Below are 58,843 nucleotides of genomic sequence, written 5' to 3'. Positions count from 1 at the left end.
TCAAACCTAAATGAGTTTCTTCCATACCTTGTTGTCCTTACTTGTGGCACTTCTAGAACATTTTCATACCTGAAATCATAATTAGAAGATTTTAATTTTACAATATTTTGCAGATATTCAGGCGAAAGATGGTGTATACATTTAAAAGTTTCGATGGCAATGGTTCGTAGTCTGTTTAGATGTAATGTTGTTAAATTTACTTTGTTTAATAGAGTTTCATATGAAGAAGTAAAGTCATTATAGACAATCTTAAGAGCTCTAAATTGTATTTTTTCAAGTTTTTCAGTGTTGGTTTTTGAACAAAAGTGCCAGATTAGAGGACAGTAATTAAAATTTGATCTAATAAAAGATTTAAAAATAATTAGTCTTGTATTTTCATTGAGAAATTTGCTCAGTCTCTGTAATACGTTAAGTTGTTTGGCGGCCTTTCTACAGAGATTGGTAACCTGGGAGTCAAAATTTAGCTGAAAATCAAGATTGACTCCTAGTAGTTTAACCTCGTCTTCACATATTTTTTCATTTTGACCTATGTTGAAGGATTTGACTGCTTTATTAGTTTTGTTTCCTATGCAAATGGACTGGAATTTTTCTGGATTAGCTTGCATTTGGTTTATATCGAACCAATCAATAAGGATTTGACTTTCAGATTCTAGAGTTTCTTTGAATACATCTAGATCCGTGTGTTGGAAAGAAAGGGTATTGTCATCTGCATAACTGTAAAGAGTTGACCTATGTACGAAATAGAATATATCATTTAAGAATATATTGAAGACCAAAGGCCCGAGGATTGATCCTTGAGGGACACCTTTAAGTATTTCATGCCATTCACTAGTAATTTTACCGAGTTTAACCCTTTGAGACCTATGTGAAAGGTAGTTTAGCATGAGTTTGCAGGCTTTCTCTGATAAACCATATGCCTCAAGTTTGAGGACTATAAGATTATGTGGTAAGCAGTCAAAGGCTTTGGATAAATCCATTAGTATGGCGCCTATATATTGATTTTCATCAAGGGATTTTTTCCAGTCTTCAACTAATTTTAACAACGTTGTTTGGCAGCCATAGGATGACCTAAAAGCAGATAGATATGGATGGAAAATATTTTCAAAAAAGTCAGTTAATTGATCACTCATGATTCTTTCATATATTTTGGACATGGTGGGTAAGATGCTTACTGGCCTGTAATTTTTTTCAATGAAGGGATCATCTTTTTTATAAATGGGTCTAACCTGGGCTTGTTTAAGTTTGGATGGGAATTGACCTTTATCTATCATAGCGTTTGCTATTTCCTTAATTGGGTTTACAAGGCTGCTTTGACCTGCTTTTATGATTTTAGGTGGTATGGTATCCACACCCGTGGCCTTCTTACAGTCGAGTTTCTTGATGCAATTTCTCACTTTATTTTCTGTTATATGATTAAAATTAAAGTGCTCATTCTTACAATTGTTTAAGATGGCCTTGATACTAGGGTGTTCTTTATCTACCGGGGTTTTGTTATTTATCCCTATGTTTTGTGCAATATTTATGTAAAAAGAATTTAATTTTTCTGATACTATATTTTGATCTGATATTAAAGTGTTATTTTCCTGATTTTTAAGAATAATTGGATTATCGGACTTATTTGTAGACTTTTGAGATAGGAAGGGTTTGATGGTTGGCCAGAAATCTTTTGATTTTGGTCCGCCATCGCACCTTTCCTTAAAATAGACTGATATGGATTCTCTTTTAAGTTTTGTTTTTAGATTTCTTAGGCGGGTGTATTCTTGCCAGTTAAGATTGGATCTATTCTTTGTATATGTATTTTTGGCATTTCTAGTTTTATATATAATTTTACGATATTTTGAGTTCATGTAGGGTGGGGGGTTTCGTCTAGGTATTTTTTCTTTTAGGGGGGCATGTTCAAGCCCAGACTTGAAACCATCATTGACTGTAGTTTAAATACAACAGATGGAGTAGGAAGTGCGTTCCATAGCTTATTGGTACTCTGCAAAAAAATGCTTTATTTATCAGAGTTCTGGTTTGTGGAATGAGGTATTCATGATGTGGCCCCTCACTAGACGGATGTTGGGCTTGCAGATTTTATTGACCAAGTAAGTCACAACTGGTACTGCAATAAGACGATGAAGTATATGCGGTACAATGTGATGATTTTTAGCATTTTGACAATGCTGTAACAATTCCCATTGCAATTTATTGAGAATAAATGCAGCAATGCTAGTTGGTCTTGCAGATCTCTTTTGTACTTGTTCCACAGAAAAGAGATTTTCAAATTGTTTAGCCACTTATTAGTTTATCATTTTAGGTTACACACTACCTTTGGAGTGATTTCATTAAGTTATTCATTTAGGTGACAGATATAAGGGAGATTTGCTAGCCCGCCCGCTTAGTTTAATAGGAAGAGCGCAGATCTACGGATCTCAAGGTCGTGAGTTCGAACCATGGGCGATGCGTATGTTGATAAATTTGATTTGACGATTTGATTAAAGATATTTTGTCTGAAATCATTCGTCTTCCACCTCTGATTCATGTGGAGAAGTTGGCAGTTATTTGCGGAGAACAGGTTTGTACTGGTTCAGAATCCAGGAACACTGGTTAGGTTAACTGCCCGCGTTACATAACTGAAATACTGTTAAAAAAACCCAAAACAAACAAACAGAAGCAGTTTTACTTGTTTACAAATTAGGTCATAAATCACTTATTGATTTTCTAAGTAGTTAAATTATTGCTTTCAATTCCCTGTCTCGGTTACTACAAAATTAAATTTCATTAGAATGTCTGAAAATGATCTTCAAGCTGTATATTAAAAGATAACTGGAACACATGAGTCATTGAGGAGTGCGTGTGGATAATAATGTTACATGTTTTATTGTCAAAAATAGATTAAATGAATGTCTTAGCGATGTTTCTGTGGGTGCTGTCATAATTTGTATAACTACTCCAGCAATTGGGAGCAATAACCAATTAGCATTTGAAGCCGCCTTCTTCTTGAGAGACTGCACTTTTCTTGAGGGTTTGTCTATATGAAATAAAACAAGCAAATTCGATGAATTGGTATCCCCCGGGGTTTGTGGTGAGGAATGGCAAAAGAATATATCCGGCAAAAAGTTAAGGATTTTACTAAGAAGCAAATAATAAGTCAAAATCAATTTAACATAAAAACGAATGTTTAAAGTGTACATAATAAATCATTTAAGTTTCAAAGTTCTAGGTCAAATATATTACAGTCATGAAGCAGAAATTGCTATATTTATAGTACTCTATATAGTTGACACTAGAAATTCTAAGGGCCATAACTCTAGTGTAACTTGGGCAATCTGACTGAAACTTGACGGGCCGCATAACCTTATAGTGGTGAACATGTATATGAAGTTTTATTTAAATATTCCCAACCACTTCTTAGATATGGCTCTGGACGGATGGACAACGCCAAAACTATATCCCTCCGACTTCGTCAAAAGAAATAAAATAGAAAGATCAAGACTATTGCCAAGCAATAAAAGTCTTCTTTCGGAAGGGGAGTTTATCATAAACAGATTTTATATTGAAATTAAATTGAAAGACCTTCATATTCTCAAAATAATTTCCTGCCTATAAACCAGATTTTATAAATACATATTTTTATCGAATGGACTAAATAAATAATGTGCATATTCAACATAATTTATAACATTCTATCTATGTTTCAGATTTCAGGAGAAAAAAAATTATTGTAATTTTAGATTTAATACAGAATCAACCATTTGTGGCAGACGAACGGACAAATATATTGACATACGGAGAAAACAAATAAAATCTGTTGCAGTAAAAAGATCATATGGAAACAAAAATGCAACAAGCAGAATAATAGCAGACACGGTTTGGTTGAGTCTGTTTATGAGAAGTATGAAATATGCAACACCTCTCACGCCCCCCTCACCCCGACCTCACCCCCCCCCCTTCCCCCACCACTCTCCCCCACCCCCCCCCCCCAAAAAAAAAAAAACCGGCTTAAGCGGAACTCTATTACACATCAACTGAATGGACTACATGATCCCAAAGGACCAGAAAATAAAACAACACTGAATCCAAGTACGGAGAGACATTTTAAAGCCGCCACACGGCACTTAATGATTGATGTTGTGCTATTTAATAAAATCTGTAAAAAGATATTTTGGAAGCAAAGAATGCAACCAAGCAGAATAATAGCAGACTCGGTTTGATTGAGTCTGTTCATGAGAGGTAATGAAATATGCACCACCTCCCACGCCCACTAGCACCGGCTTAAGCGGAACTCTATTAAACATCAATTGAGTCGACTCTATGATCCCAAAGGACAAGAAAATATAACAATACTGATTCCGAAGTACTGTCCATATTCTCCAGATTGTCTCCTATCTACGTAAGAAATTTGATATAAAAATCTCTTGTACTTTAAAGTACCACAGGATCTACAATTATTTGTATATTTGTTGCTGAATCAACCATATTTGTTGCCAAAGGACAGGCATATTCTCGATATTTCCATCTATCTATATGTCATGTTTCAAGTTATTGCAGACTCCCACTTTGTTTGTTGGACTGAGTGACTGTCGGATGGATGGACGGACGGACAGGCGAGGGGTAAAGAACACCGTAAGTTCTTCCAGTAAAAAACAAGCATCAATAAAATTTACATCTTGAATGAAAATTACCTTTGTCTGGCTAAAATTGGCACGGATGAATAACTACTATGCTACATTTTATTCTTTATAAATAGACAATTTTCAAAGGGCCGATGTACATATGACACGCTTCTATCGCCGTTGGCAACCCTGGCCAATTAGTTTAATTTTTTTCTGTCACTGACCTGCATCTACAAAAACTACTAGTTCTAAATAGGATTGAATTGACCAGTATCAATAGATGGATAGTGTCCTTTTCAATTGTCTGTAACCTATATTTTCTCCTAGTACATTGTCAGTGCTAAAGAAGAAAGAAAAATGGGGTTATGGATGATTAAAAAAAAATTCCAACAAGCAAACCCACTGCAAAAAGATCCGTAATTTATAGCGGTGGTATATGACCTACGTTTTATAGTGTTATTATTTCATATTAAGAATGCAACAAAAATGCCATTTGATTTCAGAAAATCACTTAGATGAAATTTGAAAAAAAATGCTATGCTGGGGTAAGTGCTAGGATCTTTTCTGTTTCTACCCTACATTTAGGGACATATGTATCGATCAAACAGGCTATGATTTGTTATTTATACAGATCAATTAAGTCACAGGCAGCGTTGGTGCTACAACATCAAGATCTAAAAACTTATCGTTATGAAATTAGTGGTGGAGGATATCTTTTAACATAGGATAATGCTATATTTGGTATATAATCATAATCAAATATTACACTTTACGTAATCACCCTCTATCTCTTGTATCTGACCTACTTATGTCAGAGTTAATGCCATACCAAGGACAAAGTTACACATATCTTAAATGACCTAAACTGAAAATCCTTCCATATCTAGTAGGGTAATCTATTTCATAAAATGGTTTATGATTATGTCGATGTTGAAAAAAATGTAATAGCTTTCGGTAAAAGGTGAAGGTCCGCTATGTATTCAACAGACAACATGAGCTACAAATCTCCTGTGAGACCAATTAGGTTTCCAATAACAGTTGCTTACCCATTTTAAACACTACCGTAGTCTGTATTCAAACCCTACGTTTTGTTCACAAGAGATAACTCCTTAGGCAATTCAAATTTTGTATAATTATGTCCCTTTTCAGTAGTATTAGAACTACCGAAGCGAGCCCGATTTTGACCCAACTTAATTTTAGTCTTTGACCTAAACCGACCAATGCCGGACAATTAAAAAAAGAAAAAAAGATTTTAACAAATTATTGTTAAAACCTATAGTAAAATAAAGTAAATCTATTTTTAGTAACGTTTACAATGTAAACGTCTATTTTTATATTTGAAATACCATGCACAATGTTTGTGTTTATTATTAGTAACGTTTACAATGTAAACGCTTATTTCTTTACGTGTTGTATTGAGATGTGAAATATAAAATAATTGTTTGTTCGTTTGCTCTTTGATTGTTAATTTTTAGTATTTTATACAATAAATCATACAACGGTACTTTATCTTGTAACATTTTAATGAAAAATAAACAATAATATCCGCAGAGTGTACTTGTTTTGTCTTGATATTGAACATTGTTGTATTTTACATTTGGTATATACTTAATTACTTCTTTTGGTGGAGGAAGTCCAAATGGGTCGAAATACAAAGTATTAAAGTAACAAACCCAATGTGTTCCAGGACCAACAGAGTCGTCCAAATTTATAATTCCCCCACTCGTCCTTTTCTTTTAATTTTAGTAAATTATTTCTACTAAATACACCCTAAAGTTTTTAATTTTTAATTGTTTTACCCATTGTTCAATTTCAAAGTTAGATATTGGTTTGTTTATAAATTTTATTTTTTTTTTACTATAGGAATTCGTCTGTAAGGTCTTCGTTGTGAATCAATTTGTAATCCTTTCCCACTTAACAAAGATGTAATCAAAGGTATTCCTAGACTAGCAGCCAACATACCTAAAAACCCACCGTCTTGTTTTTGTTTTTGTGTTAATTTAATCACTCCAGATCCTACTAATTGCTTTCTTTGATTAGGTGTAAGATATGGTGATATCATATTTCTCTTATCATTAGCTACTGAAATAATACCATTTCCAAGTATTTTACTAACACCAGTACTGCCAGTCCAGAAAGGGCACCATGCCTAGAGGGGCTAATATTTTGGAGCTATTTTTGCTGCCATTGGAAGAATTGTTTTTCCTAAAAAACCCAGCCAAAGCTCCTAAAAATCCACCATTTTGACCTTGACTGGACATTTGTTTTTTTGAAATTGTAATTTCTAATCCCTTATTATTTGCAACAGCTTTTTTAATTTGATTAATTTGTGTTTTTGTTAAAAGTAAAGGGAAGTTTCCACGTAATTGTTCATGTTTTAATCTAAAAGTATGTGGAATTTTATTATTATAAGCTTGTGCTAAATTTTTCTTTTGTCCATCTGTTAGGTTAACTTTATATTCAATATAATTTGATGACATTATATACTTTATATTTATTTTAATTTATATTTATTTTATTTAAACAATAACAAGTTCATTTCCAATAGTATTTATTTCAACTGTTTCCTCATATAACACAATTGCGTAAATACGATATTTTGCAGTGGGAAGTGTAGTTAACTTAATTGTTAATGTAATCTGCTTAGGATCTTCTGTAGTTACTTCCTTTTTATATTCCAAGTTAAAATGAACAAATCCAAAATAATTATAAAAATTTGATCGATTTAAGAGACTTCCAGTAGTCTTATTATTTTGTTTATAATAATAATTAATTACATCATCATATATTCTTGATATACTTGTATATTCTGTTTCTGGATAAAAAACACCATTACCAACTTCAAGACGACAAGAACTCAAAGTACAAGCATCACCTGCTGCATTAACTTTAAATGTATCTAATAAATGTGGATTCATTTCTTGATTATTACTTTTATCAGGTCGTTGTAAATAAACAAATACATGTTGTGGTTTTGTTACACCAGCCGTTATTCTAAAAGTTGTATTAAGCTGTTGTGTATCAGTTGATTGCGTCATCATTTCCCTAAGGTATGACCATCTTGCTTTTTTAAATCTTTCAGTAGTAATTAGATCAAACCCAAATTCATTAAAAACAAAACGTGGAACCCATAGAATTAATTTTGTTACAATTACTCTACCAGGATCAGCAGCATTAGCTCTAAAATTAATTCATAATCATCTGTCAGCTGCAGTGTTATTTGAATTTGACTTGGAGGTAAAATATTAGTTTCTAAACCTGAAAAAATGAATAATTATTTTAATGGAATCTTGTATTTACCTCATTATTTTTCTTGATTAAATCCTTTCTAATAGCAAACCCCGAATTATTATCAGCAGCAGCAGTAGCAGTAGTATCTAAATAGATAAATTCATTTGTTCCAGTTGATTTTGCATAATCTTCAGATAGTTCAACCAAACTCTTTACATTTATTACTTTGTATAAATTATTACAATCATAAACAATTTTTCCATTTTGTTTAACCACTAACTGATCAATTAATGAAGCTGCATTATTAATTAGAGCAATTTGGGCTCCATCATACTCAGCACCATCAGCAAGTTTATTTACTTTAAAACTTACTTCAAAATAACCATTAAACCAATCAAAATATGAACTTCTATCATTAATTGTAAAGTGATATCCGTTTTTTTGTTGCTTAACATTATTTCCCAAGACAGATATTAAAGCTGTATCTAATTGAATAGGAGTTAATTCATATCTTTCACAATATTCTTTTGTTCTAAACATGTATATATTATATATTATTTTATTTTTTATTAAAGTTAAAACTTTAGTTTTTATAAATTAATCTGTTAATACGTTTACGTGTCCCAGATCCTGACAATATTCTATTTATTCTCATATGAATATCTTCCTCATTATTATTTTTATTATTATTTTTACTGTTATTCTTTTCTTGTAATTCCTTAGCAATTAAATTACCAACTGCCGGAGCAGGTTTCTTTTTAAATTTTTCAACAAGTTTTGCTGCAGCTAAATTTCCAGCTTCTGTTCCAACCTTTTTTGTTCCACTTTCAAGTGCTGCTTTTCCTGCTGTTTCCAAAGCTTTTTTTCCAGCTGTGCAAATTTGAAGATGCAACTCCGCTTGAAAGCAATTCGTTAAAGTGTCAAAGATACCTTTTCCCATGTATGATTTTCTTCTCCTGTGTGAGCATCAACATAAATAAATATTCCTTTATTTTGTCATAAACTTTTTTGTACATTATATAAAACTAAATTTTAATAAAGTTTTAAAACTTAAGTTTTAATTAAATTTCTTTTAAAATTAGTGTAAAACTTGTTTCAACCTCATTAAAATTAATTATTCTACCAAATACATCTGTAATATATTTCTAATTGAATTTATAAATATATTTATTAATTTCAGAATACCCAAAACTCTTTGTGGTTTTTTGTAAATGGATAAGCTCTTGTTAAATCTGCAGTACTTAAAGCATAAATAATATCACTGAAATTACCATCAACAAGTGAATTATCAATAAGATCACAATGAATGTAAATTGTACCCACAGAGTTTAGTTATATTTGGTGTTTTAGTTCCCCATTCAGTATTTTCCAATTTTTTTTTCTCAAATCCAAGTAATGTATGAAAATTTGATATTTCCAAATCCAACTTAAAATTATCTTTAATTGAAATCAAAATCTTAAAACTACTTAAATCAAATTCCAAACTTATTGGAGCAATGTCTGATTTATCAAATTCATAATCATCATTACTTATTAATGTTTCTCTAATATAATTATTAATATCTGTGTAACTGTAAGAACCATTTGTAAATATGATATCTTTCCAATCCTTACCATTATGATAACTAATTCTTTTATTGTCATATTCATCACTAATATTATGCCAAGAATAGGTCATAGTGTTAATACTTTCCAAACCAACAACATAAATTTTATTTTTATCTAAAATTAAAGAACGACTAAATCTGATTGTAAAATCACTCGGTTTATTTTTATTATCTTTAACTGTTTCAGAACTTAATACTATTTTTTGTTCCATTTATATATAATTAAAAACTTTAATTAAAAACTAAATTCAAGAAAAATAATTTTTATAAAACATTTCATGTTGTTCTGGTAACAATGTTTTCATTTTTAATAGTTCATCAATTATTCTAATACCTTCATTTTTTAGTTCTTCATTATTATTTCCAGCATTAATTGAACCACAAATTAACTCCAAGTCATTAACCAATTCTTTTGGATTACATGGACAAACGTCATAACCTTGTCCCCTAATTACTTTTTTAAATTTCATAGATCTTTTATTGATAGGTAATCCTGATTTTTCTGTTAATTCTTTGAATATTTTTCTTGAATGAATTGAATGTTTTTTATTATTGTTATATCTTTTATTAATCAAATCAATTAAATCATCATCAACTTTAGTGTTAATTACTTCTTTTCCAGTTATTCTATCCTTAGCAATTAATTTGTTTTGACTATAAAGTTTATTTAAGTTAATAATTAAATTACCATATTGTCCATTTGGTAAAACTTTATATGGGTTATGATGTTTTATTCCTTTTCCTTTTTTATATATAAGCTCCGTACCAAGAATATAATTTAATCGTTTTTTGTACTTTATCAGTTCGCCTTGTTTACGTTTTAATTCTTTTGCTTCTTCTTGCTTATTTGGATCTTTTGATCTTGATTTGCTTGTTATTGGACCATTTAATTTTTTAATATTTCCAGTAACCTTATCTATTGTAGCTTCAAGATTGTCTTCATTTATTTTATCTGGATTAGATTCATCTGCATTTAAAAGGTCAAATATTTCAGACGGTTTGGAATATTCATATTCTTCTAAAACATCATTATCCACAAAAGCATCTAAATCTACTGTATGTATTTTTTTTTCTTTCGGTCTTGCTCCCAGTTCTTCTGATTCTTCAGTTGTATCATCAGTTGTTTCAGTTATTCCCATCTTTTTTCTTCCATAATCTTCTAATCTTTTAAGTTCATCTTGAGAAACCCGTCCAACAGATTCATCTCCCCAATCTATTGGTGTATAGGGAGCCGGTTTTGGTGGTAATAATCGTATTGGTTCTTTTGGTTCTTGGAATAGCTGTGGTACACCCTGGTATGTTTGTATGTCTTTCATTTCATCACCTAGTAACGCTAATTGTTGTTTTATTCCAGGTAATGCCTTTAACTGACTTGATAATTGTTCTTTTTGACTTTCTATTTTTTCAGTAATTGGCTTATAAATTTCAGTATACATATCCCGATTTGTAGCTTTTCTTATTTTTTCTCTCATTATTTCTTCTCTAAGATCTCTCATCTTTTTCCCGACTAATTTTTTTCTTATTATCATTTCATTAAGTTCTGATTGCATTTATATAATAATGTAAGATAATGTAAAATAATGTAAGATAATGTAAAATAATGTAAAATAATGTATTATTATATATAAATGGAAATTCCAAATTATGATACAAAAAATGATAAATCCAATAACTTTAAACAATTTTATCCTTTTATGCCAGATTCATGTTTTAGAATGTTAATATGTGGATCGTCAGGATCGGGAAAAAAACAAATACATTAATGCATATACTTCGAAAACCTTTTTATAATTATGATAATTATACTTGTATGCTAAAAACTTAGAACAATCTAAATATCAAGATTTAATTAACAACTTAAGTCAAATTGCAAAAAAATTAAAGTAGATCCAAATGAAATACTTGAATATTCAGCTGATCCCGACCAAATTGAACCTTGTGAGAATCTTGAATCAGAAAAACAAAAAGTAGTAATATTTGATGATTTTGTATGTGAAGATAAAAAGGTTCAAAATGAAATAACAAAATACTTTATTCAAGGACGTCACAAAAACTGTTGTGTTATTTATTTAAGTCAGTCTTACTATAAAACACCAAAGATATTCGAATTAACTGTTCACATTATATTTTATTTGAAAGTCCAGGTAAAATGGAAAATAATAGGATTTGTGATGAACAAAATATAGATCGTGATTATTTGCTAATGCAACAAATCAAAAATATAAATTTCTTATATATTGACAAAACAAGGAAGTTTTTAAAAAAAACTTTACTGGTAATATATAATGGGAGTTTTTAATAATATAGAACAAATAAGTGAACCTGACAGTATAAGTAAAGTTAAATTTGATATTGATTTAAGTGATTATGCTACTAAAAAACAATACAAAAAGCTTAGAAAGGACATGGAATCATATCTTCACAGAAATAAGGAACTTGATAACACAATGAACAGAGCATTAGATATGGGAGGTAATAAAATAATCAACCTAGGAAATCCAGATAAATCCACCGATGTAGTTTCAAGACGATTTATGTTTAAAAAAGTTCAAAGTGTAATAGATGACTATAATCTTGAAGATATCAAATCTATAAAACAAACACTAGAAGTAGAAGTAAAGAATATTGAAGAATTAACAAAAGATTTTAAAAAGAATTCATTATTAATTAATCAATTACAAGGTAAAATTGAAGAAGAAATGAAAGCTATGGTTGATTCTATTAAAGAACTTGAAGAGAAATCTGATTTGACAGATGCCAACATAAAAGAAGTATTTCGAGTTAATTTAAACATTTTATTCACTCAAATTCAAGAATTAAAAGATACTATGATTAAACATGAAGAACTAAAAGACAAGATTATTGAAGCTGAGAAAAAGTTACAAAATATGTATCAGTTAGAAATCAGAACAGAAATAAATAAACTAAATACTGAAATGGCAAAAGGGAATCAAGATTTACTCGACACATTTTCAAATAAATTTGCAGAATATAAATCTGAATTGGAAAAGGCAGCTTCACAAAGAGGTGATGATCATGACACAGCATTAGATGACTTTAAAAAAGAAATTAATTCTAAAATAGATGACTTTAAAAAACAAATTCGAAATTGGATTAGTATTGTTGACAACCGTCACAATTTAAAATATGCAGAATTAAGTAATATTACAAAAAAATTACAAGAAGATATTAATGAATTTAATGCTAAAGTTGAAGAACATAAAAATGAACTGGACTTTGTAGTTGAAAAATCAGTTAAACAAGGAGAGTTAATTACTGTTAATACTGAAGCAATTAAGATAATTAATGATAAAATTAAAAAAATAATAAATGATTTAGACTCTGTAGTTAAAATATCAGATAAACAAGGAGAATCAATCACTGCTAATACTCAAGTAATTACTGCTAATACTAAAGCAATAACCACTAATGTTGGAGAAATTACTACTAATACCCAAGAAATTACAAAAGTAAAAAATGTTTTCTTAAAACAAGAAACACAACTAGCTAGAACAAAAGGTGTTGTTGACAATTTATCTGCTTCTGAAGTTGCTACAACAAAACGAGTTGATGATTTAGCTGAAATAATTCTTAAACTTAAAAAGAAAGACAGAAAAATAGAAAAAAGGGTAGAGGAAGTAAAACATGAAGTGTTTCTCTTTGAATACTATTATAATCATACTTTTGATTACATACAAATGAAAAAGTATTTTGACCGTCGTGGTGCCTGGATACATTCAACATATAAAAATATGGCCGATCTGAACTATTTAAATATATTTGAAATAAGACCTGGAATTACTGTAGATTATGAAGATTTTATAAACACAAACCAAAAATATAAAATAGATGTACTAGATATGATTTTGAGTGGTGTGTTTATAGTCAGAAAAACCGGAACTTATATAATAGATATTAAGATTTTATTAAAGGGTGCGAGCTCCCCGGGTGAACCGTATAAACCGACTAAAAGCCCAATATCAAATTTTATATTTAGGTGGCGAAATAATAGACCTCAGGATGATATTTTTCTTGATATATTTGATAATGTAAATATAACAGCTGAGGCAGCTGAGGACTTTGACACTGATAAGTTAATATCTATGTATAAGAAAAAAATTAAAATTTATCTAAAACAAGGGACAGTGTTTGATATTCATCCTTATGACGATTCAGCATCTACAGAATTAACATTTATGCTTTTGATGGGGAGTTACATCAGATTCTACATATCGGACGAACCTGTATCCTATGATAGAAACATACTTTTGGATTAAAGGTTTAATTAAAAGCTTAATTAATTACTGTGTTTTTATTTAACTGGAATAATTAATATAATGGGAATATTCAATAATATAAATGAAAAAGTAAATAAAATAGAAAGATGGACGTCGACACAAATTAAAAGAAAACCTCCATTGTTTTTAACAAGTTATACCCAAGATACCGATGGTGGATTATTTCAATGGAAAACTGTAAATGCTAGTCCTGGTTTAGTTTTAAAATGGTAATAATGTAAGAATTAATTTTAATTGCATCTTAATATTCTTGTTGATGCAATTAAATTAGATAAAGGAGAAGCTAAATTACAAATAAAAAATAAGAAAAAGTAATTCTTCAAAGTTATCATGTAAAAAAATAATAGAAAAAATGAATCTATTTCTATTAATTATGCAAATGAATTTAAAATAAATGATGTTATTTATATTAATTCTTTAAACGTTACGAATATTCAGTTAACAATTTATGGTTCTATAATTTAAGTTTTAATTTAAGAATTAATTTAAGTTTTAATTTAAGAATAAGCTAATGTATCAATACCATTATCAAGAATATATCTTTTATCATCATAACATGATAAAGATGTTTTATTTATAACATAACTGGAAAGATTGTGTTTATCAGAACGAATAACTTTAAAGGTGTGATTACTTTGGGTTGAATTAAAAGTATCTTTATAATTTTTATGAACTATTGTTTTCTTAACAACAAGTTTTTTAATTCCTTTACATTTTTTAACATTAACTTCGTTTTCTAATAAATAAGAATACATTTTACTTCTTAATCCGACAAATTCAACAATTACTACACCGGCAGCTTCATCTTTAAATTTTCCAATTACTTTTTTATTATTATCGAAATAAAATTTTGAGTTGTTATCGTAATCACTATTATCAAATAAATCTTTGTCCTTATAAAAATCCTCATACGCATCTTTGGTTTTTATTTCATAGCATAATGAATCAGTGTCAGTAAACAATAATTTACAATTACTCTCGTACTTTTCCTTAATGTAATTATAATGAAAATCATACATTAAATATTTTGATAAATCTAGAATGCACATTCCAAATAACAAGGGCTGTTTAATAACAAACTTTCTTTTATTCTATGAATACCAAAAAGGTTAGAGTTAAACATCGTTGAACTAACAAATGAAGGTTTGGCTATGTATTTTAATAAAATATTTTCATCATGTGTTAATTTAATATTAACCCTCTTACGTAAATTCTCCATCGTCTTACCGAATACAGAATTGTTCATTAACTTAAAAAAGTCCTTTTCAAATGAATTTTTTGCTTTAGATCTTTTTTGAGTATTAAAATCAATATACTTTTTTAACCAAGGACTTTCGTCAAAAGTTAATATTTTATGTATTTTTGATACTTTTAACCCTAATTGTGTATATTGTTCAAGATTTTTATAATGAACTACATAATTTTGTTTTTTCATTAAAGTTGGAACCAACTTCTTACATTACTTTTTCCTATTTCAAATTCTGTTTTAATATTTTTACTATAATCAGAAAGCCATTGATCTGGTATTTTAATTTTTTCAGGAGCCAAAGGATAATCATTGTGGGTTTTATGTAATTCTTTTGGATATTCAAGATCACATTCAACTATAAAGTTAGTTTTACCTTTTGCAATTAATTTCTTGAATTGTTTTTCGGATATAAATTTAAAGTTTCCAGAGGGCAAAGGTTGACACATAGCCCAACCGTAAAGGTTATTGGCGTCGAGGTACATAATGTATTTACTTTTTTCTTTTGGATCATAATCCTTCATATATTTATTGTTTGCTTTACTGTATCTGTTTGAAATATAACTTATTCCTCCTCTCAGTCCTTTTCAATAAAAGATACATATCAATATCAGTTATTAAATCTAACTTAATTCCAGTCATTTTTAACATTGCATCCCAAGCTAACAGGACTACTAAAATAATTACAAGGATCTAATTTGTAGTACTCTAAACATAGTTTTCTAAAATTTTCAAATACATCAGCTAAAAGTAATACGTCAGTTTTTAAATATAGATCATGATATTCTCCCATTGTTTTTATTTTAAATTTTTTCCAGATATTTTTAGCATGTTCGTATTCATTATCAGAAATATTAGTTTCATTTAAAATTGAATAAAAATCTTCTTTAGAAGGTAATTTTGTTTCTTTGAATTTTTTAAATGAATCCATGTAATCATATGGATAAACACCTTTTGTTTTTAATAAATTAATGCTTTCACAATCAAATTCTTGAGATAAGTATTTAAATTCTGGAATATTTTTTACTAAGTTATCTAATGATTGAGACATAAATTGGAATGAATCAATAAAGACCAAGTCGGAAATCATAAATGCCATATATCTTTCCATATTGTTAGGAATAACATTAATTTCTTTTTTAAATTTCCCTATTTGTTGCATAATAAAATGACCGTCATAACCTCTTAAATTATGAAAAATAACAGGAATTTTATGTGTTAGTTTAAAATTAATATTACATTCTGAGTGAGCACTTCCTCTGAATTTTCCTGTTATATGACAGTGGTCACGTACTGGCACTTCACCTTCTATATATTCTTTTTCACAGATATGACAAAACTTTTGTTTTTTAAATTCACTTTCATCTTTTTTAGACATTCTTAGTTCTTTGTTAAAATGTTCTTTAAATATTTCTTTACAATATTCATTTTCCTCAAGCATTTTTTCAATAAACTTATAAACTGCATTAGGACCTCTATAAATCTGGGTTGGTTTAGTATATTTATCGTCATAACAACAAACAACTTTATAGCCGTAACCACAATCTATATGATTTTGATATGGTTCAGTAAATGAAGATTCAGTTGATGGTAAAACAGTTAAAACTTTTTTAGTTATTGATTCAAAATCAGCATAAATTACAAAAGGTACTGCTAAACCTTTATGATAATTTTTAAATTGTACTTTACTTCCCTCTTTTGGCATTTTTACGCCTTGGATACCATTAATAGCTAAACAATTTGGAATATGTTCATTTAATATTCTTTCTTGAGTAAAATTCTGTAAACATGATTTACAAAAATATTTTCTATGTTGGTCTTTGGTTTTGTTAGTCATTAATCTATTAAAGTCTTTTATCCAAACATAATGTTGGACTACAGTGGCTTTAGCCCTCTTACAGTCATCATCAGTTATTTTATCATTTATTTTATCAGTTATTTTATCATTTATTTTATCATTAGTAATTAATAACATATCACAGTGTTCTTCGTATTGATATTTTGATATGTACAATTGATAAATACTATTTTCTTCATAACCAAAAATATTAAATGATATTTCATTTAAAACTTCTATTTTAGGTATTTGATTTAATGTAACAGGAAATTTAATTCCAGTATAATCAAGATCGTTTATATGTTTTTTATATTTTGAAATATTTGAGGATTTTTTTCAACAGGAAATTTGTAAGCTAATGACACCATCTAAAACATTCGTTATCATCATTCTTTATATTTATTAATCCTTTCATTGAATTTTGTAATGGTTTGGTAATTCTAAATAACTTGAAGCTGCCAATGGACTATACTTATATCTATTTATATAATGAGCATCAACTGACTCTATTCTCCAGCCACTTCCTTCAGAAATCCAATTACCAATTCTATTTATTATTTCATCAAAAGCTGATGTAAAGTTTTTTTTATTTCATTTGTGTTAATAATTTCTAAAGCCTTTGATTGAAAATAAGCTGATTTATTAAATTTTATCAGTTTTATCCATTTTTGCAAAAGTTATTTTTAAAACAACGTTTATTTTTATACCTTTTAAAGTTTTAAGTTCAGATTTAAGTATTTCATAAGAGTCGTTTATAGTTAAATATAATTGATTCTTGGATCTTGTCTATATGTAATTTTAATTTCAAATTTCTTATAATATTGTTTTGTAGATCTCTCGATTTCCATCTATATATTATATTTAGAAAAAAAATCTTCAAGCAAAAAAGGATTAAAAAAATAATAAAATAAATAATAAAAAAAATAAAGTTTTAAATTATCTTTAAGAAGAATTAAAATATTTAAACTTATATCTTTTTCCATTAACTTTTGATATTCAACATTTTACTCGGTTTGTCCCTTCACAACACATTTTTATTAACCCAGCATTAATACCAAACTCTTTAGATGCTTTGTAAGTGCTTTTATATGTTTTTTCTTCATTAGTATCACAGTCGGTTACAATAACTTTTTTAGGATTGTTTCGATAATTATTTGGTCTGGGACAATCGCATAATCTTTCAGCATTTTCTTCTTCAGTTAATAGACAACCACAATTCCATTCAAATAAATTATTTTTTAAAAGATAAGGATCTATAACATTTTGTAATTTATCAATGACATGATTTTTATATTCATCGCTAACTATTTGATCAAGTTTTGATTTAATAACATTTCTTCTTTTAAGAACTTTCTTATATGAATTTTCATCTGGATTCATTATTTCTCCTAAAGTGCTAGATAATTTTGGCATAATCATTCTATCTACCTTTCTATTAACCATCTATATATAATATACTTATAGAAAAAAATCTTTAAAAAACACACGTAAAATTTAATACAGCTCTTCTTCTTTTTTACTTTTATATCCGTTAAGTTTAAATTCCTTCATATGCATTTCAAGAGGTGTTGAATAATTTTTTTCTTTCTGCATTTCTAATAGTATTGTAAAAATATCCTGAATAACTTTTTTCTCTTCTTCTTTATTTACTTTTCCGATATGTGCTTTTGTTATAAGTTGTTTTATTTTTTGATGATGTGTTTTTTAAAATAAATTTCTTGTCGTCAAGTTTTAGTCTGTTAGTAAATATGGGAATTACTGATGGAACAGCGCCAGCAACTGCTACAAATATAGGAATAGCTGGAACAAGTACTAATGCAGCTGAACAACCAAAAACACCTGCTGTAATATATAATCCGGTACTTACTCTCCCGCAAAATTTATAACTTTTTCTGTAAGCAGCAGCAAGTTTTTGTTAAGTGAATAATTAATTGATCTATTGTTTCTATTCCATTATTATTAGAAATAAGATTTTTATTACTCATTTATATAATTAAACTTTTTATTTCTAAATTAAATTTGTTCAAGATCGCTAAACGGAACCCAACTATTAAATTTTTCACTATAACCTTTCCATTTTACTAAAGCTTGTTTTTTCTTATAGTCTCGTCTAATAACTTTTTCAATTCTAAAAACTTCTTGTGTAGTAGGTAAAAGTTCTTGTCCGTAAAATGAACCTTGAACTATTTCATTATTTAAATCTTTAATAGAGTATGTTCTGGGATTTGTATTATTAATTTTATATATTATAAATATTTCCTCTGTCCAGTTTGGTGTATATCCTTTTTCAAAATGTCTTTTAAGTTTACTTAAGCGAACTCGATCACCAATTTTAAATTTTGCTTTGCTCTTTGGTATCTTTAAATCACCGTATAAATTAAAGTAAACAGTACCTTTATTTAAGTTTTTACTAGCTTCGGTTGGTGTCATTTTTATACTAGAATGTTTTGTTTTGTTATATTTATCAACCATATCCTGCAAATTATTTAAATAAGTATAAGTATTATTTGCTGTAAAAATTTCCACATTATTCTTTTTAAACTTCTATTAAATCTTTTCTATTACTACAGCCTTTCCTTCATTAAAGTATGATACATATTAATTTTATTTTATTCAAAAATGATTCAAAACTTTTTATTATAAAATTCTTTTCCTTCATCTACCATAAATTTACTGGTAATCGTCCTTCAGAAATTATTTTTTCAAATGCTTCAGTAACAGATTCTCCAGTTTTATTCTTTAATGGAATAACCCAAGCATATTTACTAAATATATCAATAACGGTTAACAAGTACTTTACTCCTTTATTATATTTTGAAAAAGCTTTCATGTCAACTAAATCAGCTGACCAAGTATCATCAATATCATTAACTATCACTCTTCGTTTCCCAAATTTCTTTTAATTGGTTTGTGTAATTCTTCTGCTAATTCATCGCTCCATGTGATTCCGGGGGTATACTCTACCCCTTTTCCCGTTTTTGACTTTTGTCCCAGCCCAAGTTTGTATTTTGTTTTAATTATAGGTTTCACAACTAAATGTTTTGCAATCTTTTCTCCAAATGTTTTTGATTTAGTTTTATTTAAATTGGAAAGCATTTATTTATCACATGTACCCTTTTTTACATCACTGTCATAGCAAAAATCATGGTCCATACATACTGCATCCAGTTCATTGACAGGGGGTCCATTATCTAGGGGATTTCCTGGCCCACAATAATTATATCCTGGAAGTGTTAAACCTTTCTTAGGTAATAAAGGTAACATTGCTTTATGAATATCTAAATTACCCCCTGTACTTTTAACAAACTTTGATTTCATTTTTCCACAAGATGAACAAGTAGCCCTTATCATTTTTCTCCCGTTTTTTGTTGTAACATAATGAGGATTTATATTATCAGTAAATCTTCTTTCTTTCAAACAATATATTTTATTCTGTAAACTCATCTATATCAAATGTATTTAAAATTATTTAAAGACTAATAATGTAGTTATTAATTCAAAATAAGTTTAAATACCTTTACATTTTATCAATAAAAATAATCTGCCAAAAGTTTGCCAAAAGTTTGCCAAGTTGGCAGACATTGTCACATTGCTGCCACTTGGCAGAAAAATGGCAGACTTTTGATTGGTTGAATTTGTGGTTTCCCACATAGCCATTTTCAGAAAATACAACGTAAATTCCAATATAACATTTTCAGAAAATATGTCAGCTATTTATAACCAGGTTTTCTGAAAATATGAGAAAACGAAAGTAAAGTTAAAACCTGTGGGTTTTTAATTGTCCGGCATTGGTCAGTTTAGGTCAAAGACTAAAATTAAGTTGGGTCAAAATCGGGCTCGCTTCGGTAGTTCTAATACTACTCTTTTCTTCTCAAAACATTGAAAATCAGACCCAAGAAAGATCGGTCAGAATATATAAGAGAAATGAAAATTAAAAAAGATTATCTAGTCAGTAGAACTGTACATAGCGCTTTTCAAGCTGACGCACCAAATGAAAGTAGTGACGTTATGCTGTATGTACACATTATTTATTTACCTGGGCTTCAATATTTTGTCTCAAGGTAAAACCTTTTTGAATACTGAGTGCAAAACAAGGGAGCAACCAGTATCGTTTTTTCACGAATTTTTTGTATGATCTTCTTCTATTTAACTGTTGCTCAAGGTGGTATTGATCCATTTGAGATCAGTACGCCGCACCTTATAACAGACAAGCAAGACGTCACCATCAATGACTTTCCAATACTTACATTGTTTTTAATTTTACCCATTTGTACACCTGTGTATACATGCATTTATTTCTGCTTTACGGATTTAAAGTTTAGGTGTTATACTTTTTACAAACTGCCAGATTTTTCTGAACGGGCTGTGTATTCATTTTTACCCTAGAAGATGACGAAGAACACCAAAATTCATGGAAACTCTTTTATGCAGTTTTGGACCAAACAGTATGTGTCAAGTCTATATTTTCACTATGAACAGCAATAGTTCAAGAAATAGTATTAAACACACAGTTGAATTACATAATCATCAATTTGCTGTCGATTTACTGTAGGTTCATGAAACGATATAGCGACCCTCCTATAAAAAAATTAAAATCATCCTTGTCCCCAGAAATTTGCTGGTATCCATTTACGTTCTTAATAAAGTACCTTGAATTGGGAGTGGATGGGACTTGAAGCCTTGGTAATTAAGGAAAGAGGCTTAGCCGTTAAGATCAATGCGTCTATATAATAACTTTATGCCTAAGGTAGCAGGGTACACTTCGAATTTTGGCTCCGTCAATATATGTAATAATTAGAACTTCGTATTTTTGGATGTCTGTAAATTACAATGAGAGATAATGATTGATGGCTGTTTAGAAAATTTAAACAGCTGATACATATAAAATTCTGATGTCAGTTGTAGAACTAACTTCTGCTAGTTTTGTACGAATTGATGAGTCATCTTCGGCACGGGAATTTCAAATCATTGAAGAGTTTCATGCTTGTTGATAGACACTTTGGTACATATTGCAATTTTGTGGAAAAAAAAACGAGATGGCTAGGCCGACATCACATTAATATCCTGTAATTATTCAGTACGTAGGGCCTATTAGATTGAGAATTGAAAAAAAGGACATTGTTCCTGCAGCGGGATCGTTGCAGGCTGTCCAAAAAGTGCAAAATTGATGATTTTGGCGTCTTATTTTTAATGGATAGAGTACAACTTTCGTTTTGATAACTTTCTGTATTCTTGTATGAGATTATAGATTGGCCATCCTGATTCAGCACATTAGGGAAGTGCACTATTACGACTCGCTAAATGTAAGCCTAGCCTTGCCCAAAATATTTGAATCCGAGTGTATTATGCTACCTAAGGTGGCAGGGGAGCGGTTTCGTAGTTTGGCCCATGTCGATTTTCTGTATTAACAGGACAGGGTAGATATAAAGGCATATCTATCTTACTGGTTATTTATCATTATTAATTCTTTAGGTTGGGAGACACATTCCACACCACCTGGGTATGCATCTATGTTCGCACTATACATATATGCTACGAAATTGGATTTAAAAATAGAAATGGATGAATGGCATAGTTCAAAGTGAGGCCCGGTTAGGCTATTTTTGGTCTATAAAATTTGGGTGCTGTGGCCGATTTTCACTACATCTGGCGTGGAAAGCGACAGGTGCATAGGACCGGAGAGGCGTCTTTATGTAGTCTATAGTATCTGCAATGGTCCGTAGTAGTTTCAAAGAAAAATAAGCAAAACCGAGATTTCTATGGATATTTCAACACTGGTACCCACACGTCAATGTGGAATTCGCAAATTTGCACTTCCCTGCCACCTAAGCAGATGAAATGTTTTAACCGTAGAAGATTTAGTAGTTGTGGTCAAATGTTGTTATTATTTGCCAGCTTTGGATTGGTTGAAAACTGTGTATGGAAACCCGTAGCATTCAATGAGACTTCAGCTGATTGGTTAAAAATGTGTTGCTTTGAATCATGAAAATATCCTTAAAATCTGGAAATATAATGTTTTCTGTGCATTTTGAAGTATTTTATGGCTGCCTGGCTATATATTTAACTTTGAAATTAGCAATTTAGTGAAGTAAGTACTTGTTGGAATTCACCACTAAATTCCATGCACAGTTGAGGGTGGTTGTCTTTGAATGGAAATAGAAAAAAAATGGATCCTGCATGCCCATGTAAAAATGTTATTTTTTGTGTCTGGAAGGCTATTTGACAGGGTAAATGGCACCTCATGTGTCAACAAAAGTTTTGAGGGGGTCATACAGAGTCATTTCTTACAATGTAAGCCTATGGAAAAATTAATAGCAGTGTCTGACCTTGTATTCAATAGAAACAGTAATTGTCACAACTAGTCAATTTCACGTTTAGAAGTAAACCGGAAGTAAGTTAAAAATCGCGGTAGCCGGTAATTTTTAAACAGAAAAGGTGAAAATGGAGTGAAAGAACAGTCCAAATTGAATGAAAATTATTTCTTTTGTCAATTATTAGAATGTAAGAATTATTTCTTTGCAACAAAAATGACTTTGATGATCTAACTGTTTCATAATTGAAGTTTGACCTGTTTTCGCGATGACTAGAAACGTTGCAAACGAAAGTACTTTCTGTGTTAGTCCTAAATATAAGACCTGACATAACTTATATCACTTTATAAGTTCGTTTAAATTGATATTTTATTTTTTATATTCCATGTTGTGTCAGGTCTTAACATTGAACTGAAATAACATATAGGCAATAGCACAAAAAATCGCTTCAGATTTAAATTTTGGTGTGAAGGATTTTTTTAACGACTTTCTGGCAAAAATGTGCTTTAAGAGAGCGATTAAAAGTTATATTTTACCTTGTTTGTTATTTATTATCCGATTGATTAATCCAGTAGCCAGTCCGTTGAAAATTTTGAATAGAGGGTGTAAACATGATTTGCATATCAGAATCATATTTTGAACGAAAGTTCTTTTCTTCTATTTTTCCAGTGTGGGACTTTGTATTGCATGGCATTGGCAATACTTCATTCACTTGTTTTTTGTGATCTGAATTTGAAGAATTTTGTCTTCAATTTCAAAGAAAAATTTTTTTACCAGGGGACAGAAGACACTGTTCAACGCCAGAAATTCCCTTACACAATATTTGTAGAATAAAACTTTTGTTTAAGAAAACGAACCATACCGACTGATATTTGTAGTATATGAATAACACATAATATCAACTGTCAATACCAGTTGGATGGAGCAGGCAGACAATTCAAATGTTGTTCATTTGTTGCTCAATTTTGTTGTATTTTTATATTTATAGAAATTCATTCAGATACAGTGAAAGATGTCGATGCTTGGAGGCATGACCTCATTTGTGGAGGCCACGTCACATAAAGACATGTTGATGCTAGCTGGACGACTGGTTGACAAACACTTACAGGAAGATCGCAACAGCCTTGACCTGTCGGAACTTCTTCGTGTTCCCTTGCATTGTGAGAGCTTATGATTTTTCTGTTTTCTGTAAACAAGAATTCAAAATTAATATTAATATCTTTTCACTGTATACAATAAAGCAGAGCGTTATACATAGCATAATTTTTCCAGCAGGGTGTAAACATTGTCATCTACTATGTTTTGACATAGACATAAAAATTATTTACTGCAAAAAATTTAAATCATTAATTTCATTGGCATGAACTTTCATGGTTTTGGTTAAAACGGCAATTTCGTGGGGATATGAATTCGTTGATTTCAACTTTCGAACATAAATGAATGGGAATTTTACTTGTTTGTTGGGTTTAAATTCCGTAGACTGACTCAACCACTGAATAAAAAAATTAGTCCCCCACGAATATTAATGATTTCACAGTATGTATAAATATTTTGTTCCATTGCAGCTCAGCCCAGTGTAAGCGGTCTCCATGACTTTGACTATCCCAGCTTGCTGGAGACTGGTATAGGGCTTGATGCTCTCTCAGAGATTTCAAACTTAAAAAGAGTTCCTTTACCTCCAGAACTTGTCGAACAGTTTGGACGTATCCTTAAAAATGATTGCAATATAATTATTGTTCTAGATCTTAAAATGTTAGTCTTTATTCCGATTTAATCAGGTCTGTCTGACCTCAGAGGCCATAGTGATAATTAACCATACTTTGTGTCATGATTTTTTTTAAAAGATGCATGTGTTAGTATGTTCATTTCCAATTGAGTATTACTTGAAAGCTCAGCAGTTCCTGTTCTAACTTTTATATTGACATTCTGTTTCTTTGACATATTTTTGAATCAACTAGTCTTGCATACTTTGGAAGTAATAAATCATTAAAAAAGTGTCTATGAACAGCTTTTGTAAGTGCGTTCTAATGCCTGATCAGAGCACATTTTCTGTCAGTAGCTTCAGGTAAAATGTTTATAACTTGTATGGTGTATGAAGATTGAAGAAGTGCTTCAATTTGAGCATTACAACCTCCTTTCAGGTCAGTGTATTTTTTTAATTTTGAATTCATCTGCTTTATAAAGCTTCATTTTGAGAAGCACATTTATGTTGTAGATGTATCAGAGATATTTTTGCTTTATTCAGTTAATCATAATGTTTATTGTTAAAAAGTTTAAATTAAAGATCATAAATCCTTGACTGGTGATCAGGAATGCAGTGTAACTGCATGATGGGACTGTTTCCAGAAATAGAAAGAGCCTGGTTATCTATTGACAGTGATATATTTGTCTGGAAATATGAAGATGGGTGAGTCTGTTGAGTTAAACATTGTCAAGTAAGGTACACCTTTTCTTTTGCTTTTCATAATCCTACTGAATCAAATATTCAGAATGTGAAAAAAAGCTCAGAAGCATTTACTGTGTGAGATTAATATCCGTGTGTTTTCTTTGGAATTTAAGTGACATTTCACTATTCTTGATTTGTAGGATTTGTAATCAGCTACGTGTGACCTGTACACTATTAATCTTTAGCCTGCTGGCGGCAAGTGATTCTGACTTTTTATGCCCCTGAAGGGAGGCATATTAGTTTTCAACTGTTCGTTCGTTCGTTAGTTCGTCCATTCGTTTGTCACAACGTTAACTTTTTGCATGAAGGCACTTTACTCGCGAATCACTGCACGCAGGACCTTCAAACTTCACCTGCTGATAGAACTTATTGAGTACGCCACCCCTACTGACCTTGGGGTCACCAGGTCTAAGGTCAAGGTCACAGGGGCCAACGTTAACTTTTTGCATGAAGGCACTTTACTCGCTAACCACTGCACCCAGGACCTTCAAACTTCACATGCTGATAGTACTTATTAAGTACACCACACCTACTGACTTTGGGGTCACCAGGTCAAAGGTCAAGGTCACAGGGGCCAATGTTAACTTTTTGCATGAAGGCACTTTACTCGCGAACCACTTCACCCAGGACCTTCAAACTTCACATGCTGATAGTACTTATTGAGCTGATAGTACTTATTGAGTACACCACCCCTACAGACTTTGGGGTCACCAGGTCAAGGTCACAGGGCAGGGCCCTCAATCGACTGTTTTTACCGCCGAATTTCGGCTGCTTCCCTCACTAAAATAGTATCATTTTTTCCCCCATACAGGGTCAGAAATTTCCCCCTGAATGTCCTGGTCATGCTGAAAAAAATTTGATCAAAATCGGACAAGAAATAGCCAATTTATAGATAATTATCTGTTTGTATGTCACCAAATATTGCTATAAAATTATGTTTTTACCGTATAAGCTTAATATTGATGAAAATTTCTTTAGATGTAGGTTGTCTGATAATTCACCCTTTTGGCAAAATTAAAGCGAAATTTCCCCGCCTTGGAGCTGCGGACCCCTTCCCCCAAAGTTGAGTGAGGGCCCTGCAGGGACCAATGTTAACTTTTTGCATGAAGGCACTTTACTCACGAACCACTGCACCCAGGACCTTCAAACTCAACATGCTGATAGTACTTACAGAGTACACCACCCCTACTGACTTTGGGGTCACCAGGTCAAAGGTTACGGTCACAGGGGCCAACGTTAACTTTTTGCATGAAGGCACTTTACTCGCGAACCACTGCACCCAGGACCTTCAAACTCTACATGCTGATAGTACTTACTGAGTACACCACCCCTACTGACTTTGGGGTCACCAGGTCAAAGGTCACGGTCACAGGGGCCAACGTTAACTTTTTGCATGAAGGCACTTTACTCGCAAACCACTTCACCCAGGACCTTCAAACTTCACATGCTGATAGTACTTATTGAGTACACCACCCCTACTGACTTTGGGGTCACCAGGTCAAAGGTCAAGGTGCTGTGGGGGCATTTGTCACCATTAGTGACAGCTCTTGTTACTCTTTGGACCACCCAGGAATCTGTCATCTACCATGGAAATTAAACTTCAAATTATTTCAGTGAATAGCTTAAGGTTGTCTGAAAATAGGAGGAAGGGGCTTCTATTATTGTCTTGGAAAAAATATTAGTATATGGCATTTATCGAAGCCAGGTATTTTGTGAATTTGTCTGGTCAAATTAATGCCAAGAAAAAGTCTGCTGACGGTCGCAGCTTGTAAGCTTTGTACTTGTTGCATTACCAACAGTTGAAACATAAAAAAGTCTCTGTGGCTTTAGTAGTATTGTTTTAGCAAAAAAAATTATAATACTAGAGTTTGTATTTTGCAGCAGCACTGAGGTTGTTGCTTTGGTGATTAAGTTGCATGAAACAGTACCTACACATGGCTAAGTTGAAAATTAATGTAGTAGGTTTTTATTGTCTGAAAATAAAGGAAACAACAAACATACTGAAGGCATTTATCGAAGCCAGGAATTTGTGTATTTACATTACTGGTCAAACTAATGCCAAGAGGAACATCTGCTGACGGTCGCAGCCTGTAGATTTTACAGTTGTTGCATTACCAACAGTAGAGACATAAATTGACATAATGCTTTATTTCTGCAATGGGAAGTCGAAATTGAACCAAGTTCTATTATTGGCATAATGTATTTGTGCTATTCCCTAAATTTATGTTTATGTTTTCAATAATCAAAATTTTACAGGTTAGTCAGTCGTTGCAATTATTTTTGCTATGAGCTAACTGAAACATTCAAGCCTGTTTTTTTAGCTCACCTGAGCAAGGTGAGTTTTTGTGATTGCTCGATGTCTGTCGTCTGTCAACATTTAGCTTGTGTATGCGATAGAGGCTGTATTTTTCAACTGATCTTCATGACATTTGGTCAGAATGATTACCTTGATGAAATCTAGGCCAACTTCGAAAATGGGTCATCTGGGGTCAAAAACTAGGTCACTAGGTCAAATCAAAGAAAAACTGTGTGTTTTTATGCCCCCCTTCAAAGGAGGGTTATATTGCTTTGCAGATGTCGTTCGGTCGGTCTGTATATAGACCAATCCGTTTCCGGATGATAACTCAAGAACGCTTGGGTCTAGGATCATGAAAGTTGGTAGGAAGGTTGGTCATCACCTGCAGATGACCCCAATTGATTTTGAGATCTGTATGTCAAAGGTCAAGGCAGGGGTCACGCTGTCGATCGCCACTTGAGCCATTTGCGACAAAAAATTAAATGTGGCTCCGAAATTTTCTAATTGGCGAAAATGGCCCGAAGCTATGTCCGTCTGCAAAACTACAAATATTGCCAGTTTTACGAACCAAAAGGTGTGAAAAATCGATAATCTGTGTAGACACAACATCCGTTATTGAAAGGGAGGGAGCCAATTTGCAATTTTTTTATTTGATCAGGCAGTTAATTGGCGATAATTAGATTATTGAATAACAAACTAGATAATTATAATCATCATTTTGTGCACTTGATAAGATTTTATGAGCAGTCGGCCGTTAGACAAATTTTCTATGATTGCCGAGGGTTAGTTTGGGCAAAAACAAATAAAAATGCTTTAGACAAGCAGAAATTGTAATTTGTTTTAGCAAATATTTAATTCTAACTTACGTTTTCCGAATTTGTCACCCGTTTTCGCGACCGTGATTTTCGGATATTTCTGTCATTTCTGACGAGATTTTTTAGTGCAATCTTAATAAAAAGCCAATAAAAAGTCTACATTTAAGAAAAATATGACAACTGTTGCAAAAGGAGCTCTTATTTTGAAGTATTTTTCGAGAATAAAACATGCGGAGGCATCGAACCCCACCCACTTATAGGCAATGTGCAAAATAAGACACTGTTTTTTTTTAAACATTTTTTTTTCTTTTTTGACATCTTTATTTTAAATGTGATTTTCAGAAATTTTTTATTACATGTTAATGGCAGATGTTTATAAAAATGATAATTTTAGAAAGAAACAAATTGATTTTTTAAATATCTTTTTAAAGGGTTACTAATTTCTTGAGTAGTACGAGTACTTTGGCACATATAATGTAGTCCTACAAGAACGTCAATGCTATGCGCTTCGCCGTTGTTGCCCTCATAATTTTATCTTCGGAAAAAGCAGTGGCTCAGAGAAAAAAATTCCCAGTGTGACCCCTGGTCAAGGTCACAGTGACCCTGAACAGTTAAATGGTTTCCGGATGTTAACTGGAGAACGCTTGGGCCTAGGATCATGAAAGTTGATAGGGAGGTTGGTCATGACCAGCAGATGACCCCTATTGATTTTGAGGTCAGTATGTCAAAGATCAAGGTCACAGTGACCCAGAACAGTTAAACGGTTTCCGGATGATAACTAAGATTGCTTGGGCCTAGGATCGTGAAAGTTGATAGAGAGGTTCATCATGACCAGCAGATGACCCCTATTGATTTTGAGGTCAGTAGGTCAAAAGTGAAGGTTACAGTGACCCGGAACATTTAAACCGTTTCCAGACGATAACTTGAGAACGCTTGGGCCTAGGCTCATGAAACTTGATAGGGAGGTTGGTCATGACCTGTAGATGCCCCTATAGATTTTGAGGTCAGTAGGCTAAAGGTCAAGGTCACATTGACCCGGAACAGTTAAACAGTTTCAGGACGATAACTTGAGAACGCTTGGGCCAAGGGTCATTAAACTTAATAGGGAGGTTGATCATGACCAGCAGATGCCCCTATTGATTTTGAGGTCAGTAGGTCAAAGGTCAATGTCATATTGAACCAGAACAGTAGAACTTTTGTTTACAGTGAGCAAATAATTTCTGTTCCTTGTGCAATTACTGAATGCATCAAGGGGGGCATTTCGTGTTCGACGAGCTCTTGTTGACCATTGCAGACCAAGATTAGCCTGCACTGTTCGCTACTCTGTCTGTAAATTTTAATTGAACATCCCTTTGAATAATAAATGGTACTGCTGAAATTGAATGATGGACTAGTCCATTTTAGAAGTCGAACGGAGCGAGTATGAACCAACATGGAAATGGTAACAGTGCTTAACAAATTGTGCTTAACAAATTGTATTGTGACCTAAACCATTTGCCTTCTTTGTCTTGCTTCTTATCCTTCATTATTCTTTCATCATCTTGTATGTACATTTACGATATTTTTCAGAGGGGATCTTGCATATTTTGATGGCATCAATGAAACTATATTATCAGCAGCTCTTGTAAAACCAAAACGAGGTAAGCCTAAACTGTAGCAGTGTTTACTGTTTAACCAGGGAAAGAGATATTTCAACCTCACATACAGTTTTGATACTTACATTCACCATATATTTTGTATGGAAAGAAAAAAGCGTTTGTTTTCGTATAAACAATATTTGTGTAATATTATCAAGAGATTGCACATACAACTTAATATCATTCACCAAAAAACATGAACAGAATGGTGTTATTCGCAAAAAATCTTTTGATAAAGGACACCAGAATTTCAAGATCAGCATTGAATTGTAGCTAAATCTAATACTTCTGACAGTAAAGATCATAAATGAATTGACGTGGCAATATGATTTTCCACTTTATTCATTCAAACAAGGCAGTATTGATGTCTTATTGACATATTATTTGGCACCAAGAAAAAGTTTACCACATTTTATCTGCTGGTTTTATAAAAGACATTTCAGAATAGAAATCATATAACAGAATGGTGTTACACTTAATCTTCACACACTCATTGATAATTTATTAGGCATGCAAAATAACCCACTACCACTACACAGCTTTGCAGTGTTCAGTTATTCTGTGGAACATGTTACCTGCGATTTATCTAAATACTGTTACAGTGATGTCATTGACCAATTTTTTTGGCACCATACATGCACTTAAAAGTAGTGCTTCCCTACTTCATCCGCTCTTTTACATATTAAGAGACATACTAGAATTGAAGTAACATGTAGCAGAACCATGTTTTGATATATTTTAACACTCTAAATCATTTATACACCACATAGAATAATTGACTTGGCCTATGCCCTCAAGATATTCTAATACATGTGTGTTTTCTTTTTATTGTGTTTAAATATATTAAAACATAATTCTGCTATATATAATTTCTTAACTGCATTGTATAAGATAATTATCTGTTTATATTTTACAGGGATATTTCAGCCTCACATACAGTATTTACTTGTACTTGCAACTCCAGTTGATATAGTTCTACTTGGTGCAAGCTTCACACATACAAATGCAGGTATTCAAATGTTTAAGTATCACTTAATTGATTTTGATATTAAAGTGCCAGAAAAAGTATTGTTACATATGAGCCGTGCCATGAGAAAACCAACATAGTGGCTTTGCGACCAGCATGGATCCAGACCAGCCTGCGCATCCGCGCAGTCTGGTCAGGATCCATGCTGTTCACTAACAGTTTCTCCAATTCCAATAGGCTTTAAAAGCGACCAGCATGGAGCCTGACCAGACTGCGCGGATGCGCAGGCTGGTCTGGATCCATGCTGGTCGCAAACCCACTGTGTTGGTTTTCCCATGGCACGGCTCATATTGTTATGACAGTATATTTCAAATCAAATTTAGTCAGTATTTTAAAAACTAGGGAAATATTTGCTTTCTTTGTGCTGTCATATCATGCATGTAATTTACAGTATTAATTACTTTTGTTTGGAAAAGAAGTCTTGTTGTTTTTGGACAGTTTACTGTGAAAAAAAAAATTGATTTATTTTATGAAAGTACATCAATGTTGAGGTATAGTTCAACAGCTTCAGGGCACTTTGTTGTTTGAGCCTACATTTAACGTGTTGTGAAATGGATGTCATAAAATGGTTTATTTTTCAGAGTATGACGAGATGCATTTATTGCCGGAGCCGTTGTTCTCTATACCCACAGACAATACTTACATCATGAACATTGTTGGTACTGATACTGGTAGAATATTTATGGCAGGAAAAGATGGATGCCTGTACGAGCTAGCATACCAGGTAGTCTATAGGACCAAAACTGTGCAAACAAGTTACACACCTGAGCACTGTATAAACCATATTTTTCATTGTTTTCAGACTCACATTGTTTTGAAAAGTTTAAAGATCTTTTTTTTTTTCCCCAAGATTTATAAAAAGAAGATAGAGTTGCCAAATAATACATGGCAATACATAGGGAAGTGACAGACTTTTAAATCCATTGTCACCTTCAGTCTGAGGGGGTTTTTTGGTAAAAGATATTTCAAGAGTAAATCTTACTGTATACAATAAAACTTGGTAACTGAAGATGTTCTTATGATGTTGATTAAGGTAGTAAATACTTTATTGTTTGCCCCTGTCACCCTGACTCTTAGTATCCTAGAATAGCCCTTGTCCACCTGTACTTCTTTAAAATCACTTGCGAGTCTGACTCCTCATTTATCACTCTTCTCAGATAATTGAGATAAAATAATTGGAATTTTTATGTTCATTAGGATTTAATTTTGCAGGAGGAAACAACCACAAAACCAGCCGAAATTCATACCTCACATAAATTAATGATTTCACAGTATGCAAATTTTGGTGAAAGAAGGAATTCTTCAAAGACAGTATTCTTTATGAACCATTTTATGATAATATTTTGCTGGGAGATCCTTCTTCAGTTCAGTGCACACAGTGTTAAGCTTCTTTTGTATGAGGTATTGTACAATGAAGTTTGTAACAGTATTTATACAATATTTCTACTACATATGCTTTTGTATATTACAGGCAGATGATGGATGGTTCAGCAGAAAATGTCGGAAAATCAACCACTCTACCAGTACCCTGTCTTTTCTGGTTCCCTCATTTCTCAATTTTTCATTCAGTGAAGAAGGTTTGTATATTTTTCCCAGTTCGCCCATTTCTCGACTTTTAATCCATTGAAGGAAATGGGTATGCCTTCTCTGGTTCCCTCATTTCTCAACTTCTAATTTATTGAAAAAAATGTTTTTGCTGGTTCCCTTATTTTTCAGTTTCCCGTTCAGTGAAGAAAGTTCTTCACTGGTTCCATCATTTACTCAACTTCTCATTCATGAAGAAGATTTGTATTGCTGTATAGTTGATAACAGTCTGTGTGAATTGAGACCTTATCTCTTTGTGAAATATGTCCCAAAAAACTGTTCTAAAAAATAAATGCTAAAAGTTCTTACAGTCAATTGATGAAATATATGGGTTTACATTCACTGTTATCCTGACTCAAATATTTAACCAAACTGCAAATATGGTATCATGGAAATCATTTTGTTAAGTTTAAAATCCCTATGACTTGCAGAATATTTTCATACATATTAATATGACTTTTGTTTCAGATCCATTAGTTCAGATAAGAGTTGACAATTCCAGGAATATATTGTACTGTCGGACAGAGAAAGGCTGTCTACAAGTGTATGATCTCGGTCAGGATGGCAGAAGTCTGAGCAAAACTGCTGCAATACCATTACAAAATATTGTACATAATTCTTCGCATGTAGCTAGGTAGTAGCCTTTTATCTTTGTAAAATGCATTCCCATACATCCTCTGTGTTTGTCTAGTCTGTTAAAGCAACTGAATCAGAGATTTTAAGACTGGTTCCGAAGAGGTCTAGGTTCTCTCTAACACCATTATTTGAATTGAAATAAAGTATCTATATAGTATTTCTGGGGTAGTTTTGCAAATGATGTTATAGTCGGCTAAGTCATGTTACTAGTGTATTTGTTTTACATTATTACTCGAATATACTTACAAGTACAACATGATTCAAGTCCAGTATAAATGTTAGAATCTTTACCGGTAAGTTCTTCATTTCCTCGTTTCAGCTATTATATTGGGAAATTTGTCTATTATTTTAAATTGGTATCTTATTTTCATTGATGTATATTTAATTGGAGACATTATAATGGTAACTGATGTATAAATTACAATTTCAGAACAATAGACCGGTCAAACTTCAAACCTATTGTACATATTTCACCAATTGAAAAGTCAGAATCCAGCAACATACATCTAGTCGCACTTACACAAACAGGTTAGTCACATGCTAATTTTCCAAACAAGGGTTTGCACAGACCTTGAAAAGTTGTTGAATTTCATGCTAATCTTTGACAACTCTTTTAGAACCGAAAGAAGTACTTGAATTTTGAAGAAGAAAAAATTGCTTGAATTGCACTTGAAACTCATGTATGAACCCTCAACACACTGATTTGACAGCATTGAAAGTCTGTAGGCAGCACTAAATTCTATAGATATTGAAACAGCAGTAATCTTTTGGTAAGCCAAATAGACACTGTTACAAGACTATGAATTGTGAGGTTGAGAATTGATCCATGATACGATTGTTCTCTGACAAAAGATGGTATGTCATAAGTATTTTCTCGAACTTATGTATTATTGGGAGAAATGTTTAAAGAACAAGATCATTGAAGCCAGACCCTTGTTTAAGCTTGATAATTACATAATTGAATTACAAAAATGTACTGTTGAAATAAGGCATTTAGCCTCAAACCAAAAATTGTTCACACAGATATGGAGGAGAAACATATGTTTAAAGATAATGTCCATATTCTTTGCTGCAAATTAGTAAGTAGTATTGGTATACAATTTGCTCAAATTATTAATAATTGATTATGTAGAATGAGTGTCCTCATATTTTTCAGGAGTAAGACTGTATTTCACAACAAACCCATTTGGTACTCAGAAAGGTAGACCTAGTATGCTGACTTTGGTTCATGTACGACTCCCGCCTGGGTTCCTCACATCAGCTGCTCCTCAACGACCAAACAACATACACATGGCATATTATAAACAAGGTATCAGTTGGACTAGATGCTAATTACAATATTATGTTTTGCTAATATTAGTAAAAGTAGAGTTTCTTGTTTCTGTAATAACAAAGTGCCAGTCAGTTTATGGAGCAGACTACTGAGCACTGAACTTGTGACTTCAAAAGCTACTTGTTTTGCAAACCCTGCAGTGATTGTTGCTAGAAACTGGTGTCCAGTGTGCTTTAGATAAGCTTCAAGCACATTATTTGATAACTATACAGTAGATAAGTATTTACTAATTGATAATGTTTCATTTGTAGGATGTATGATATTGTTATCATCACAAGGGGAGAACAGAGATCTCATGTGGACTATAGGTAGTGACTCATTCCCATTCCAGAATCAACTCATGGAGTCACATGTATGTACCAAAAATATTTATTTAAGATAACAGTGAAATTTTGAAAAACTTGCCATATATAATACCATGAAGAGTATTTAAAGTTTATTGAAACTTACTGGTAACATTGTAGTATTTGCATTTGAGCCATGCCATGAGAAAACCAACATAGTAGGTTGGCGACCAGCATGGATCCAGACCAGCCTGCGCATCCGCGCAGTCTGGTCAGGATCCATGCTGTTTGCTAACAGTTTCTCTAATTGCTATAGGCTCTGAAAGCGAACAGCATGGATCCAGACCAGACTGCACGGATGCGAAGGCTGGTCTGGATCCATGCTGGTCACCAACCCACTACGTTGGTTTTCTCATGGCACGGCTCATTTACTATTTATCTGGTATACTGTAAACCTAGAAATGTTCGCGGGTACTATGTTTCGTGTTTTTCCAAACGTGGACATTTTCGTGGATACAATTATTCGCGGAATCATATCCGTCGCGAATCCCGCGAAAATGAAGTCGCAAGTGAACATATTAAGTATACTAAAGTAAGTATCACGACATAACTGCATGTAAAGTATTCTCGAAAACGTTCAGTTTTTTGCACCCTTTAATTATATATGTATCCCAATCATTTTCATCCATATCAACTGTTATTGTCTCAGCCCCCACCCCCTCGATTATTGACGTTCAGTAATTTACTGTTATTGCACTGTCATTTAAAGCAGTATCTTTTATTAGGCGATTAAACTAACTCTAGCAGAAATAAATAAAATAATATATCGCAATGGCTGCCGACTATAAATTACATGTAAGTCGTTCGATATATGCACATTGTTTCTGTTTTCATCCCCTGTTTGCCTGACGGATCGATATTGAAAAGGCTGTTACATCATACAAAAATAACTTCAATTGAGTTAATGTCGATTTGTGCACTCATTTTATACAATTATAGTACTAGAATTTGAGTTATCAATATCCAGGTATGTATAAGTATAGAACCATTATATAGCGATCTGTTTAAGCTGAAGCTAGAATCTTTCGCGTTTTTGTTAGATCAGAGTTTTTCGCGGATATTTAATTTCACGGAAATATACTAACCGCGAAAGGCGCTAATTTAAAAAACATTTCTAGGTTTACAGTATTTTGGTCTGATAAGATTTCATGTAATTCTGCCATTGCCTTTGATTGTAAGACTACATGTAATTGATTGCCTATCTTGATTTAATTAGGCCAAAAGTGTAAATGTTGAGAGGAAGATAAATTCTTACCTTGTTTCAAAGACTAATTGACCTTATTTAAAATGAGCTGAGAAAGAAGGAGCTATGAAATATATAATATGTTTGTCTTTGCTAAAATTTATTTTAGTGTTATGAATTGTTTTGAATATTCAACAGCATATTGGTGTTTAGCTTGTGGCAATGAAATTCGTTTTATAGATTTGACCTACCTTATATAGGCTTACAAAACTAAAAATTTTAGTGGGTCTTCATTAGTTAAGTTCGCTGACTTTTAATCATTTGCCCCTCAGTGTGTTTGCTTGAGCCCATGAGAGGAAGCAATCCAGTTGGCTTGAAGAATGTTGATGGAATACAAACATTTTAGATAATGTAAAAAAGGAGTCTTCCTCCACCATTAGTTGCTGGAAAAAGTGCTATTTGACTCAAACTGGGTCTGTATGATTTAAAGATGTAAACAAAGCCAGATTAATGAAAATTATTCATTTGTATTACTATCTCTAAGGCACCTTAAATGTGGATTGAGTTATGTTCAATTTTCAGACAACCATAGGTGTAGAAGGTAGGACCTGGTCCATCAGTGAGGTAGAGTATGTCAAACCTCAATCTGAACAGGAGGCAAATGGCAGGGACCCACCAGTTGTTGTTACTCAACATGCTAAACCACCAAGAAAGTTTGTTATACTTAGTGCGCAGGTATACCTCCCTTTACTCCTTTCTGTAATTATATTTATTTGTGTTGTAGCCTATTTTTGAAGCATGCCACTTGTTAACTTGAATCTGTCGGGTTCGTTTTTAGCTCGACTATTCGAAGAATAGCGGAGCTATCCTACTCGGCGTGAGCGTCACACAAATGTTAAAGTTTGCGTACCACACCAAATATTTTCAAAGTCCATTGAGATATTGCTTTGATATTTTGCATACTTGTTTACCATCATAACCCTAGTCTGTAAAAAGGAGGAGGCAACTCTGTCAAGCATTTTGACTGAATTATGGCCCCTTTTCCACTTAGAATATGCTTATTGTAATGTTAAAGTTTGCATACCACCCCAAATATTTACAAAGTCCATTGAGATATTGCTTTTATATTTTGTATACTTGTTTACCATCATGACCCCAGTCTGTAAAAAGGAGGAGGCAACTCTATTAAGCATTTTGACTGAATTATGGCCCCTTTTCGACATAATAAATGTTAAAGTTTGCGTACCACCCCAAATATTTTCAAAGTCCATTGAAATATTGCTTTCATATTTTGCATACTTGTTTACCATCATGACCCCAGTCTGTAAACAGGAGCAGACAACTCTATCAAGCATTTTGACTGAATTATGGCCCCTTTTCGACTTAAGACTATGTTTATTGTAATGTTAAAGTTTTACTCATAGCTTATGTTATACTATCAAGCACTGAGAATAGTTGAGGGCGCTGTCAACTGACAGCTCTTGTTGTAAAATCAAATTAAAAGTTAAGGATGACTGCCCGTAATATGCCTCAATTTCACCAAAAGCGTACATACAACTTGATAATGTAAGCTCTGAAAATTTTAAACGATAGAAATAAGGTGCATATTGTCAAGTTATATAGTGACAAAAGTTCTCAAATATTTCCTTTAGATTACCGCCCCTGATAATTTTGGTTTTTCATGAGTTATCTCCCCTGAAAACTAGAAAAAAAATAATTTTCTCCTTTTCCCTACGGGGAATTTTAGATTTCTTTTTGATATTTTTATCAGAATCATATAATTCAGCTTTCTACCGCAAAATTTTCTCGAAACTCGAGTTCAGATTCTTATAATCAAAGAAATTATATATTTTCCATAGGCATCAATGTTAACTTCAATACCGATTATCTCCCCAAAAAAATGATAACATTTGAAAAATCTCCCGGTGAAACGTTTTTAATTTCGAATGTCTTTAAAGTGACCAAATTTCATTTAAATATTACCATTCAGTTACAAGATATGAAATATGGCTATTACACCATGTTATCCTTAATAGGCTTTGCAGTGACAGGAGAAACTAAAAAATCTATTCTTTTCTAAAACCTCCAGCTCTTGAGCTTAGAAATTTGGGTAGCATTATGTAAATGTCGTCTACCAAATTCAAATATCAAAGGCATAGAAATATAGTTTTTGTGTTGTTCATCCATCTTTCCGTCTGTCTGAATAGGGTTTAAACCTGTAGGACCAACTTCTGGTACAGTGTACCACTGCTTTTCAAATTTAGACTTTGTTATTTGGATTAATTTCGGAGCACTAATTTTGTTGGTTTTGGTTTTCCAAGACATTTCTTGCATTATTGTTGCTGGTAGTTTGAATTTAGTTTCAGCTAAATTCAGATGTAATATTCAAAGAATTTCATTTACAGTTGTTTCGTCCAGTCCTGTTTCAGAAGTGGTGAAGTAAGATTTATTGATTTTTTGCCCTTCTTCATTTCTTAACCTTACGTTTTCTGTTTGATAGGGAAGTCACATTATGAGTAAATTACGTCCGGTGGATCAGCTTCGACAGTTACTGATAGATTGTCAGGGACCAGATGCTGAAGAGGTCAAAGCTTTCTTCAGATTACACAAGGTGAGGAGATAAAAAGCAGATCAGCTTCTTAAAAACTGTTTATAGATTTACTCCTTAGGAGATTGCTAGTAGGCTTGTGTCATGGGCAAGTTGAATGTTCTCTGTGACAAGTGATGTATATGGTCATTCGCCCTCCAGCTAATGTCTCGGCGATATATGACCATTTTATGTTGATTCGCCGTAAAACCCAACTCACTCACTCCAGCTAATGTCAGTCATCCTCCAACTCATTATTTGTGTGGGATTTTGTCTGTTACTTGCAGAGAACATGTAAATATATTATTAATGTACTGGTTGGTTACTACATATACATAACAGATTGTCATTTATAACTTAAATATATTTGAAAAATTGCTTTTAACCCGCCCAACCATTCAAATCAAATAATCATAATTCAGGGTGCTTAATTCTGCAATATCCACCTTAACAGCTTTTATATATTAAAGTTGAATTAGTGCATGAAGCTAATATGGTGTGATTATTATTTGCTACAGATTGAACAGGCCTGTGCTACTTGTCTGATACTTGCCTGTACTCGACTGGCTACAGACCAACAGGTTGCAGACTGGGCAAAGATGGCTTTCTTCCTGTATGGGGGCGAGGCACAGTACACATATGGAGGTGGAGGTCTGTCAGGGGATCGACCTCTAATGCCTAGTAACATTGGTCCTTCTGGTATGCTGTTTAGTTGTATATAGATATAAGTAACAAGTGTATTTCAAAACCCCCTTAGATTTGATATAATTTCAGTCAGCTGTAAGTTTCTTCATTGAATAATTTAGAATGCAGCTTTTCTGTAGATTTAAGTTGTAAAGGATTCTTTTGACTATAAATAGACATATGGGTATGATGCAACATTTGACTTTCACAGCTTCAGTTATATCAACAGTGGCTACACATGAATTAAATAAATGCTGCATGACTTTCAGTAGTATGTGATTTTACTTCACATATTTTAACTTCTCTTTCTGGTATAAGGGCATTTTGCAAGAATGACTTCTATTATACATTGCACATAATCATGTTCTTTATACATACTGTCTTCTAAAGTAGAATATACCTTTTAATGCTCTATTGTTTACTGATTAAAAATCTTAACTTGATAAATATAAGCATGAAAATTTCCTGATTTACGTAAAGTACATTTCTTTGGTGAAATAATGCCATGTCGGCTCCTGGTTTACAAGCTAATGAGTTAAAACTGGCAAAATTAGTGAAGATCAATGATTATTTTCATGGAAAGATGTTTTCTCATATGTAAGAGTTATAGATATATGTTTGCCATGCAATTATATTAACCATTTAGAACTTGCTCATTGCACTTTGCATATCCCTGTGTGTATATAGGTGGAGGATTTGGTTTGAGCACATCTATGTACAGTCCTGGTCCAACACAGCAACAACAACAACAACAGAACATTTCTACCTTCCCTACACCTATGCAAGGTATATATTACACAATGCTGAATGTAGACAATTTGAGCTGTCAGATTTGTCCATATTGATGTGTAAATAGGTCTTTATAAGGTATCAGTGAAATTGTGATTATTCATTGATTAGGAAACTTGACTTCTAGCTATCTAGAAATATAAAACCTGGTGAAAACAAGAAAAGTTAGTGATGGTTTTAATCACATAAAGATGGAACAATAAAGCTGAGACACCATGCAAGCCTACATGCTGCATGCTAGGCATGTTTTATATAAGTTGCAAGGCTACAGGTTCTCTACAAATGAATAGTGGCCAATATCTCACAGATTTACATCTGGCCAATTTTTCACCCCAAAGATTGCAATAAAGCATTCACTTTTTTTTTATACCCCCACCAAACATGTTTGAGGGGGGTATATAGGAGTCAGTTTTGTCGCGTCCCGTCGCGTCCCGAAATCTATTATCTCATTTATTACCAAATGGATTTGATTCAGACTTAAAATACATGTTCCACCTAATCATCCACATCATTTGACACAAGGTGCATAACTTTTGACACCAAGTTTTCATGAATTATGTCCCCTTTTACTTAGAATTTAAGGTTAATTTTGTTGTATTTTCACTATATCTCAGTCATTACTAAATGGATTTGATTCAAACTTAAAATAGATGTTCCACCTCATCACCCACATCATGTGACACAAGGTGCATAACTCTGACACCAATTTTTTATGAATTATGCCCCTTTTTACTTAGAATTTAAGGTTGATTTTGATGTATTTTCACTATATCTCAGTTACTCAGTAGAATGGATTTGATTCAAACTTAAAATAGATGTTCCACTTCATCACCCACATCATGTGCCCACATCATGTGACACAAGGTGCATAACTCTGACACCAAGTTTTCATGAATTATGTCCCCTTTTACTTAGAATTTAAGGTTAATTTTGTTGTATTTTCACTATATCTCAGTTATTACTAAATGGATTTGATTCAAACTTAAAATAGTTGTTCCACCTCATCACCCAGATCATGTGACATAAGGTGCTTAACTCTGACATAATTTTTTATGAATTATGTCCCCTTTTACTTTAAATTTAGGTTGATTTTGATGTATTTTCACTCTGTCTCAGTTATTACAAAATGAATTTGATGCAAACTTAAAATAGATGTTCCACCTCATCACCCACATCATGTGACACAAGGTGCATAACTCTGACACCAATTTTTCATGAATTATGCCCCTTTTTACTTAGAATTTAAGGTAAATTTTGATGTATTTTCACTATATCTCAGTTACTACTGAATGGATTTGATTCAGACTTAAAATAGATGTTCCACCTCATCACCCACATCATGTGACACAAGGTGCATAACTCTGACACTATTTTTTCTTGAATTGTGTCCCCTTTTACCTAGAATTTAAGGTTAATTTTGATGTATTTTCACTATATCTCATTCTGATTGGTTTAGAGCCAAAGGGAAGTAACCTTTTTTTAACTTTTGTACTGAGTTTCTTCCCCTTAAATTCCAGGAATTAGTCTATTTTTAGAAATCCTATTTTTAGATTTTCAATATTTTAGGTATTTTATAACTTTTTTATTATAAGTCCTATATAAAAAGTAAATACATTTTTCTGTGGTAACATGGGTCGGTAAGACATTTTTTTGTATTCACTTTTAGTGTATCTCTAATATTAGAGATTTAATATATTTACTAGTATTACTATACTAGTATTATACTAGTATTACTTATAAGTGGAAGCCCAGGATGAAGTACTCCAAAGACTAAGTATTTTTAAGATTTCTTATGGTTGCCATTCTTCTGTGACAAGACCGTATGGTGGGGGTATGAGTCACTCCTGTGACAGTTCTAGTTACCAGTGACTTTATTCATATACTATACATGCAGTTCAAGATTTACTGTTTATGTTCACCTGCATTATACTGGCATGCATTATTCTTCTGTGTTTTACAGATATTTCATTTATATCACTTACTATTAAAATTTGTCATTCGGGGGGGCATTGACCCAAGTAAACAAACCATTGTCTTTAAAAAAGCAATTGTTATGTCTTGCAGCTGTGCATCAGTTCCATTTGTGATAGTCTAGCATCTTTTAATGTATATGTCTAATCCATTGTAGAGTACATACATAGCATACTGTTTTGCAGGTATGCATCCAACCCAGGCATCAACCCCTATGCCCTATGGTAATCAGCCTATGTACCATCAGCAGCCAGGGGGTCTGCCAGGGTTTATGCAGGATATCAACTTCTCAGGCAAACATAACGGAATCTGCTTATATCTCGCTAGGATTCTCAGGTACAAATTTCTTAAATAGCATCAGGTTTAGTTTGTTTGATATGGTTTAAAAGTTATTATTGATATGAATACATTTAAAGGAATTTATATACACAACAGTGATGCAGTTGTTGACAATGGTACCAGCATTTAGTGATTGTGTCCAGAGACTGAGCTTGTGCTGAAGTGTTGTATCCTGCCATCAGTCTTGCAATATCTTCTTTAAAACAATTTAATTTAATCTACTTGATGGAAGTCAATTAGATTTGAAATGAAGTATCCACTAGAGCAAGTTCTAACCCACTGGGGAGTAGCACAACAAAATTCAACCAAATTGTGCAGAAAGTATGTTCATGAAGTAAAGTTTATATCTAAATATGCTTTCATGTGTCTCCTTGCTGAAAGTCATGTTCACAGAAAAAGTTTTGTATCTTCCTCAACAATATGACAGCATAAGTTTTTTGTTTGTGACAAAAAGCTGCAGGCAAAAGAGAAAGTTTCTTCGTTTTTTTTGCTGATGCTTTGTGTAAAGTACACAAAAGCATCTGTACATGATTTTCAGAAAAAAATTCATGGAATATCTTTCCTTTTTAGACCTATATGGGATATGATGGTAACGAAAGAATTTCCATGTCAAACACCAGAAGGAACTGTTAACTATGTAAGTATGAAATATTCCTTCAGTAACGTAATACACAAAGTAATATAATACATGAAGTTGCACGATCCATGTTGATTTTTTAAAAATACACAAATGTTAAACTTTGTCAGTAATTTTGGAAAATTAGCAATTCTATTTATAAATCTTAGAAGTCAAACATTTCTCATCCGATCTTCACCAAACTTCAACAAAATGTGTCAGCCAATAAGTGCTCGGCCAAGTTCGATAACTAGCCAAATCGGCCTAGGCACTTAAGAATTATGGCCCTTGAATTACCAAAAACACTCAGATTTCTTGCGCAGTTTTGCCCCCAAACCGGTACCTACGCTACTAGTAGTATAGGCATCCTTTTGGTGTCAAGAAAGCGCATGCACATGTGGATTAAGTAACAGTATATAAAGACTGACTTACTATTTAGATGATTAGGTAGTTGTGGGAGACATGCGCTTTTCTCAAAAGCATCTCTAGTTCTCTGTATTATTGTTTCAGTTGACATGTAATTTCCCCAGTGAGGATCTCGGCTTTGTGTTGGAAAATGTACGGGAATTATCGGACTTTGTGGATTTTAATTCCAAATTTGATATGGGACCTGCAGATTCTGGGTATAGTATAAAATCATTTGATAGGTCTTATGTGACACTAAGTACAATACCAGGTATCCATAAGTGCCAATAATAGGTAGTACAGAGTTATTCAGCATAAAGGTGGTAAATGTTCTTTTAATTAGGGTATCGTTTTCTTGGTCATTTTGAATAAAAAGTACATGAAAACATTTTCTTGTCTTTTATTTGACAGAGGAATGGGTGGGGTACCATTTACACCTCATATAATGGGCCACATGGATGAACAGACTAGAAGGAAAATGCAAGGTTAGTGCATAATTCAGTTCTATGTAGAGATAATACTTGTGTAATAAGAAAATAAGGCCATCCTTAAAAAATTGTTTGTTTGCAGTAACGCAATGATATGACAGAATGATATCCAAGAATTTATCTATCCCAGATGCTTTACGTACGAGAAAAATCATTATTTTACAAATCTAAAACTCGGTTAAATACGTCTGCAGTATTGCACAGATAACACTATGTACCACGATTTGTCCATGTGGAATTTTTTAAACAACTTTTTGCATGAATTTTTGTAGTATATCAGGAAATCGGCAGGGCGTTCGGTAGACCCGAGGTTCTGGGTTTTCACTCGCACTTATCGAGAAAAACTCGTATTTGACCCGCACAAAAAAATTTCCCGTGCGTCGGCTTGACTCGAGGAAATTTTCTTTTATGCGTTTCGAGTTCGAAAGAACTGCCCCTTGTCAATCAAAATCCCGGTGAATTCGAATATTGTTCACCGCCATAAGCGGAAGTATGGCAGTAGGCGGAGCTTGGTATATTAATCAGCTTCTGACAGATGTCAATCATGCCACGCGCCGACTGACACGTGGGCTTCTCGCGGTTTGTATTTGGTTCAATAATGTCCGTCTAACATTGCCAAAGGTATTTATTGATCAATGTGTAAAAGTTAATTGATAAACAATGCACAGAAGAGCAGCCTATTATCGTATTTGTGTCACTTGTTAATGAGCGGTATACAGAAAGCGTAACATTCACATATTTTGTTTCTTATCAGTCATATCGATCATTCATGTAGTTGAACCTCAACGAACACTGTCTAGGAAAACTTATACAAATACAAATAGTTACCCAAAAGAAATAACGAAACAGGAAAGAATAAAAACATGGCACCGATAAAAAAAAAAATTCCGAGTTTTAGGTTAAAAAGTTGTTTGAGTCGCGGCGATTTTCGTGAGTCGGTCGCATTACCGCAAACAAACAATTTTTTAAGGATGGCCTAATTGATTTTTTCAGCACACTTTATCAAATGACAGTTGTTGAAATATTTGAATCAAAGTGAACAAAACAAATATATTGTGTGTATATAAATATTTCAGCGGAAGCTCAGAGAATGGAGAAGGTGTCACTACAGCAGGTACAGGAGTTGATACACCGGGTAGAGGAGGTGCTAGGACTGCTTAAAGTACTCGTAGATCACCAGTTCCATACACTAGCTGTAACTTTAACAAATGTAAGTAACTTCTGTGGATTTGACATTGAAGTGAATTTAGTTTATACTAATTTGTTTTTTGCTTGATTGTGATGTAAGCTTCAAGTTTATTGGAACCACTCTTGAGCCTGCTTCCTGGAAAAACCAGTACTGAGAAGTGATTGACTATGGTTTAGAAAAGCAATCATTTCAATATGTTTAAATGTTTAAATTACATGTACTTCAAAATCTTTATATTTAATGTGTTTTGATGTTAATCATGCAAAGAATAAGACTTCTAACCAGGAGATTAAAATGTTGGAATCCTAGTACACTGTTTAGAATAACCAATAATGAAATAATGTTGAAAAATGAAAAATGGGAAATAATATCCATACCCAACTTGCTTTTAAAGTGTTATACATGTTGTTTTTGATGATTTGAAATACTGTGAAATCATTAATATTTGTGTGGGATTAATTTTCATGGATTTTGTGGTTGAATCCCAATGATCTAGTAAAATTCTCATTTATTTTACGTTCAAAAGTTGAAATCCACGAATTCAAATCCCCATGAAATTGCCGTTTTGACCAAAACCACAAAATTTCATGCCCGTCAAATTAAATGATTTTACAGTATGAGTGCATTTATCACCAACACTACCCAATGTATAGGACTTTGACATTGTTGCAGCCTGATAGTATTTTAATATTGGACTGGCATTTTGTAATTGAAATCAGATAAATTATTGAAAATATTTATATTGCAGCTGATACTCGTATTTTCTTTCAGGATGAACAGAATCAACTTAAATCACTGACTTTTAAGGAATTTGTCATCACTGGTAAAGAAGTGAGTATGGTGTACTAGACATTTTTGCAAACCCTTCACTGAAAATCTGTACTCATTCACATGTTTCATTTAGACTAGAATATATTATAAAAGACTGTCTATATAGAGACCGTGCATAAAAGAGTGCAAAATGGTATTTATTTATCAAGTAAGATATACTGCAATGTTAAAATCATTGAGCCATGTAGTATCTTCTCTCGGGTGATCTCAAGTACAGGGCTGACTGTACATTGAAACTTGAGTAGTTTTCAAGTTTAGAAATCAAAGTATCATTGAACAATATCATTCTAAAATTTATTACAGCTATGTGGCACACTGATACAGTGTTTGATAAACCGTTACCTTGACGACAATGCAACAACAGATGCTATTAGCAGCCGATTGAGGGAAATCTGTCCGTCTTTGTACAGTACTGATGATGCTACATGTTCAAAGGTAAGTCAAAAATGTTTTTGTGCTATGGTCAGAAATAATATGAGCCGCGCCATGAGAAAACCAACATAGTGGCTTTGCGACCAGCATGGATCCAGACCAGCCTGCGCATCCGCGCAGTCTGGTCAGGATCCATGCTGTTCGCTAACAGTTTCTCTAATTCCAATAGACTTTGAAAGCGAACATCATGGATCCTGACCAGACTGCGCGGATGCGCAGGCTGGTCTGGATCCATGCTGGTCGCAAAGCCACTATGTTGGTTTTCCTATGGCATGGCTCATATCTATGTCTAAATGTTAGAAATGAAACGATAATTTTGATATTGTTGTTTATGGGGGGACACAAAATATTTCTTTCGTTGCATTTCAAAGGGCTTACCTTCAGCTTGCAGGGTTTTTTTCGGCCGTTTTTATAGCCGTTAATCGGTTATATTCCCAATGCCAAAAAGTATGTATTTTTCCCAAAATTAGTACAAAAATTCCCAATCTACAGTCTGAAAAAAAAAATCATCAAAATTGCACAAACATTGACCAAATTATGGACAATTTTGTAATGGAAGTATGTTAAAGAGGTTGTACAATGTGAAACAAGTGTATGAGAAAGTGCTTATACACATCCATACATATCCTATGGGACTAAATATTTCCCAATTTGGAACATTTACTCGTCAAAATTCCCAATTTTGGGGGTAAAGGCTATGTTCCCAAATATGCTAGAAAAAACCCTGGCTTGATATTCCAGGAAGTTGTATTTATAAAAACAGTTGGTAGTCTGTAAAAAAGTTAGAAAAATTGTAAAGTATGTCAGTCACACAATAAAACTGTGATAGAACAATGTAATCGTCTTTCACTGTGAAATCATCAATATTCATGGGGGACTAATTTTCGTGGATTTTGTGGTCGAGTCAATCAACGAAATTTAATCCCAACAAACAAGTAAAATTTCCACTCATGATGTGTTCAAAAGTTGAAATCCACGATCCATATCCCCACGAAATTGCCGTTTTGACCAAAACCATGAAATTCCATACCCACAAAATTAAATGATTTTACAGTATACAATATTATTTTATTGGCATTTGCAGGCTAATGAAATGCTTCAGGCAGCTAAGATCAGTCAGAGTCCTGCAGAAAGACGACAACATCTTCTGGAAGCACTAAGGGTAATTGTTTTCATGTGTGGATTAGTGTAATATAACAGTAAAAGTTATCTTATATTTTCACAGTTAAAACTATCAGATATTTCTTTCACTGGTATGTACAGAACTACACTTGAATGCAGAATAATATGAATTATAATCAGATATTCTGATAAAAGTTTTTTAACTGAACCTGCGGAGGTATTGTTAAATACTTTTCTTATTCAGTTAAACATTTCCTAACATCATTGATCTACATTAAACATTGTAGTTTCAGTTTCATTGATATATCACTTCCTTTGTTTTAACAGCTATATAAGAGTGTATCACAGCCTCTTCAGCTAGCAGAGGTATGTAACCAGTTTTCCAGCGTACATTTCTACGAGGGTATAGTAGATCTCTGTCTGACCATGGCCAACAAACGGGATCCCCAGAAACTTGCCCTACATTTCTACAACAATGATGAACCACCTGAAGATATGCAGGGGGTACAAGAACTTATGGCAAGGTGTGTACTATAAAACACTGAGATTCTGAAGAAATTTATTTTTCCTCCTTAAAATTTGGATAGGGTAATGTGCAAAGAGATTTGCTATGCATATGTTCCAAAAGTCTTGTATCTTGAACTACTCCTTTCTTATTTGATAGATTTGGGTAAAACATAAGGTGTAGGTGAATGCAGACCCTTTTATTTTTCAGATTATAATACTGTTTACTTATATATACAAATGGAATATATATATTTTGGGTACAAATATTTGTGATTTTGCATTGCACCAGTCATGCTTTTTTTTTTTTTTTTAGAAAAAATGTTATATCTTAGATGTCTGTCTTCATGTTACTTTTGAAGTTATAAGAAATGAACAACCATGTTGAAGTAAATCCTCTAGAACATTTTTCATTTACTGGCTCGATATAAATTTTGTCAGCCTGGGTCATTTCATTTACATTGTTTTGATCAGCATATTTTGATGAATATTTATTAACTTTTCTTGCCTCATTATTTATTCTAATGCTTAGCATGTGAAAAAAACCTTTCAGGAAGGAATGCTATAAGTGTATCACAGAAACTCTAGGTTACCTGATGACTGCCAGTGTACCACAAGGGGCCAGCGTGATACCCAAGTCCCCAGGGCCACCTCCTGCTGTAGACAGCAGTAGAATGTCTATAGAAGATGCTGAACAATATGTAAGTTTACATAGAAATATTGTATAAACTCTCTGTGAACGACACTTAAAGATCAATTATTTCCCAAACAAAAAGAGCATTAATATCTCCAGGTCAATAGCCTTTGTACAACAAATCGAGGGATAAATGCGAAAGAGTTCTAAGTGCATACAAATAAAGAAGCACTTAGAACTTTCTCGCATTCACCCCTCGAAATGCATTTTTCTTCACTGTGGTGCTGTTGTATAGAAGTTGAACTGAAATCAGAATGAATGTATTTTGAAAAAGGTTTAAAAGAACTTTATTTTATTTTGAGCTAAGGGATTTAATAATGTGATATAACTAAATGACCCTTAAAATTCTCATAAGAGTTCTAAATACATGGTTTTAGTGTATTAAAAAAAATTCACTAAGATGTCTGGCTGTAATAGAACTCTATATACAGCTGTTATGAAATAAGTAAACTTAATTGCACAAAAATGGAATTTCTTAAGAAGTAAATATGGCTTAAGTATATTTTACAGTCTGTCACAAATACTTGTTCTAGATTTTCAAGAGCTCAAACTCTTGGCTGAGCATGTCTTTGTTTTCAGCTAGTCTATATGACTTTGATGATTGATAAACTATCAGATTGACTGCAACTATACATAGACAGATTAATAAACTTCTATTTTGTCTTTTCAGAAAGCAGAGGTATTCCGTCTAGCATTAAGATCTGATGATGAATTATTTCATGTGTCACTGTATGACTGGCTGTTCAGTATGAATATGACAGATAAATTATTAGAGGTAAAATGGTATAGATTTATAGTTTAAATATACCAAACTAAAAATACAGCATTAGAAAAAAAAGTTTTTTTTAATTTCTGCACAAGTAGTTTGTAAGCCAACATTTACACTTATGTTATATTGGTATAAGCTTGAAATATTGAAAGTATAATGCAAGCATACATATATATAGTTTTCAGATGTCACTTTTCTTTGGTGTATATATACTCATTGATATATATTTTGATAAAGTGTAGTGTTTTCTTTCTAGATCCAGTCACCATTTTTGGAACAATACCTGAAGCGAAGAGCCAGCTACCAGTCTGGAGATGTGGCTGCGCTTGATTTATTATGGAAATACTATGAGAAAATAGAGAATTATCCTGCAGCAGCTAGAATATTGTCACGGCTAGCAGAGAGACATGGGTAATTAATGACTTTGGTTTGAAGTATAAAATGACCATTTTTGTGCTAGAGACATTTAAAAAAACACACATACAAAGTTTCATTTATTTCATACGAGTTCTAACTCATTCTGCAAGTTGCTGGCATCTTCCCCACATTAAATTTTGCAATATTTGACCTTTTGGAATCAACTTGCCATTAAATCCAAGTCATTCATTCATTCATTCCCCATATTATGTAATTAGAGCTAGACAGGCCTGGGTTTTTTCAGGACTGGTCCTGATTTCAGGCTTTTGACTGCCAGAATTTCGTATATAACTATTGAAAATGGAGATTTCAGGCTTGAGAAAGTAGATTTTCAGGGCCCCATGTGGTTCTGGGACAATCTGTGTATGAAAAGAATTGGAACCACTGCCTTACCCTTGCATGATCGTAAGAGGCGACTGATAGGGTTTTTACACATGGTTTTGCAGTAACTCTGTGATTCCAGCAGGTATGCAAATTTTGATTCCATACCTCATGTTTTTATTTCGATGTAAATGAGATGTGGAACCACAATTTGTAGTCCTGTTTGGCGCCATATAACCTATACTGTGTTGGTGCGTCCAAATAAATAAATAAGATTTTCAGGTTTTTGATATATGACTGAATCCCAGGCCTGTTAGAGGCAGAGTGACTTTGCACATTTAGCTGACTTAGCATTGATTAGACTTGAGTACCAAAGAAAAGTCTTAATGTTATGAATTAATGCTGCTATTATGTTATTGTACTTGTTAAAAAGAAGGTATAAACAAGTTCTGTTCCTGTCTTATTTCAGTACTGATCTAGACCTACAGAAGCGTATTGTGTTGCTGTCTCGTGCAATCATGTGTGCGAAAAGTTCCACATCAAGGTCAAGCTCAGCGGTAGAAGGAGAATTTTTACATGAATTGGAGGAAAAAATGGAGGTGCTGATATTTGTCACCGAGTTAACAGGCTTACTTGATTGACATCTACTCTTGAAAGCAATACTTTTTCTGTAGTTTTAATTAATTTAATGTATTTGAAGTCCAACAGCGGCTGTTGGAATAAGAAACTTTACCCCCACAAACGAAGTTTGGGGGGTATAAAGGAGTGAGCTTGGTGGTTGGTCCGTTGGTCCGTCCGTTGGTTTTCATGGTTTCTGGATGATAACTTGTGAAAGGCTTGACCGATTTAAATAATTTTTGGTACACAGGTGTAACATCAGAAAATACAGGTCAAGTTGGAATTTGGGGTCAGTAGGTCAAAGGTCAAGGTCACAGTGACCCTGAACTGTAAAACAGTTATCAGATGAGAACTTGAGAACGCTTGGGCCTAGGATCATAAATTTTAGTACACAGGTGTAACATCATAAAATACAGGTCAAGTTCGACTTTGAGGTCAGTAGGTCAAAGGTCAAGGTCACAGTGACTCAGAGCAGTTAAAAGGTTTCTGGATGATAACTTGAGAAGGCTTTGGTCTAGGATCATAAATTTTTGTACACAGGTGTAACATGATAAAATACAGGTCAAGCTTGACTTTGAGGCTAGTAGGTCAAAGGTCAAGGTCACAATAACACGAAACAGTCAAACGGTTTACAGATGGTAACTCGAGAAAGCTTGGGCCTAGGATCATGAAAATTGACAGGGAGGTTGTTAATGACCAGCAGATGACCCCTAGTGATTTTGAGGTCAATAGGTCACAGTGACCTGGAACATTTAAACAGTTTTCGGACAATAACTTCAGAGTGCTTGGGCCCAGGATCACGATACTTAATAGGGAGGTTGGTCATGGCCAGCAGATGACCTGTATTGGTTTTTAGTTCCAAAGGTCAAAGGTCAGAGTGACCAGGAACATTTAAACCTTTTTCGGACAGTAACTTGAGAATGCTTGGGCTGAGGATCATGAAACTTTATAGGGAGGTTGATCATGACCAGCAGATGACCTCTGTTGATTTTGAGGTCAGTAGGTCAAAGGTCAAGCAAGTTCAGTTCTGTGACAAGGCCATATTGTGGGGTTATAATTCGTCACTCCTGTGACAACTAGTTAGGAATTGTAAACATTGGTATCATATAGGTTTATCACTGTGTCTGAGGAATCCATGTAAATTTACGTTTACTTCAGTGATGTCTAAGATGTTTAATAATGTATATTTCATAATTCAGGTTGCTAGGTTACAGATGAATGTCCTTCGAGCCCTCACACAGGAAACTGTTGGTGGTCCAGATGTTCAGGAAGCCATGTCCAGGTTGGAGTCTGATCTTCTAGATATTACAATGGTAAAGTATACACTAATATCTTATAGCTTTTTATTGACAGATGCTGTTAAAGTACAATTTCATGGCTTGGCGATAAATGTTTGTCTTAAACATGTAGGGCTTGGACTATTTCAAAATTTTGAAACCGGTTAATCGTTTGTATGATATCGAATCGAACTGGTTAATCGGCCGCCATATTGAAAATGCTGTTTCCTTTCCTGACAACCGTATCAAGGTACTTCATCAGGAACTTACAGACTGTCGTTTGCAAGCAATGTGTTAATTAATGTCATATTTTGGTGTATTTTATTTAAAATATATCACGACAGGCAAATCAGAGACTATTGATGATGTTGATGTTTTTTAGTGGAAATATACTGCGAGTCTACAAAGAAGTGTATACATGCATTAATATAAATTCTATTGGTATAGTAGGGTTTGAGAGAAATTAGCGGTTTTGCAAAACTGAAATCGGTTTCACCTAGTAAGCGAATCGGATCTGATTAATCAAGTAATCATCCCAGCCCTATAAACATGTGATGAAATCTAGTATTGAAAACTGCTGATAGTAAATTGAAATGTGTTCATGATTTTAAAAAGCAACTTTGGGCATCTGTACTTACTGAATTTTGGCAATGATTTTATACCAAATACTATTTTAAGCAAAATTAAAAAGAAAAGAAATGAGTAAAGAAAATTTCATTTTACTAAATAGGGAGACATTCATAATTGTATTAACTCAAGAGCAAATAATAACTGAAGTTGTTTAGCTGTAGCACAGAAAAGATTCATTAGTAATTGGTAACATTAATCAAATTTTCAGTTTTCAAAGTTAACATGTTTATAATTTCAGCTGTATGAAGAGTTTGCAGATAGGTTTGACCTGTCAGAGTGTAAATTGTCCATTGTTCACTGTGCTGGGCTGTATGATAATGCTCTTGTGGAAAATCTTTGGCAGAACATAATAGATAAAGGTGAAACCCTAAAACAATTCAAGCATAATTTTTTTTATGGTTAGGACCGGGCTAGAAAACGTAATTAAACAAATTTATTTATGCTTTGCTTCATTTCACTTAATGTTATGTTCAGATTCATTATTGTGACGCACTTCATTTCATGCTGTTTTAATTGCTATTTGAACACTAGCCTTCCACATCTTTGGGCAGTCTGCTTAAGTTTTAGTTCCGTGGCCGAGTGGTTAAGGTCTCTGACTTCAAATCACTTGTCTCTTATCGATGTGGGTTCGAGCCTCTCTCTGGGCGTTGAATTCTTCATGTGAGGAAGCCATCCAGCTGGCTTACGAAAGGTCGGTTGTTCTACCCAGGTGCCCGCTTGTGATGAAATAATGCATGGAGGGGCACCTGGGGTCTTCCTCCACCATCAAAAGCTGGAAAGTCGACATATGACTTATAATTGTGTCGGTGCGACGTTAAACCCAACAAAAAAAAAAGTTTTAATTTTAGAAATCTGTTGTTAACTATGTAGATCATAATATGCTTGGAACAGACAAACTGTTAGTAATCATCTTTGGTCAGTGCAAGTGTTTGCCTCCCACAAGTTTGTATGAAGGTCTTACTTGCATACTAGGTTGTTGCTATTTTGATAATTTAAAAACTGTTATATTTCTTTAAGTTTTTTTTTTTTAAAACTTGAGCACGGCTGTAATTTCAATATAACATTACAGAATTTGAAAACACTCGATCGAGTGCAGCTACAGTGAGGGTAAGAAACATCAGTAACAAGTTGTGTGCTGTTGGCAAAACATATATCAAAGCTGAGAGATATTTTCCCTTTGGTAAGTCAGTACAGTATAGCATAATATTTTCTTTACCCAATTTGTGATCCTAGGATTCTTCAGATACTGCCTGAATTAGCTGAAAAATTTAAAATAAACAATCATGACTTAGAAGTATGATACTGAACTTAGTATCTGAGCAACACTTACATATAAAAGACTTGTTATGGAACAGGTAAATCATCATCTGAAAGAGAAAACTGGTTATGAAAATGAAAATTTGATTAATTATAAATAAGCCTTTGGAAAACGAAACCAAAACAAACAAATACCTATGCTTATTTTTGTAAAATTTTACATTACCTGTGCTTGTATAAAGTGAGTGTGTTATAATGTTGAACTGATGAAATAAGATGTCATTTCTTTAGGAGTAAATCTTATGAGCTTTTTCTTACAGCTTTTATTGTGAAGTACCTAGAACAAAGAAGCTGTGAACTGCAATTTGATGTTGGCTGGGTTTATCAGCTTATGTTAGATATTGGTGTGCCAGCTTTAAGATTGCTTGAGTTGTATGACAGAATGTTTAAATCCAGGGTAGGTATCTCATTATGTATGTCTGTATGCCAGCTTTAAGATTGCTTGACTTGTTTGACAGAACGTTTAAATCCAGGGTAGGTATCTCATTATGTATGTCTGTACGCCAGCTTTAAGATTGCTTGACTTGTATGACAGCTTGTTTAAATCCAGGGTAGGTATCTCATTATTTATGTCTGTATGCCAGCTTTAAGATTGCTTGACTTGTTTGACAGAACGTTTAAATCCAGGGTAGGTATCTCATTATGTATGTCTGTATGCCAGCTTTAAGATTGCTTGACTTGTATGACCGAATGTTTAAATCCAGGGTAGGTATCTCATTATTTATGTCTGTACGCCAGCTTTAAGATTGCTTGACTTGTATGACAGCTTGTTTAAATCCAGGGTAGGTATCTCATTATTTATGTCTGTACGCCAGCTTTAAGATTGCTTGACTTGTATGACAGAATGTTTAAATCCAGGGTAGGTATCTCATTATGTATGTCTGTATGCCAGCTTTAAGATTGCTTGACTTGTATGACAGAATGTTTAAATCCAGGGTAGGTATCTCATTATTTATGTCTGTACGCCAGCTTTAAGATTGCTGGAGTTGTGTAACAAGATAATTAAATCCAGGTATCTCATATTATATGTTTGTGTGCCAGCTTTAAGACTTGAGTTGTATGACAATGTTTAAATGAAGGGTAGGTATTTGATGCTGTGTAGGTAAATGGTAAGAGGATGTACAGAGCGCATGAACTTTGTTGGATGGTCAAAGTTCAAGGTCCCAGTTTGAGTCAGTCGCAGCCCCCAGGTTTCTACATTTGTTCGATTGTATATTGTCATCTCAGGAACTTCACACATGAAATGCTGTTTTCCAGGAAAAAGTAGTTTTGTGGCAGGAACAATCACTCCGGTGATAGCTCAGGTTTCCTCAAAGGCCCTATTTCATTATCTAGCAGTGAAATAATAGTGTGCTCTTTGCTCTGAAAGCTCTTGTAATAGCTAACCTGTAAATAGTAATCTGTAAATTACAGTGCAGTTAAAGGAAAGGTTCAGAATTTAATACCATTCTGTGTGATTTCAGGATCCATTCTGGTCTTCCATCAACAGACCTCTGCATCTCCTCTACGTTATACACAGTTTCCTAAACAAGTTAGTGGATAACACTTCACTGATACCTGTCTATGAAAGGTGAGTATTTGTTCGCATTGTATTTATTTTTGTTTTGGATATAGGTAAAAAAAAAAATAGTTTTGATTGAAGTTGTATTTTATTGGTGATCATGTTGCAGATAAAGTTTTACAACATTAAATAATATAAAGTGATAAATTAATTTAAGATTGGGTTGATGATCATTACTGTGATGGGAGTGGGCTACAATTTACTTATGTCAGATTTTCTATTAATTCAGTCTTAGAAATTTGGAATTACTCCTACGATTTGCAAAACTGGTATGTTTGCATCAATAGTCCTTAACAAATAAAATAGTTACATTGATAAACTTACATTTCAGTATTTCAAGCATTTCTGTTAGATATATCTAGCTCTTATTGAATATTACTGATGTTGATCCATGAAATCAGCAAATGAAAATATGATTTACCTGTGACTTGTCTAATTTTGATTTATTTTATGCAGAATGTGCAGTTCTAATTTTATCCATTCAATATATTTGCAGTGAACTATTACATCTGGTTTGATTTAGTTAGGTTCAATATTTACCTTTCATTAGGGGTGACAAATAATGCTTATCAAAGTATACAAAATAAATTTTGAAGTCCACAAATTAATCTCCCCACAAAATAGCCATTTTCTCTCTCCAGACTACGTACTTTTTTTGCCCACAAAATAAAATGCTAACACTATGTTAGATTCTGACATGTAATGTATTGAACATTTCAGGAGGCAGTTTGGAACTATGGGTCTCGATTATGTTGCGTGTTATCTGGTGGAATTACAGTCTATAAGTAGTGTGGATGTTAATGTACGGACATTGGTTGCCAACTACAAAGGATTGCAAGCTAAAATGGAGAGGTTGTGATAATCAGTGATAAAATAGAACTGCTTTCAAATTCATCTGATCATGGAAAAAAAAAGTGAAACAATGAACCAGCTTATCTGCGGTGATAGATAATGAGGAAATTAATTTATTTAAAGAAAAAAGAAAATAAAGTGAGTGCCATACAATAAAGTTCTTGTTAATTCAACTTTCTTCCTGAATGGAACAAAAGTAGTATTAGCAGTGTAATGAATTGAAATTTTACAAAATGGTATTTAAATTTGGAAAACTTGTTGTTGTACACGAGGCTTGTATCATGATTCAAAAGGTGTTCAAATGTAATAGATATATGAAAAATTGAATTACTGCTCATATCAACGAAAAGCCAAAGACAGCTCATCACTGCAGATATGACTGACTGTATGGGAAGTTCAGAAAATTACAAACAGGTTCTGCACTAGGACCCAGTCATAGAAATACTGACACTGACTGGTATTGTGGGTACAATCATTGAAGTGAGCTGAGACTGGTAGTCACATACAGCAGTGATTTAGAGAGTGGGTGTAAGGGTAGGGGGTTAGTGAGGGGGAAGGAAATCTGACAAATGAGAATTATAAAGGTGGTACATTGGAATAATACTGTTTGAAATGTTTGTATGGTTAAAGGCTGTAAATAATTTCTTCTGAATATGTTCTGTTACCTGATTAAAAGATTCTAATCAAATTAATTTTGATCTGGTAAATGTTGCTACATTTTCATTAACTTCACGAAACAAATTATGTAATTTCACAGATGTATTGGCAATTTTCAGCATTTTGACAGCACATTTTTGCATAAAAAATTATCGAACAAGTGAAAATCTGGTATTTAAAATTATGTACTGATTATGTCCACTGTGACAGAAAGCTGATACGTAATTGAAATACTGCATATTAGGTAATACCCCAGTCACACATACGGCGCGGATAACTAAGTCTAGCCACGGATAGAAACGTAGTAATCTGTATCGATCCGTACGGATTACTACTTAAAGGTACGGCTCCGGTACGGATTACTACGTTTTTATCCGTGGTTAGAGGTAGCTAACCGCGCCATATGTGTGACTTGGGTATAATATGGTTTGATTTTATCCGAGTGATGTGTGAATTCCAAATTTGAGGGAAATCTCTAGAATTGTTAACAACTATAAATTGTGAAATGTTAACTTACAGGATAAGTCTGTTGTCTATGAAGTTGCAAAATAAAAGATATTAAATGTCAGATGCAAAAATTTCCGAATCATATGTATTGTCCATTTTATGACTGCATCATTGTGAAGACATGAAAATCATGTTGTGTTTTATAGACAAATGAATTCAATATTCTGCTGTCATGGAGAAATTATTTTTGTGTATTTTGAGAACAATAAAATTTAAAAAAAAAATGAGTATTTTGATTTATATATTGTATGTTACATATAACAAGTTTTGACTTGCATGTACAGAATAGGGGTAAAAAGGGTTGCTTTAAAAAAAAATGCAACCTTAAATTTGCCACGATCAAATTTGTTCACAAAAGTTACCTATCCACCTGCTTTACTGAAGGTTTAAACTCTATCACATATCGCAAGTTATACAAACTCTGTCATTCAACCAGATATTAATCTCAAGGTTTCAGATGTCAATAAATACTAGTCCACTGAACCTAAAATAACGCAATGGCCTCCAGCAGATCATAGTGCAGGCACTATGTATGTTAAAAATGGCTCTTGTCTGCCAGCATTTTGATCTTAAATTGCATATGTTGTCACAATGAAGTTCTATCAAAATACTGCAATTTTACCACTGAAGGTAAATGCATGTTTTTGTCTCCGCTCATAAAACTTTCAAGCAAATTGAGTTAATAGTGTGGGAAGAGTTGGACTTGCAAGATTTCGGGCCATACGGACGGACAACAGCAGTGCTATATGAAACTCATAAAAATCGATATAAAACTTGTTTTAGAATTGCTTTTTCTTTCCTTTCATCAATGTTTTTTATTTCTTAATTATAAGTTGA

At 32.9% G+C, this 58,843-nt stretch overlaps 1 protein-coding gene and 1 non-coding gene across 4 annotated transcripts; both read left to right on the top strand.

Moving 5' to 3' along the window:
• Positions 1 to 23,198: 23,198 nt before the first annotated feature.
• Positions 23,199 to 58,234, top strand: LOC123523950 (nuclear pore complex protein Nup155-like). Of its 3 annotated transcripts, none has more exons than XM_045301746.2 (35): positions 23,199 to 23,318; positions 24,117 to 24,288; positions 24,694 to 24,831; positions 25,439 to 25,535; positions 30,255 to 30,325; positions 31,239 to 31,331; positions 31,931 to 32,073; positions 32,821 to 32,926; positions 33,402 to 33,567; positions 34,000 to 34,097; positions 34,726 to 34,878; positions 35,154 to 35,254; positions 37,012 to 37,164; positions 38,930 to 39,040; positions 39,535 to 39,715; positions 40,388 to 40,486; positions 42,646 to 42,796; positions 43,370 to 43,436; positions 43,926 to 44,038; positions 44,232 to 44,305; positions 45,385 to 45,518; positions 46,269 to 46,328; positions 46,632 to 46,763; positions 47,845 to 47,922; positions 48,210 to 48,406; positions 48,940 to 49,087; positions 49,751 to 49,855; positions 50,106 to 50,260; positions 51,057 to 51,186; positions 52,405 to 52,518; positions 53,351 to 53,471; positions 54,182 to 54,292; positions 54,690 to 54,826; positions 55,893 to 55,999; positions 56,711 to 58,234. In XM_045301746.2, the coding sequence occupies exons 2-35, from the start codon at positions 24,141 to 24,143 to the stop codon at positions 56,847 to 56,849; spliced, it is 4,131 nt and encodes a 1,376-aa protein (XP_045157681.1). In that variant the 5' UTR covers positions 23,199 to 23,318; positions 24,117 to 24,140; the 3' UTR covers positions 56,850 to 58,234. The 3 variants fall into 3 exon arrangements, with proteins under 3 accessions (XP_045157681.1, XP_045157683.1, XP_045157682.1); XM_045301747.2 differs by having other exon boundaries at positions 23,218 to 23,252; XM_045301748.2 differs by lacking the exon at positions 40,388 to 40,486.
• Positions 27,577 to 27,706, top strand: LOC123525971 (small nucleolar RNA SNORA16B/SNORA16A family). Its single transcript, XR_006681510.2, has one exon. It is a non-coding gene; the product is annotated as a small nucleolar RNA SNORA16B/SNORA16A family (small nucleolar RNA).
• Positions 58,235 to 58,843: the final 609 nt, after the last annotated feature.

Source organism: Mercenaria mercenaria, chromosome 3 (genome assembly GCF_021730395.1).
Source record: "Mercenaria mercenaria strain notata chromosome 3, MADL_Memer_1, whole genome shotgun sequence".
In the NCBI taxonomy this organism is placed as follows: Eukaryota; Metazoa; Mollusca; class Bivalvia; order Venerida; family Veneridae; genus Mercenaria; species Mercenaria mercenaria.
Note: the sequence above shows the minus strand (reverse complement) of the source record. Positions and strands in the feature narration are given on the sequence as shown.

Coding starts and splice junctions, on each gene's coding strand:
- LOC123523950 (XM_045301746.2), top strand. CDS start 24,141: ATGTCGATGCTTGGAGGCATGACCTCATTTGTGGAGGCCACGTCACAT. Junction 37,165..38,929: donor TTGTTATACTTAGTGCGCAG/GTATACCTCCCT, acceptor TCTGTTTGATAG/GGAAGTCACATTATGAGTAA. Junction 47,923..48,209: donor ATCTTCTGGAAGCACTAAGG/GTAATTGTTTTC, acceptor TTGTTTTAACAG/CTATATAAGAGTGTATCACA.